Raw genomic sequence first — 72,089 nt, forward strand, 5'->3', positions numbered from 1 at the left:
CAAGGAGCCCGATGCGGGACTCGATCCCAGAACGCTGGGATCATGACCTGAGCCGAAGGCAGCTGCTTAACCAACTGAGCCACCCAGGCGTCCCTAAAGATTTTATTTTAAATAATTTCTATACCCAACATGGGGCTCGAACTCACAATCCTGAGAGCAATAGTCATGTGAGCCAGTGAGGTGCCCCACTTTTTAAAAAGATTTTTTAAAAGTAATTTCTATACCAAACATGGGGCTTGAGTTTACAATCCTGAGATCAAGAGCCATATGTTCTACCAACTGAGCCAGCCAGGTATCCTTTGTTCCCCTTCTTCTCTTTGCATCCTTAGTGTTTGTTCACTGGCTTTTCCTTTTCCTATGAATATGCTTAGGTTTTTCCTAAGAAATCCTTCTTTATTACCTTACTTCTCAAAATATATTTCTCTCTCTCTCTCTCTTTTTTTTTTTTTTTTTTACTGCCAACTTCTTAAGAGATTATAATAACAATTTACTTCTTCCATTTTCTACTTGCAAACTAGATCTTGTCATCATGCCACTGAAACTTTCTTTGTGAAATACCAACTAATGATTAACTCTTATGGCCTTTTTTTTTTTTTTTTTTTTTTTTTTTTCCACTTCTCATCTTCCCTGGTCTCTCTGTGGTGTTTGATACTACCCTTCTTTCCCTTTTCATAATTCTTTTCTGTCTTGGCTACTGTGAAATGGTCCTCTCCTGGATGTCTTCATTTTCCTACCTCCGATTACCCCTTTTTTTCTTTTTTCACCAGTGCTTTTTTTTTTGTTCAATTTTTATTTAAATTCTAGTTAATTATACAGCGCAATATTGGTTTCAGGAGTAGAATTCAGTGATTGACCACTTATTTACAATATCCAGTACTCATCACAACAAACACCCTCCTAACACCCATCACCTATCTAGCCCACCCGCCGTACGTCCTTCTATCAACTGTCAGTTTTTACTCTATTGTGAATAGTCCCTTATGGTTTGTTTCCTTCTCTCTTTTTTTCCCCTCCCTCCTATATATTCATCTGCTTTCTTTCTTAAATTCCACAAATCATATTGTATTTGTCTTTCTCTGACTGATTTATTTTGCTTTAGCATAATATACTCTAGCTCCATCCATCCATCTGTCTTGCAAATGGCAAGATTTCATTTTTGGCTGAGTAATATTCCATTGTATATATATACCACCTCATCTTTATCTGTTCATCTGTCGATAGACATCTGGGCTCTTTCTATAGTTGGCTATTGTTGATAATGCACATAGCCCTTAAGTCTGTATTTTTGTATCCTTTGGGTAAATACCTACTAGTGTAATTCCTGGGTCATCAGGTAGTTCTATTTTAACTTTTTGAGGAATCTCCATACCATTTTCTGGAGTGACTGCACCAGTTTGCATTCCCACCAACAGTGCAAGAGGGTTCCCCTTTCTCTTCATCCTCACTAACATCTGTTGTTTCCTGTGTGGTTAATTTTAGCCATTCTGACAAGTGTGAGGTGGTATCTCGTGGTTTTGATTTGTATTTCCCTAATAACGAGTCTTTTTATGTGTCTGTTAGCCATCTGGATGTCATCTTTGGAGAAATGTCTATCTCATGTCTTCTGCCCATTTCTTAACTGTATTACTTGTTTTTTATGTGTTGAGTTTAATAAGTTCTTTATAGATTTTGGATACTAACGCATTATCAGATATATTAGCAGCTATCTTCTCCCATTCTGTAGGCTGCCTTTTAGTTTTGTTGATTGTTTCCTTTGCTGTGCAGAAGCTTTTTATCTTAATGAAGTCCCAATAGCTCATTTTTGCCTTTGTTTTCCTTGCCTTTGAAAACATATCTAGCAAGAAGTTGCTGCAGCCGAGGTCAAAGAAACTGCTGCCTATGTTCTTCTCTAGGATTTTGATAGTTTCCTGTCTCACATTTAGGTCTTTCATCCATTTTGAATTTCTTTTTGTGTATTTTACCAGTGCTTTTTATCATTCCACTTATTAAATGGAAATTTCCCTAAGATTTTGCCCTTCCTTCTGTGTTTGAAACTATATTCTTGGCGAGCTCATCCATTTCTCAGCTTTCATTTTCACTTCTTTTTTACTTTGAATCCATATATTTTTCTTTGTATTTCTTCTTGAAATCTCAGTTTATGTTTTCATTCTTTAATAGGACCAAAATTAAATTTATAATATGAAAAAAATCTCATTTTTTTGCTCCTAAATTTCTCAGCGACCCATTATAATCATCTTTGAGTCCTTCTTAATCACCTCTCATTAACACTATGCAGTAGATTCTCTTTTCAATCCATCATATATACATATACCAGATTCTAAGCATGACTTTTATCATGTTTTCCTGTTCAGAAACTTTTGGTTGTTTCTTACGAAATTAAAGTGAAACTCCTTAGCCAGGGACCATTCTAAATTTTTGAGGATTTCCTGTGGCTTAGGAATTTACATTTTTAACCAGTCTTCAGATGATTCTTAAACACACTAAAGTTTGTTAACTACTGCTTTATGATCTCCCTTTTGTTTACTACTCCAACCTTAGATAACATTTCTCAATTTAACTTAAACCTACATTTCTGACACATTGAATTATTTGTCATTTCATCATTTTGACCTGTGTACCAGGATTTCTAATGTGTCTGCTCTTGCTGTTTCCTCCATCCAGAATGCCCTTACTTCTCTGTTCTTCTGTCCATCGAGAGTCATTCCAAATATTCCATCCTACTTAAGCTTTTCTTGACCTGAGCTGGGAATGAGTTCTTCTTCCTCTAAACTTTGAATCTCTCTCCTGAGACTTATCATAATTACCTAAATCAGCTGCTTATGAATATGTCTCTTTCACTATAATAATATGTCTCTTTCTTTGAGCCTCTTGAGTTCTAGTGGCATGTCATATAGACATTTTTGTATCCCCAGTAGACATAAACACAAGGCTGGGGGCCTGGAATATAGATGATAATAGATATTCAGTAAATGTGTATTATTTAGATAATAAACTGATAGTTGATCATTCAATGTATCAGATAGATGGGTGAATATATGATAATCTTATTTTACTTCATGGAGTTGGATTCATTTTACTTATAGTGAGAGAAGAAAAATATCTTGAATTGCTTTCTATTGAGAAAGAGTTGGAGGGATTTTATTTCCCTTAGTAAAAGGAAACTCACTAACTTTACATTAACAGTTTAGACTGAAAATGGTAATTCTTCTATCTAGCTCAGGAAACAAGGTGAATGAAGATTTTTCCAGCTGTACTCCTATCACTTTGAATAGTAATTCAAAGACTATCTAAAAGCCTTCTAAAATATTAGAAAATTCCCCTTTTAAACATTATTTCTTGGGCATCATAACTATAGATTGTTAAGAATTGGCATAATTTCAAGTAGATATTTATAGCACTTATTTTCAAAATGTAATCTACTCCTCAGGCAATATATTTTCTTAGATTCTAGCAGTTTCTATACATTAAATCTCTCAGAGGGACAAGCAACTTACTGTTGACCCATTCTGTCTACCAGTTTTATCTATTGGGGAATTAAAGTAGGAGATAGCAGAGTAGTACTCTTGGGTGACATTTAAAATGAATACTGAATAGCAATGAGCAATTATGTTGAGTGAGAAATTTGACCTATTTAGCAGATCTTTTTTCATTGAAAAGTGATTTTCAAGAATATAGGAATCCATGATAAAGTAAATACTCATGAAAAATTTTATTCTTTCAAAACAATATTTCTTTATTTTTTCTGGTATGTTCTTTGCTAGTTGAATGGAATTGACGTATCCAAAGAAATTAGTTACCTTTGAGTTCTATATTTCTATGAAAGGAAAGAGAAAATTGCCAAAATTTAAAAACAAAGTCATACTAATCATATTTTAATTTTTATCTATATTTTTTCAATAACAGCAAAACCAAAGGAGTACCCCTGAGATGGAAAGACAGAGAGCAGTGTACCATCTAGCTACTAGGCTTGTTCAAACTGCTCGAAACTCTCAGTTGGATCCAGACAGTTTACGAATGTATTTAAGTAATCTCAAAAAGAAGTATGAAACAGATTTTTCCAGGGCTGAACAAGTTTCAGGAAAGACTGAAGAATAGTAATAATTTATATCATGTACATATCAAATAGTATATGTTCATATAGGGAAACTAGGATTCATTTTTCCTAAGAGCAAAAGAAAATATTTGCTTAATTTTATATCTTAATGGAAAATTACATTACATTATGCTAACCTCAGAATTATCATCTATCTATTGTATATAAAAAATTTGTTAAAACTTAAAATATGAAAACCATTTAAAGGACTTTTTTATGTTAGAAAAATGTCAGTATAACATTATAGTTTTTCTCATTTATGAAAATTCATGTTATTAAGTCTTAAGTGTATTTATACCAAGTTATGGTTTAAAATGTTATTGTAAATGCCTTAGTTTTTGGAAAAGAAAAAACCACCTTTTTCTTTTTTCCAGTCTGGAAACTTATGTGAGTTATTTTACACTCTCTTTTGAAGCAATAAGACCCTATGGCTCAATAATTGCTTAATTAGTACCCCCAAATTCCAAAACTGGATACTTATGGAGTTTGTTAAAATGATATTGGAAGTTTTAAAGTGGTTTTTTTTTTTTTTTGACATTGAGTATAGTTCTAAAAGGTGAAAATAAACAAATAGATATTTTGTAATGCAGAGAATGTTTTTGGAAGGGGGAGTTGCCATCACTCACCCTTTCAGTTTTCCAAATATAAGGCATTCCATTTTCTACTCACCAACCTCTTTTCCAAGTTTCAGTTTTGGCCATCTTTATTAGGTGAGTAACCAAAACAGCAAAAAGGTAATATTGATTCATTTGCCTCAGGAAGCATTTTATAGAACTGTTTTTCCATAGGCATGTGGCTTACACCATCATTTCAGAGCTTACCAGAAGGTCATTCTTGTTTCATAAATGGACCAAAAAAAAAAAAAGGGAAGACAATCGGTTGGTCAATAACTGTAAAGAGCAGGGCTATTGTTTTCTCAAATACCTTATTTCTACAATTCCATCTCATTAAATGACTTATTTACATAATCTTAGCACAAAGGCCCAAAATGGGGAAGTTATTCTTTTCTTGGACAATTAAGTATCTGGAACTCAGGGCATACATTTAATAAGCTGCAGAATTCCTACTAATTTGGCCAAAAAAATATATTCACAGACTGGTTAGGGCCCTATTTTTTGTTAATGTATTTGTATTTTATAAAATCTAATATTTTTTACTTTATTAAATTCTAAGTAATAGATATATTAAAAAAGTTTTATTTAAATAACATACGTTTTAAAATGTGAATGTAAATTGGTGTTCATATTTTAATTTGATACATGTTAAACATCCCATTAGACTACATATATTCCCTATTGTCATGTTTTAGAGAGTACCACAATATCTGAATTTGACCATTAACTATGTTTTAATTCACAGTCTTTAAAATGAATTATATTGTATGTAGTCATTCCTAAAAGCAGTTTGATAACTTAGGTTTGCCCCAAATTTCTAAAAGGCACTGAGGATGAAAAGGGCGTGGCAGATTGGGAAGAAAAGGGAAGAAGCAATAAAAGGCAGAAGGGGAGTATGCAGTGGGAGAAAAACAGGCAAGCACAGATAAGAGCAAAGTATTAAATATGTAGAATATCATTTCCTTAAATATATTAATTTCCCTTTAGGTTTAACCCTAATATTAGATTCTATCAGACTTTTAAGAAATTTTTCATGATTTAGAACTTTTGATGCAGAAACTGTAGCCAACTGATTAATCCCTTTTGTTTTAGTTTAGAATACTGAAATAAAAATAGGTTTATATCTTCTTAAAATTAAATTTTTTTCTTCAATTGTTTTGTAAGTAGCCAAAACACAAAAAAACAAATTAAATGAAAATATAATTATTATGTTATGGTACTATAGAATAGAAATGAATACTAGGGAGACAATCCATTCTTTAATTTTAAGGTCTACTTGGTCTCCTCTTCAGTACCTTTTTGCTTTGCCTTTCTCTAAAATTATAGATCATTATCTCATAATCCAGCCTTTTGAGATAAATGTTCATTTGCTCTAAAAAACTCCTTTAATTTCCACCTCAAAGCCATTCTTTTAATCTGTTCCATCTTTCTCTTCACATAAAGTAGTCTTTTTCAAGTCTAGGGTTAGGGTATATGGAAGTAGAAGAAAAAGGCAGCTTATACTCATGCTTAGGAAGTAGTGCATTTGTTTGTTTTAAAATTTGCATATAATACAATTAACTCTTTTTTTTGATGTAAAATTTTATGAATTTAGCACATTTATGGATTCAGGGAACCACTAGGACAATCCGTTTGTTCACCTAACAGTTCCTTCACCTTCACATCATTCCCTTAGTACTGTCCCTTTGTTGTCAAATCCATCCCTGACCCCTAACTTTAACCCAGCAATCACTGGAAATTAAGCATTCCATCCCTATAGTTTTGTTTTTTCCATAATGTTCAACAAATGGTATCATATAGCATGGGATCTTTTGAAACTGGCTTCTTTTACTCAGCATAATACTTTGTAGAATTTGTCCATGTTGTTGTGTCCTTTTATTGCTGACTATTTCATTGTTTGTATGTGCCATAGTTTACCCATACACTCTTTGAAAGACAATTGGGGTTCCATTTTTGGTGATTAAGAATGGAGCTGCTATAAACATTCTTGTATAGATTTTTGCATATTAAGTTTTAATTTACCTAGGTTAAATAGGAGTAGAATGGCTTTGTCATCTTGTAAGTATGTGTTTGACTTCATAATAATTTGCCAAACTGTTTTCTAAAGTGGTTCTTAAATTTTGCATTCCCATCAGCCATGGCTGAGAATGTTCCACATGTTCTCTAACACTTGGTATTATCAGTTTTTTTTTTTAATTTTAGCCATTCCAATATAGTGAGTAATGCATTTTTAAATTTTAAAGCTGTTCTGCTAATTCTTTAGCAAACAAAAACTATTCTGACTTTTAAAAAAAGATTTTATTTAATTATTTGACAGAGACATAGCAAGAGAGGGAACACAAGCAGGGAGACTGTGAGAGGGAGAACAGGCTTCCCACGGAGCAGGGAGCCCAGTGTGGGGCTCAATTCCAGGACCCTGGGATTGTGACCTGAGCCAAAGGCAGACGCTTAATGACTGAGCCACCCAGGCACCCCTCTATTCTGACCTTTTTAAGCAAATTATATCACTATCTTATATGCTAGTGTTAAAAAATATTCAAATGTCAATAAATTGTGTGTAGTATGGACTTCCTACATGCTTACTTATGAGCTTAAAATATGCTCAATTGTAATTAAATATACTTTAGTTAAATGTATGGATTCAATTCTATAATGCATTTCTACCTCACAGGAATGAAAATGGAAGGAAAGGAAAAGCAAATGATCTAGTTTTATTGCTGCTTTGCTATTTCCATTCTATTATTTAGAAATTTAAATCACACAGTTGTTTATCTTACTATAGGACCAGAATGAAAACCCATTTCGTATAAATTGTCAAAATTTTGAATAGTCCCCAGATTGCAAGTAGAGAGTGAAAATGGCTACTAAGTGCCATAATCTACCAAAATTGATCCTAGAATAGACAGTGATGGGTGAGAAACAGATTTTATTGTCAAGAACTGTGAAGGTATAACTATGTATGGTGATGAATGTTAATTAGACTTATTGTAGTGATCATTTTGCAATACATGCAAATGTTGAATAACTATGTTGTATACCTGAAACTAAAATAATGTTGTATGTCAGTTATACCTCAATTAAAAGGAAAAAAAAAAAAACTGTGAAGGGTCTGGGATTTTTACCTTACTTGCAAACTAGAGGTTTAGCGTACCACAGTTTCATGTGTGCTGTCAGAAGACAAAAGATTCTTGGGTCAGAAACAAAAGACTTTCTTGCTAATGGCACATCATGCAGTGTGAGTTTCATGTTTGTGTTGATTTCAAATATCCCCATCCTCTAAGATATGGAGTGGTCTAGTTAGATATGTACACAGTGGATTTACACTGTGTACTAACACTGAGGAACCCAAAGCTAGGGGAACCCTTTTATTATAATGAGCTTCTAGCAAACCTGCTTGACTTTTCTTTCAGAGGAAGACATAAGCTTTATTATATTAGACCCTGAAGAAACTTGCCACTGCTCAGAGGGAGACACTATCTCTGTCTTGCAAGGCTGTTCATTATACAAACATCCTTAAAAAGGTAGTCAAATATAAGACAGTGCCTCTACTCAAAAGACAGAAAAGTGAGACACCTGTGAAAAATTGTCTCCCAGTTCTCTTCTGTGGAGTGCAGCAGCTTGACCACCTTGTTGTGTAAAGAAGTCTAGTACCCTACAACTCTAAAAGAGCTAAAAGATTGCAGCAGAATAAATTTTATTTTTTAAGATAATAAATTTCTTTGCAACTAAACATACAGATTTAATTACTATTTTCATTTTGATGTTATGTTGGATCAAAACTATTCTTTGCTTTCTTTGTATCAAAATCCATATAGTTTAGGCATAGGTGAAATGGGTAAAGGCAGTAAACAGGTACAAATTTTCAGTTATAAAATAAATAAGTTCTGGGGATGTAATGCACAGCATGGTGACTATAGTTAATAATACTGTGTTGCATATTTGAAAGTGGCTGAAATTAGATTTTAAGTGTTCTTATCACAAGAAAAATATTTTAACTATGTATGTTGATGGATGTTAACTAGACTTATTGTGCTGATCATCTTGCAATATATACATATATTGAATCGTGTTATGCACCGGAAAGTAATATATGTCAATTATATCTCAACTTAAAAAGCACTACTGATCTAGTATTTAGAAGTATCACACACCAGAACACTAAAGCTCCTTGTTGTTTTTGGGGGCTAATTATTTCCAAATATTATCCATTTCTGTCCTTTTACTACTGACCCCCACCCTTTAGTTGACTAATCTTCACCTTGTATTTGTGACTTTGGCTTCTCAGGGAAGGGATTGCATCTTAATTTCCTTGGCTATTCCTTACCACCAAGCACAATATTTTATTTGCAAAAGAACTCAATAAATACTTGTTAATAGGAATACACAATGTAAAATAATATTTACCTAGCTTAGAACATATAAATAAAAGGAACTTCAGAACATCAATATGACCAAAATTTCCACAGGTAACAATTATGCTCTAACACAAAACAACTTTTAAGAGCAGAGTAAACTGGTAAATCTCAAATATAACAAAAATCTCATAATTTGTCCCATTGTATAGAAAGGTAATGAGCAGAGTCATATATTGATTTAAAATGGATTCATTTAGGGTGTCATGTGAAATTATATATATTTTTAAAGATTTACTTATTAATTTTAGGGAGAGAGCATGAGGGGGAGGACCAGAGAGAGAGGGAGAGAGAATCTCAAGCAGACTCCCGCTGAGCGTGGAGTCCAGTGCAGGGCTCAATCTCATGACCCTGAGATCAAGACCAGAGCTAAAACCAAGATTCAGACACTTAAATGACTGTGCTACACAGGCACCCCTGAAATTATATTTTCTAATGAAATATCCAATGCAATGAAAATTTGCATGAAGTTAATAGTTTATTAACTTCTAAACCATACAATGGTGAGTATCCTTAACTCAGGACAAAGATGTATATTAACTTTCTAAATTCAGGTAGTTCTGTAGGCGAACTGGTATTAAAAGTGAAAATATTCCATTTGGGAGCATATTGTTGGTCAGTAGTTGAGCCCTGATGGTTATTCTGCAAAGATGTAATAGTTCACATGGATCTTTGTATCTTGTTGAAGGAATGTAGTCCAGCCAATTAGAAATAATTGGACGTCTTCCTAAACTTAGCTGCGTCTGAAGAAAGGGGAAATATTTTAATTTTGTAATACTAATCACTGGTTAGTCCAAATTATTAGCATTTTTATTTTGTATTTAAATTCAGAAAATAGATCTTAAATTTATATAACCCTTATCATATTTTTTACAAAGCTTTTTAATGAGGCAAGTATTTTTATTCCCTTTTTATTCTCACAGTGATACATAAATTTTAAATACATCTAAGGAAAAAACATTATTTCTTACAACTACGAATCTGTATATGTTTTTCATTTTAGACAGATCACACACTTATGTTTTATCAGCTTCTCCTTCCAGAGTAGTGTTGTCAACTTGGCTATACACCAGAATTATCCAGGGGACTTTAAAATATACTAATGCTGAGGTTTTACTCCAGAAATTTTGATTCAATTCGTCTGAGGTTGGGTACAAACAACATAAATCTTAAAAGTCCTCCCAGGTAATTCCAAACATTGTAGAACAAAATTTCATACTACTAAACTGTGAGAAGTCTTGATAGGAACCTATCTATATGAAAAGATAAATTTTCAAGTTTTAGTTACGATACCCTTTTAAAGATTTAATTCTAGAAGCTAAATGTTAATTAAGTTGATTTAAGAATAAAGAATACAGACATTTCTATATTATAGAGATAATTCTCTGGTAGAACCTGTAATCTATAGACTATATGGTACTTTTGCTTAAATGATATATAAGTTTATTATTTATTCCATATTTAGCTATTCAAAGAATATCTGGTATTTGCCTTAGCACCTTAGCACCAAGCATTTAGCTCATTGCTAGGGTATAAGAAATAGTCTCTGCTCACAGAACTGAGGGATATATATATATATATATATATTTTTTTTTTTTTTTTAAGATTTTATTTATTTATTTGACAGAGAGAGACACAGCAAGAGGGAACACAAGCAGGGGAGTGGGAGAGGCAGAAGCAGGCCTTCCGCTGAGCAGGGAGCCCGATGTGGGGCTCAATCCCAGGATTCTGGGATCATGACCTAAGCCGAAGGCAGACACTTAACTGAGCCACCCAGGTGCCCCGAGAGATGGATATTTTTAATCGCACAAATATTTTAAGCCTTTATATTTTTATTTCCTGGCATGTGATTATATTTGTGAGGAGAAATGTAACTCATTTTCAAATATTCTGTAAAGAATCCTGTTAAATTTTTAGTTTATGATGTTCTTGAGACATAGAAATCCTAATAAACACTATTGTGTAATTAGAATATAATAATGACATACATCTACTTAATTACTACTAAAAAAAACTATAACTTTTTAAATATTTAGAAGACAAATTCATGAAAAAGGACTAATGTTCAACATAATTTAGATTTTACCTATTTTAATTTGTAAGCCTACACTTGATTTTTAATTTTTACTGGATATAATTCATAGATAAAAAACCAAATTCAATCTTGTTTCACAATTTTATCTTAAAATTATTGATCAATATTTGAGCCCAAACCCAAAGAACTATTTTGCTTACCTCTATTTCCCTGATTGAAATGGCAGAAAGCACTCTGGAACATAGCACTAAACATGTTTTGGCATCTTCCTGGATGTCTACCAATTCATGATCAACCATTATTCTCACTCTTGAAGGGTAGAGCAATATTGTTATCACAATGTTGATGGGTTTTTTTTCTCTTTCTAAGATTCCATATTGCAGGAGTATTTTCAAGATATTAGATTGTCTTGTCTGAGCTACATAGAGTAGAGGTGTGATGCCACTTAGTGGACTTGGACAATATACTGGTGTGAAAGTTCTGTAAATCAAACAGATGAAAGCTTCACTGAATACAGAATTAAGAATTGTGGAAAGCACTTTGTCTTAATAGTAATAGGGACATAATAGTATTATCTTAAATATTAAATGTTTTAAATGACTTTTAATGTAACTTTACCTTTATGTATGTCTTAAAAAGAGTTTTCTATTCTATGAATCTAGACCAAAATGGAAGTTAAAAAAAATAAGAAAATTCCTATTACACATTTAAATTTTGCACTTGTAAAAACAAACAAATATTTAGATGTATGGAAAGTTTACTTTTACTTTTTTTTCCAGAATTTTTTTGTTGTGTTATGTTAGTCACCATACAGTACATCATTAGTTTTTGATGTAGTGCTACATGATTCATTATTTGCATACAACACCCAGTGCTCCATGCAATCCGTGCCCTCCTTAATACCCATCAGGCTCACTCATCACCCTACCCCATCTCCCTTCTAAAACCCTTCGTTTCCCAGAGTCCATAGTCTCTCATTTCTCCCCACTTCATTTGTCCTTTCTCCTAATGTCCTCCATGCTATTCCTTTTGCTCCACAAATAAGTAAAACCATATGGTAATTGACTTTCTCAGTTTACTTTTACTAATAGCAATTATGTTTCTCACTAGAGAAATCCTATTGTTATCAGAACCAGTATTATAAAACTGAGGTAGCTCTGGAAAATTTAAAACAGAAAAGGTAAAAAGGCTCTTTTTAATTTCACTTTATTAGTAGAATAGTTATGTGACCATTTTGATACCTTTTTATTTGTTTTCTTCTTGGTCAGTCATGAATTGAGTTTGGAAATTAGATGAGAAAGGAATAAGTGCAACTAATGTAATTTTATTTTTTTCAGTTAAATAAAGTTAGAATTGGTTTAAGCAATGAAAATTCTATTTTTTTCTAATTTTATGTAGTCCTCTCAATTGAAATAGATATGTTTGCTAATGAATTGGTCTCTCTATATAGATAGGACATGGTATAACCAACCACAGGGGTTTTATATTATCAAGTCTTGATTTGGCCAAATAAAAATGTCTTTCGGTACTAAAGAAAGGGAAGTTTTATTCATAATCCTTTGTTTCTGGAATTCTCTTGATTGGTCTAATAAAATACTAACATGTTTTGTAGAACATCATATAAACTATAAATACTGGTTTTGGACAACTAGGAGAGCAAGGAGAGCATTATTCAAAAAGAGGAATTTTAAGATTGCATATATTTAATTAATGAGGGAGGCAACACAGTATAATGCTACAAACTTTATAATGGAGACTTAGGGGTTCTAGATTCGAGGTTTGGTTTTTCCTAACTAGCTCTGTGATGTTGGGTTAGTCAGCCTCTTTGAGTCTTAGTTTCTTTATGCATTTATGTTTTCACTTACTGATTAATTAATTAATTGAACACTTGCTTGCACAGAGTGTACGGAGTACTAGATACAGAGAGATGAAGGATACAGTCCTTTATATCAAGATGCTTATTATAGTCTAGTAAATGAAATGGACAAATAATTCAATAATACAGTACAAAATTATAATTGCTATGATAGAAACATGCTTGGTGTACTGTAGAAGCACTAAAGAGAAGCACTTAACTCTACCTGGAATAACCATTGTTCAGAGGTTATCTTGGAGCTAAAGATTTGAAGGGTTAGTAGGTTTTTATCAATAAAAAAGTTAGAAGTAATGTCTCATTTACAAGCATATAGCAGCATTGGAAGATTGTTGAACTACCTATATAAAAAGAATGTATTGTATTAGATATGTTCTCTGTTGAAGTGTATTTAGAAGTCCTAAAAACCTCCCCTGTAGTGATTTCCTTGTCAGAAGCTCCAAAGAGAACAGTTTGAAAATCCTTAGACCAACTAGTTTATCTCCAAAGCTTCATTGAGGGTTGAAATGCCAAGATTTTGTGATTAAAAAAAAATAATAATAGTGTGGTGTAGTGAAGAGTAGCATCTTAGAAATTAAGAAGTTTAGTTTTTGTTGTAACTTTGCCAGCATTATTATATATATCTTTCTAAATTCTGTATATAAATATATACATTCTCCGTTGGAATAATCTCCAGATCAGTATTTCCCCAGACATCTCATCTTTTTCATACATATTTCCAATATATATCCCAAATTGAACTCCTAAACTACTTCTCCTTCTGCATTCCCTGTCCTGCTTATTGGTATTCACTTTCCCAAACCACCATTGCTTCCAACTTTTTCACAGTTTTTGATTTGTGTATGTCCTTTCCCTCCCTTTTCAGTTCTGGCAAGTCTTGCTCATCATATAAGACTCCAATAAAAGACTGCTTTTGACCTGATCTTTCTTTTTTCATGATACTTTGTACATTGCCCTAGTAAGCCCATACCATTTTGGACAACTTAAAGTCTCTAATCTTTCATTTTCTTATCTTCAAAATAAATGGGTGAGCAATATGTGCAATAAAAATTAAAGCTGCAAACATGCTTTAAAAAAAAATTTAAGTTCCACAAGGACAACAATTTTCGTCTGTTTAATCTACTATTATATCCCTAAATGCCTGGAATAATGCTTAGCCCAGAGTAGACACTCAAGTATTTGTTGATTTTTTTACTATTTCCAGAAAAAATATATATATACATAATTAAATTTATTCTGTGGCTTTTGGACCTAACAAGACTGTTAGTGAAGTGCAATCATTTAAATTTTTCAAAGGCAATCTAATTTATTCATCTTGCTCATTCTTTTTTTTAAATCAGATTATGTCTTTTTATTGAAGTATAACTGATATAACATTAGTTTCAGGTCTGCAACATAATGATTCAATATTTATATACATTGTGAAGTGATTAATGTAAGTCTAATTACCATCTGTCCTCATAAAAAGTTAGAAAAAAATTTTTTCTTGTGTTGAGAACTTTCAAGATCTACTCTCAGCACCTTTCAAACATGCAATAAAATATTATTGACTATAGTAATCATGCTGTAAATTACATTACTATGAGTTACTTGTTTTACAACTGGAAGTTTGTACTTCTTGACCCCTCTTACCCATTTGACTTAGTCTCAACCCACCTTCACTCTGGCAGCCATCTTTTCTCTGTGTCTATGAGTTTTTTGCTTGTTTGTCTTGTTTTTTAGATTCTATATGTAAGTGAAACCATGTTATTTGTCCTTCTGTGACTTAGTTCACTTAGCATAATACTCTCAAGATCATTCCATGTTGTCACAAATGGCAGAGCTTCATTCTTTTTTCATGTCTGAAATATGTATATACACTGTGTGTATGTGTATAAAATCACATCTTCTTTATCCATTCTTCCATTGCTGGACATTAGGTTGTTTCCATATGTTGACGATTGTAGATAATGCTGTAGTGAACAGTGGGGTGCATGTATTTTTTGTATTAACATTATTGTTTTTTTCAGATAATTACTCAGAAGTAGAATTGCTGGATCATATGGCAGTTCTGTTTTTAATCTTTCAAAGAAATTCCGTATTGTTTTCCATCGTGGTTGCACCAATTTACATTCTCACCAATATTGCATAAGGGGTTTCCTTTTCTTTATACCCTTGACACAACTTGTTATTTTTTGTCTTTTTTTAAAGATTTTGTTTATTTATTTGACAGAGAAAGAGAGATCACAAGTAGAGAGAGAGGGGGAAGCAGGCTCCCAGCTGAGCAGAGAGCCCGATGCAGGGCTCAATGCCAGGACCCTAAAATCACAACCTGAGCTGAAGGCAGAGGCTTAACCCACTGAGCCAGGCTGGCATCCCTATTTTTTGTCTTTTTTATAACAGCCATCCTGACAGATGTGAAATGATATCTCGTGGTTTTGATTTGCATTTCCCTGATTACTGATGTTGAGCATCTTTTTTTTTTATATGAACACATTTTATTATTATTTTGCTATATAACACGTTAGTGAATATACTCAACGCATTTTCTCAAAAGGCAAATGAGACACAAGATAACATCTTTTCGATTCCTGAAAACCTCAGTATCATCCGTCTTTTGGAGGATCCAGTTTCCTACGACGTCTATGATACTGTCCACGAGGATACCAACGGCGCTTAGTAGTAAAGAACATTTTGCTAAGTTGTTCTATCATAGATCCTTGCTCCAAGTGCTCATTTTTTCCTTCTAATCTGGTTTTCAGTACTTGGTCATGTGTTTCTTCATTATTATGTGGAGGATCTGGCTGAGGGATAGGTTGTGTATGTTCATATGGAATGTCCACAGAAGTGTGGTAGCACACTATTGTCCTGCCATCAGATATCAAAGCAAGCTCTACTTTGCAATTATAGTCATCTGGTAGAGGAGAATATGTAGATTTATGACAAATACAATATAAAGCTCCGTTTTGAATTGGAAATAAATGTTTCCAGAGAGTTCTGTTTCATATCACCCATTTTACTGCTGCTAACGCCATGGTGAATCAAGCGGGTGGTATGAAAGAAGATGAATTGAAGAGAAACTGATTTTAAAATCTTCAAGGCATTTATCTATTTTCATTCCTGACAGCCGCTCACCATGAGCCTGCCATTTTACGTCTCTTTTCTTTTTTTTAAACTTTTTAAATTTTATAAATTTTTTTAGAGAGAGAGTATAGAGGGGGAAGGGGCAAAGGAAGAGGATGAGAGTATCTTAAGCAGGCTCCATGTCCAGCATGGAGCCTGATGTAGGGCTCCATCTCACAACCGTGAGATCATGACCTGAACCAAAATCAAGTGTTGAATGCTTAACCAACAGAGCCACCTAAGTGTCCTCTTTTCTAAATTTTTAATTTTTAATTAATTTTTTAAGTAGGTTCCATGCTGGGCATGGAGCCCAATGTGGGGCTTGAACTCACAAACAAGACATCCAGGGCACCCCTTAAAACATCTTTTTACATGCCTGTTAGCCATCTAGAGATCTTTTTGAAAAATATCCATTCAGATCCTCTGCCCATTTTTAATAGGATGTTTTTATTGAGCTGATGAGTTCTTTATATGTATTTTGGGTATTAGCCCCTTATTAGATATATCATTTGCAAATATTCTTTTTCCCATTCAGTACCTTGCCTTTTCATTCTGTTGATGGTTTCCTTCGCTGTGCAGAAGCTTTTTAGTATATTTTTGCTTTTGTTGCCATTTCTTTGGAGTCAGATCCAAAAAATACTGCCAAGAACAATGTCAAGGAGCTTACTGCCTATGTTTTCTTCTAGGAGTTTCATGGTTTCTGTCTTGCATTCACGTCTTTAATCAATTTTGAGTTAATTTTTGTGTGTGGTACAAGATAGTGGTCTAGTTTCATTCTTTTGCATCTGACCAGTTTTCCCAACGTCACTTATTGAAGAGACTGTCCTTTCCCCATTGTATATTCTTGTCTTTTTAAAAAATAATACTAATTAACCATATATGCATGAGTTTATTTCTGGGCTCTCGATTTTGTTCTATTGATCTGTGTGTCTGTTTTTATGTCATACTATTATGATTACTATCTTTTTAATATAGTTTGAAATCTGGGAGCGTGATGCCTCCAGCTTTGTTCTTCTTTGTCAAGACTGCTTTCGTTATTCAAGATCTTTTCTGTTTCAGCACAAATTTTAGGATTGTTCTAGTTCTGTGGAAAAAGCCATTCAAATTTTGATAGAGATTGCATTGAGTCTGTAGATTGCTTTGGGTGATATGGACATTTTAATAATGATTCTTTTATGCTGGCGAGGATGCGGAGAAAGGGGAACCCTCCTACACTGTTGGTGGGAATGCAAACTGGTGCAACCACTCTGGAAAACAGCATGGAGGTTCCTCAAAAAGTTGAAAATAGAGCTACCCTATGACCCAGCAATTGCACTACTGGGTATTTACCCTAAAGATACAAACGGAGTGATCCGAAGGGGCACGTGCACCTAAATGTTTATAGCAGCAATGTCCACAATAGCCAAACTATGGAAAGAACCTAGATGTCCATCAACAGATGAACGGATAAAGAAGAAGAGGCATATACCTACAATGGAATACTATGCAGCCATCAAAAGAAATGAAATCTTGCCATTTGCGACGATGTGGATGGAACTAGAGGGTATTATGCTTAGCGAAATAAGTCAATCAGAGAAAGGCAGCTCTCATGTGATCTCTCTGATATGAGGAAGTGGAGATGCAACATGGGGGGTTAAGAGGGTAGGAAAAGAATAAATGAAACAAGATAGGATCGGGAGGGAGACAAACTATAAGAGACTCTTAATGTCACAAAACAAACTGAGGGTTACTGGGGGGGGGAGGGGGGGAGGGAGAGGGTGGTTGGGTTATGGACATTGGGGAGAGTATGTGCTATGGTGAGTGCTGTGAAGTGTGTAAACCTGGTGATTCATAGACCTGTACCCCTGGGGCTAAAAATATATGTTTATAAAAAAAAATAAAAAATTATTTAAAAAATTATTCTTTTAATCCATGAGCACAAAATATCTTTCCATTTGTGTCTTCTTCAATTTCTTTCATCAATGTCTTATAGTTTTCAGAGTACAGATCTATCACCCCCTTGGTTAAATTCATTTCTAGGTATTTTATTCTTTTTGATGCAGTTATAAATGAGATTGTTTTCTTCATTTATTTTGCGAATAGTTCATTGTTAATATATATAAAAACACAACAGATTTTTGTATATTGATTTTTTTTACCCTGCAACTTTCCTGAATTTATTTAACTATTTTGGTGGAGTCTTTAGAACTTTCTATAAATAAAATAATGTCATCTGTACATAGTGACAATTTTCCTTTTAACTTTCCAATTTGGGTGTATTTTATTTTATTTTTTAATTTATTTCAATTTATATTTTATTTGACTAATTGCTATGTCTAAGACTTCTATACTATGTTGAATAAAAGTGGTGAAAGTGGGCATCCTTGTGTTGTTCCTGATCGCAAAGTAGTGGCTATATTGTTAGTTGTGGGTTTGTCATATATACTATTTTTGATGTTGAGGTACCTTCCATCTATACTCTTCAATTGATGGTTTTTATCATAAATGGAGTTGAATTTTGTCAAATACGTTATCTTCATCTATTAAAATGATCATATAATTTTTATCCTTCATTTTTTAAATGTGGTATATTATGTTGATTGATTTGCAGGTATTAAACCATACTTACATCCCTGTAATAAATCCTATCATGGTGTATGATCCTTTTGATGTATTGCTGAATTTGGCTTCATAATACTTTGTTGAGGATTTTTGCATACATGTTCACCTAGGATATTAGCCTGTAATTTTATTTTACTTATTTTTTGCAGTGTCCACATCTGGGTTTGCCATTAGGGTAATTCTGGCCTTATAAAATGAGTTTGGAAGTGTCCCCTCCTTTTCAGTTTTTGGAAGGGTTTGAGAAGGATGGGTATTAAATCTTTTGAATATTTGGTAAAACTCACCAGTGAAGCTGTCTGGGCCTGGACTTTTGTTTGTTGGAGAGTTTTTGATTACTGATTCAATCTCTTTACTAGTAATTGGTTTATTCAGACTTTGTATTTCTTCACAGATCAGTCTTGGAGGATTGTATGTTTCTGGGAACTTATTTCTTTTAGGTTGTTGAATTTTTGGTGTATAATTGTTTATAATTGTTTCTAATGATCCTTTTGTGGTTTTTTTTTGTATCAGTTGTAATTTTTCTTTCATTTCTGATTTTATTTGGACTCTTTCTTGATGAGTCTGGCTGGGCTTGTTAGTTTTATCTTTTCCGAGAATCAGTTCTTAATCTCATTGATCTCTTCTATTTGATCTTTTGTTTGTATTTCATTTATTTCTGCTCTAATCTTATTTCATTCTTTCTACTAACCAAGCTTCATTTGTTTTTCTAGCTCCTTCCAGTGTAGTTTCTTTTGTTTGTTTGTTTTAGATATTTTATTTATTTATTTATTTATTTGAGAGAGAGAGAGAGCAAAAGCAGGAGGAAGGGTGGAGGGAGAAGCAGACACCTGGCTGAGCAGGGGGCCTGATGGGAGGCTCTATCCCCGACCCCTGGGATCATGACCTGAGCCAAAGGCAGACATTTAACCAACTGAGCCACCCAAGCATTTGTAATTTTCCAGTATTATTCTTATTCATTTCTAGTGTCATAGTATTGTGTTTGGAAAAGATAGTTGATATGACTTCAGTCTTGGATTTATTGTGAGTTGTTTTGTGGTCTAACATATAATCTGTCCTGGAGAATATTCGGTGTGCACTTGAGAAGAATGTATACTTTGCTGTTTTTATATGTAGTGTTCCACATATTATATATATTAAGTACATCGGGTATAATGTATCCACTAAGGTTAATATTTTCTTACTGATTTTCTGCCTGAAGTATTAATCCATTGATGTAAGTAGTATATTAAAGCCCCTTTCTATTGTTTTATTGTTGTCAATTTCTCCCTTTAGGTCTGTTAATACTTGCTTTATATATTTAGATGCTTCTATGTTGGGTGCATAAATATTTACAAATGTTATATCTTATTATTGTATTGACTTTTATTTTTATATAATACCCATTTTTTGTCTTTTATTACAGTCTTTATTTTTTTTAAGATTTTATTTATTTGACAGAGAGATAGAGATTACAAGTAAGCATAGAGGCAGACAGAGGGAGAGGGAGGGAGAGAGAGAAGCAGGCTCTCTGCTGAGTAAGGAGCCCAATGTGGGGCTCGATCCCAGGATCTGAGGCCATGACCTGAGCCGAAGGCAGAGGCTTAACCCACTGAGCCACCCAGGCACCCCACAGTCTTTATTTTAAAGTCTGTTTTATCTGGTGTAAGTGTAACTACTGTAGCTTTTCAGGGGGAGGGGGTTCCCATTTGCATGAAGCATCTTTTTCTATCACTTTACTTTCAGTCTGTGTGTGTCCTTACATATGAAGTAAGTTTCTTGTAGGCATTAAGGTGTAAGGGTAGTGCAAAGATGGTACGTATCATGCCAGCACTAGCAAAGTAGAGGGAGAATGCTGAAAAGATGTCCATTGGTGCCTTGTTACTGGAAGGTCTCAAAAGGATCTGTCCCTCCAACAGATGCTTTAAGGTTAGCAATGATTCTCTTTCACATATGGTCTAAACACTTTTCAATCTGCCGCTTTTGTACTTGGTCCCAAAGTGAATGTGTTTGCTTGCGAATCCTCTAAGAGTGGGATCTCCCATTTCCTATAGCACTATTTTTTCTGAATGTAAGTCCTATTGGTTTTAAAGCCAGGTGTTTTGGGGGCTTATCTCTCCAGTGCAGGTCCCAAGGGTTGGAGTGGCTGATGTGGGGTACAAAACCCTTGCTTCTCAGCGAGAAGCTCTGTATTTGTGAGATCACTCTCAACTCCTTCTGTTTGTGGGCTGGCATGCCAGGGGTGTGGTTTTTGGCAAGACCATGTCTTTGCTTCCCCTACCCATTTAATGTGGTTTGTTAATTTTTTTTTAATTTGTTTTTTTGAGTGGGGCTGGAGAGGGGCAGAGGATGAGGGAGGGAGAGAATCATAAGCAGGATCCAGGCCCAGCATGGAGCCCAATGCAGGGCTCTGATCTCACAACTTGGAGATCATAACCTGAGCCAAAATCAAGAGATGGGTGCTTAACTAACTGAACCATCCAGGGACACGTCTTTTAATATTTTGCTCTGGATGATCTGTTCAGCTAATTTTGGGGGGGGCGGTTTAAGGGGGAATTGTTGCATATATAGATACAGATTTGTTGTGTGCATTGGAGGAGGTGAGTTCAGGATTCTTCTATACAACTGTCTTGAACCACCTCTGATCTTATTCACTCTTAAGATATTTGACTAAGAATATTGTTAAGTATAGGCATTCAGGAGACTTGGGGGACAAAGATACCACAAATGGTCCTTGGTAAGATTTGGGGGTATTAGTTGACTTTAAAATATTGAGATTAATACTACCTTTAGAAGTAATTTTAGACCAAAAATGTTGAAAACATAACTAAAAGTCAAATAGGCTTAAAATGAGATTTAAAAGTCTAATCTGTACCCAAATGACATGATTAATCCTCATGTTTAAAGAGCATGTTACTGTAAACCAAAATTTGCTTAATCTGTACTGACAGTTAATTATAATGGTACTTATATGGATGGAGTAAGGCAAGCACAGCAAGAATTAGTTTTTAAATGTGAAGTTAATGAACTGAATCCTCTGTATCTGAAAACCTGTCATATATGCTTATGAATTGGGGCATAATATTTCCATATAGACATGCAGAGAATGATTCAGTTTTGTAGCTATACTAATTATTTCTATTTTTTCTACTCCCCTTTTAATTTTTAGCCACCAAATTTAAGGGATGCTTCTCTATAATTTTATTTCTGATATTTAAGACATCTGACTTTCTTGGAACCATGTTTTATTCTAACTTAGTAAGGCTATTTTCTCTGTTATCCACCTCCTCTTTGGCTGTTCCTTTTCAACCATCTTTTACTGGTTTCTCTTTCTCTGCCCTTAACATCCAAGTAGAGAAGATTTGGCCTTTTGACTAATTTTCTTTTGACCTATTGATCTCAGGCAATTTCATCTATGACCATAACTTCCATTACTGTCTATTAATTTATTCAACAAATATTTATTAAATGCATACTGTATACCAACCTCTGTTTTAGGTGCTTGGGATATGTGAATGAACATAACAAAGATGGCTGTTCAAATTTTAGCAAGGGAAAATAGCACAGAATGAAAATAGAAAAAAAAAAGCAAATTTTATAATATGTTAGAAGATTTGCTAAGAAAAAAGAAAAAGTAGAGCAGTATAAGAAGTATGGAAATGCTAGGGGTGTATATGAGGGCATTTTCCAATTTTAAATAGGATTATAGGAGAGGACATTACTGAAATAAATAAAATCTTAAAAAAAAAAGTCCCTGACCTTTAATGCCTGATCTTTGGCTCTGGGGAAGTGTGAATCAGACTACAGCTTATTCCTTGCTTATTCTTCTGGCAAGTGCTTGTTGGGGAGGGGGGCCTAGGGCAGAGACTCAGATGCTGTCCGTGGCCCCCCTGGGAACTCAGGATGGCAAAGTCATAAGGGCGTGAATAACTCTGAAACATCAAGTGTGAAAGGGCCAGAGAAGGCACCAAAATGTTACATGGTGAGTAAGGAGGGGTTTGGCACAGCTGCGTGGACTGGGAGGGCTTCCTGGAGGAAGGGGCATTTGACGGAGACTTGAAAGAATGGCTTTTTTTAAAATCTTGAGTTTTGGAAGGGGAGCGAGGCCGGGGAAAGCCCCTGACAACACAGGAGAGGCGAAGCGGGAGGAGGCGGGGACTGCATCAAGAAGGACTAAGTAAAGAAGAAGGAGATGAAGAAGTTAGCTATTTATATACTTAAGGATCCTAAGGCAGGAGTGTTCCTGGAGTGGTGAAAGAGAAGAGTGAGGGAGCCATTGTGGCTGAAAGAGTGAAAAGGGTGAGGAGCAGCAGGAAACAAGGACAAAGATAATGGGATGCCACATCATGTAGATCCTTGTAGATCACTGAAAAGACTTCCATCTTTTACTCTAAATGGAATGGAGAAGGCATTGAAGATTTTGAATAGAAAAGCAGTGTGATCTTACCTCTGTTGAGAATCTGTTATGGGATAGGAGGAAGAAAATTACTTAGTACAAGGCAATAACAGTAGAGATGGTCAGATTCTGTATATTGTTTGAAGGTAGAAACAACAGATATCCTGACAGATAAGATGGGAATGTAAGAGAAAGACACATCAAGGATGATGCTATCTAGATATCTACTGTACATGGCTATCCCTTAGGCAATGTAAACTCTTATGTCCCAAACTGAATTTTTAGGTCCTTCGTAATAATCTTTTTTTTTTTTAAGATTTTATTTATTTATTTGACAGAGAGAGATCACAAGTAGGCAGAGAGGCAGGCAGAGAGAGAGAGGGGGAGAAGCAGGCACCTCGCCAAGCAGAGAGCCCGATGCAGGGCTCGATCCCAGGACCCTGAGACCATGACCCAAGCCGAAGGCAGAGGCTCAACCCACTGAGCCACCCAGGCGCCCCATCCTTCATAATAATCTTGATAGATTTGTGGTATGACCATTGTGGTAGGCTGGATAATGGCCTCTCAAATTGGCAAAAGGGATTTTGCAGATGTAATTAATAAAGGTAATGATCTTGAGATGGGAGATTATGCAGGTGGACCCAGTATAATCACAAGGACCCTTATGTGATGTGTCAGAGAAAAATAGAATCAGGGTCAGTGAAGGAGCTATGACTCTACAATGCTGGCTTTGAAGATGAGGAAGAAGTCATGAAACAAGGAATGCAGGAAGCCTCCAGAAGCTGGTAAGGAAACCCATTCTCCCATACAGGCTCTAGAAAGAACCAGGCCTGCTGACCTCTTGATTTTAGCCCAGTAGCTTCATTTTGGACTTCTGACTTCCAGAACTAAAAAATAATACATCTGTATCATTTCAAGGCACTAAATTTGTGGCAATTTGTTACAACAAGAGGAAACTAATATAACTATCAATCAGTCTTAAAATTTAGAAATTCGAAATTAACTCTTTCTCTGATGCTCTGCTTCTAATCACTCACTGTTTTGTTATTCTATTTAATAATATCTCTTCCTTCTCCTATTGTTATTTAGGTTTTTTTTATTTTTATTTATTTATTTGACAGAGATCACAAGTAGGCAGAGACAGGCAGAAAGAGAGGAGGAAGCAGGCTCCCTGCTGAGCAGAGAGCCCAATGCAGGGCTCAAACCCAGGACCCTGAGACCATGACCTGAGCCAAAGGCAGAGGTTTAACCCACTGAGCCACCCAGGCGCCCTGCTATTTAGTTTAAGTTCTCATTATGTCTTACCTGAACAGTTGTGCTATCAAAGAATAGTCAGAAGTAGGAGAAGATGGTGGCAGAGAAGAATTAGTTCTTTCTCTTAAAACTATTATAGATATACATGGAAGCTAAGTTAGCAAAGAGTGCCTACTATGCAAATTCAATTTCAAGCAACTTCTCCAGTCACCTACCTCTTTTCAATAAAATTTTTTCCATAACCCTTTTTCTATGGAAGTTCTGGAGTTGCTAATGTACCTGGAGTGTTTGAGCAGTCTACTGACTGGTCTCCTTGCTTCTAGTCCCAGCCTCCCTTTCCAGTGTAATCTTTAAATGGGAGCTGATGAATCTTTTCATACTACAAATCTGACTTTCACTGGTTAGGCATCACTTATGGTGTAAATTTTAAATTGCTTAGCGTGGCCTACTAAGTATTTCAAGATTTCACTTCTAGGCTTCATCTTTAACTACTACCCAATTTCCTATCTTACTTTTTAGCAATTGCAGAATTATCTAGACAATTATTGTTATAGACAATTCTGATAATCACTGGATGTAACATGTTGTTTTTATCTCCTTTGGTTTTAGTCATCTGCCTCTGCCTAGATTACTTCAAGAGCTAAAGGAAGAGAAAACTTCATTTCATCTTTTAAAAATCAATTTAAGACATCTTCTGTTCTGAGAGCTTTCTTAGGTGTCTGCTCCTTTCCAATAGTGTTAACTTCTTTCTCTGTTCTACCTGCACAGGTTTCTAATTTTGCATTTATATACTATAAATAATTGTTATGGTTCACTTACTAGTCTGTGAACTTTCCAAAATCAGGAAATATGGCTATTTGGCTTTGTATTCCCTCAAAATAACACAGTGTTTGGCACTTAAGAAAGTGCTTAGTAAATGATTATTGTTATTTTAGCTGAATGGTATCATCTCTCTTTAACCACTTATGGTCTGTCATACAGTGGCATTTAGATTATTATTGCAGTTTTGTTGTAAAAATGAACAAACCTAAGTTCCTTTCCCTCATTAGTTCTATCTCCTCTCCTCCAGGGGCCTATTTACACACTTCATTATTATAATGGCCAAATCATCATGTTGGAGTGTATCCCAGAGATGGTGACCAAAAGATGCTGCTGCTGTAAGAATAAAGAACAGCAGATAATAGGAAACTTAAGGTATTCATTATGGGGACATAATAGCTGTGTTCAAATATTTGAGAGGTTTTCATGTAGGAGAGAAAATAGACTTTGTTCTCCGTAGCTCTGGGGGCAGAATTGGAGAAATGGAGACAGATTTCTGTGCATGATGAGTAAGAAGAATCTAATAAAGCTACATAAAAATCCACTTTCTATTTCAACAAAATCTTGATTGAACTCTTGCAATGTATCTATATAGTTCTAGACACTGAGGATTCAATGTTGAGGAAGTAATCAGGGTTTTTCCCTTCATGGACCTTACTTTTAATGACAATGGATAGTAAGCAAACAAATCAATGAAAAAAAAAACAGCAGCAGCAAATGAACATATAGTGATCGATGCTGTGCAGAGAATTAAAATAATGTTATGATAATGAATGAGTGGCTTCTTTAGATGAGACCAGAGAAGGCCTCTTTGAAGAGATGACATTTATACTGTATTCCACCTGATAAAAAGGAACTAGTTACAGGAAGATCTGAGTGAAGAGATTTCTAGGTAGAGAGACCAGTTATTATTATTTTATTATTTCTTAATTTTAGTTTTAAAAATTTGAGTATAGTTGGCACACAATGTTTCATTAGTTTCAGGTGTACCATCCAATGACTTGACAAGTTTAAACACTATGCTGTGCTAACAAGTATAGCTACCATCTTGTCACCATACAATGCTGTTACAGTATCATTAACTATATTCCCTATCCTGTGCCTTTTATTCCTGTGACTTATTCATTCCATAACTGGAGGCTTCTTTCTCCCATTCCCCTTCACTCATTTTACCCATCCCCTTAACCCCCTTCCCTCTGCATCCATCAGTTTTTTCTCTGAATTTATGGGTCTGTTTCTGCTTTTTCTCTATTTATTCATTTGTTTTGCTCTTGAGATTCCACATGTGAATGAAATCATATGTTATTTATCTTTCTCAGTCTGACTTATTTTGCTTGTAGGTAATTGTCATTACAGGACATTCAGGCAGGAATAAAATTGAAAATATTCAAGAAACAGAAAGGTCTGGGTGGCTGGAATATAGTGTTCAAGGGGAAGAAAGACATGAGATTGGATTTGGTTGATATAGTGAGAGACCAGATTATGTAGGACTTTTTAAAAAACGGGTATTGAGTTTGAATTGAGTTTTATTTCACTTGTAGTGGGAAAGATTTGGAGGATTTTAAGCCTGGGTGATATAACGTATTTCACATTTTTATAAGGTTTTTCAGGCTTCTGAGTCAAGAATAGCTTATAGGGGTTGAGAGTGAAGAGTGGAAGATGAAAGACTCTTATAGTCTATAGCAGTTGTGCAGGTAAGAGATGAATGTGGCTTCATCTAAGTTAAAAATGGAGGAAAGAAAAGTGTAATTGGGGTGTGTTTTAGAGACATAGTCAAAAGGACTTGCTAATATGTTGATGAAAGAAAGAGAAGAATCAAGAATAAATCCTGGATTTCTGTCTTGAGCAAAGGATAGAACAAAAGGGACTATTAGGTAGGGAATTCAGGAGAAGGAGCAGTTTGACAGAGAGAGAGTGAGTTAGATTAATATTATGTTTTATTTCTGTTAAGTTTGAGATGCTTTGTGGAGATGTTGAGTAGACAACTTTATATAGAAGGAATCTGGAGCTCAGAGGAAAGGTCAGGGCTGGAGAGAGAGACTGGGGAGTCATTGGCATACACATAATATTTAAAGTCATGGGACTGGGTAAAATCTTTGAAGGAAATGGAACAGGCATAACTGGGAAACAGAAGGATCCCTGGGCAAAGGAATGGTTTACTTCACAAAATAGGTAACTACCACTAGAATTATTCAAGTAGAGACCATATTAGCATCAGACAGAGTTGTTCAACATAGAGATGCTGCCCGGGGTGGAAGTTTGCTAATGAATTCATAGATCCCATTTGAATCTAAGTAAGATTCTATGATTCTGAAAGATTCAGATGATGTTGTGGTCCATAGAATTGGATAGTAATATATTTTACTGTGTGGATATATCTAAGTCAAGATTTCTTGATTTTTAAAACTGTCACTTAAGACAGTTGTTAATGGCACTGTATCATATCCCACTCTGTGATTCTCTTCATTTCGTTTTCCTTCCACTCCTTTCAGTTTTCCCCTTTTGCTTCCCATTTAAAAGTTTTAAAAATGTATCTTCTCTTCCTCTGTTTTACTCCATTTTTCTTTTCCTTGGGCCTGCCAGGGACACACATAGGCATTACTTAACCCAGCTAGTGACACTAGAACCTGCTGCTCTTTGCAAAAGTTACAGATATAATGGTCCTTAAAACAACCAAAAGGTGCTATTTGGGGATTTTATTTACTGATATTCCAGACTGCAGCTATTAGTTCGTGTACTTGGGTGATCATTAAGCAAAGCAATCTAGTGGTTCTCCAATATCACAGTGATACACAATCAAGAGAACAGCTGCTTCAGGCAGAATCTAAATTGGTTCAGACTTTAACTGATCTTATCTGTCTTGTTTTTTAGCATTCTTGCTCCTGTCATTGTGCTTAGCTAGTATAGTACCTTATACATAGTAAGGTGGTATATAAATAATTTGTTGAATGAATGAACAAATGCACATTGGTTCTAATCAAACTATTATCCAATACCATAGAGTGAGTTAGAGATACTACAAACTAAGTAACTTTAGAATCTATATTATGGACTTTCCAAAGAGTACATTGAATATTTTTTTTAAAGATTTTATTTATTTATCTGACAGATAGAGATCACAGGTAGGCAGCGAGACAGGCAGAGAGAGAGGAGGAAGCAGGCTCCCCGCTGAGCAGAGAGCCCAATGCGGGGCTCGATCCCAGGACCCTGGGATCACGACCTGAGCCGAAGGCAGAGGCTTTAACCCACTGAGCCACCCAGGCGCTCCCGTACATTGAATATTTAATCCAAAAGATCCTCAGTAGTATTCATTAGCTAGCTTGACATTTCAGAGTACGTGAAAATTTTGTTCTAGAACAGACTTAATCAGATATTTGACTTCATTGTGCTCACTCTTGAAGAATTTGGAGTTAAATTTATCAATGTTTAATATACAAAAAGGGAATTATTATGTTTAATAACTATTTCTAAGTGAATATATGTGTATATTCTGAATTATACTTTGAAAGTCATTTTATACACACACACACACACACACACACACACACATATATATGTGTGTGTGTGTGTGTGTTATTGGTATGCTCAAGAAGAGATCGCAGTATTACCCAAAATAGTGTCTTTGTCTAGTTAGAGAAATCTAAGTTGTTGAACATGCCATTACCTTGAGCACTAATGTGTAAAATTTATATAGCACAGAACCTCTAGAAATTTATCGGTACATAATAATGTGTGTAGAGGGGGAATTATTGAATCAGTAATGAAGGAATGAAGGAGTAAACAAATGAAAGAGCAATCAAGTCAGGATTCCTTATCCATATATAGCCACTATGCATATTCATTGTAGAAAAAAAGAAGTAAAATAATCTCCTAAAGAGAAAATTTCTCCTTTTATGGTGAAAACATGAGATTATTACCTCCATATCAGTGCCAGGTTACAACTTCTGTCTTGAACATAGTCCTTTGTCTTCTTGAGAAGCAGTTCCACAAAGTCAGGGTTACCTTTTCTGGCAAAAACCCAGTACAGAATTGTATTCACACATATTTCAGTAAATTCAAGATTAAAATTTAGTTCAAAACGGTATCCTGATTTTTCCACAAATGCAATATAATCTGAGAGTAGTATGTCAAACCCATCCAAGTCGACATACCTCAGAATTTTTGCCAGGGTTCTGTAAATCCTAGGTTCATAACAGTGATATCCCCACTGACCCAAAAACTGCAAGGATGGTCGTTTAACAATTTTGTCAATGAGATTGCAGAATATATTGCTTCTTAGACAAGAAGTCTTACGGCATAATTTAGAAGATTTACTCATTGCTATTTACAGCAACAATATAGAAATAAAATCACAGGCAGTCATACTGTAATCCTTCAGTTACATATTTTGATAATGTGATAGGCTTTACTCCATAGACAGGAAGCGCCCTTTAAACTATAGCCAGAAAAAATATCATAAGAAATATTACCATAAAGTACTGGGTGACATCACAATAGATGGTGATCTGTCATCAGCATAGGTCAGAAATTTGGGATCTTGTATGTGACTGGTGACATTTGAGGGAGACATATTGGACATAAATGGCATGTGTGATAGCTAAGAGCTAATATTTTTAAATCTAAAGCTTCAGCTCAAGCCAGAATGTATTTTTGTGAAGTACTGAAGACATGGTCTATACATTTGACAAAATAATATTAATAACCAGGTTAATTATTCCTTTTAGGCTGTCATGTTCAGCATGAGTACTGCATGTTCTCACTTAAACCTCATAGGATATTTACTTTATAGCTGAGGAGATAGAGACATAGAAAGTTTATGACATCTGCCAAAAGGCACTATAATCCTTCTCAGAAAAGCTGCCATTCAATATTAAACAACATTTGGAAACTTTGCTTTAGAATTTAGAAATTTATAGAACTTATTCCTTTAAAAATTAGGCAGAACATACACAGCTTGGACATCAAAGGTGTTTCAAGCTTGGTGAGGCATCCTTGCCCCAGTAAAACAAAGGGGAAATATGGTTGTTTTGGTTTGTGCTTCAGCCACCTTTCTGTTAAATTTAATAACTTTAGGTGTATTTATTAGCAATTTTAAAGGTACTTAAGTGTTTTCTTTTTCCTTTTGAATATTTTTCATGAAATCAGAGAAAATAATGTCTCTTTAGTAAACGGAAATTATAGCTTTGGGTTTACTATAATTTACTTGTGCTAATAGCAAATTTAGTTCTCTAAAAGCTCTAAACTCTTTTCCCAGGATTAACAGGAAAAACTAATAACTATTGTCATCTTTCTGAAAACCAGGAGTATTGTTATTTTCCTCTATTTTCGTTGTCTTTTTATTTTTTCCACTTCAAAAAATATATTTTTTAAGTGAAATATTTTTATTGATTTCTTACATAAGGGTCTTAAAAAATTGCAACATAATAGGACCAGTGAAAATTATTCCTGGGGTAATCATGTTGACAGTTTTATGCATAATCTTAAATATTTTTATCTTACATATATAAATAGATATATCATTATATACTTCACTCTTTTTATACAAATGGAATACTATTATAACTGGTCCTATGAACTGCTTTATATTTATATAATAATGTATCATTGGTACCTTTGTATGACCATTATAATAATAGTCAACTGTTATGTATTACTTACCATATACCAGGAACTGTTTTAAGTACTTTATTAACTCCTTTAATCCTTATATCAACTCCACAGATAAGGAAGTTAAGATGCAGAGCCTAAATGACTTTCCCAAGATGATATGTCTAGTAAGTGGTTAAGTTAGCACTTGAGCACAGGCTGGATGGTGCCAGACCTTTTACCTCTACTTTCTCTGCTTCTCAAAAAAGAGAGACCTAAAAAAAAAAAAAAGAGAGAGAGAGAGAGAGACCTACTTTTCCATTTGTATGGCTAGTTTATGAATAGTGGTCATGAAGTAAGAGCTCTGCACTTATATTTCAAAAACATAAAGACACAGATAGTAGATTCATCCTGCTTTTGGGAAAAAAAGTGTCATTAACGTAGTAACAGTGTATGTATATCTCTGCATGTATATATTTCACTGATTTTTCTTCATTTTTCATTATAATTTTCCTTAAGATTTGAATGTCAATGAATATGTTTTTTTTTACTTTCAAAAAAAATTAAGATATAATGTATTATTAGCACCACAGGTATAGGTCTGTGAATCATCAGGCTTACACATTTCACAGCACTCACTATAGCACATACCCTCCTCAATGTCCATAACCCAACCACCCTCTCCCTACCTCCCTACCCCTGGCAACCCTCAGTTTGTTTTGTAAGATTAAGAGTCTCTTATAATTTGCCTCCCTCCCAATCCCATCTTGTTTCATTTTTTCCTTCCCTACCCCCAAACCCCCCACTTTGCCTCTCAAATTCCTCATATCATAGAGATCATATGATAATTGTCTTTCTCTGATTGACTTATTTTGCTCAGCATAATACCCTCTAGTTCATCCACGTTGTTGCAAATGGCAAGATTTCATTTCTTCTTTATCCATTTATCTGTTGATGGGCATCTAGGTTCTTTCCATAGTTTGGCTATTGTGGACATTGCTGCTATAGATATCCAGGCCCTTTTGGATCACTGCATTTGTAACTTTAGGGTAAATACCCATTGCTGGATCGTAGGGTAGCTCTATTTTCAACTTTTTGAGGAAATTCCATGCTGTTTTCCAGAGTGGCTGCACCAGCTTGCATTCCCACCAACAATGTAGGGTTCCCCTTTCTCCTCATCCTCACCAGTACTTGTAATTTCCTGACTTGTTAATTTTAGCCATTCTGACTGGTGTGAGGTGATATCTCATTGTGGTTTTGATTTGTATTTCCCTGATGCCGAGTGATGTGGAGCACTTTTTCATGTGTCTGTTGGCCATCTGGATGTCTTCTTTGCAGAACTGTCTGTTCATGTCCCCTGCCCATTTCTTGATGGGATTATTTGTTCTTTGGTTGTTGAGTTTGATAAGTTTTTAATCAATTTTGGATACTAGCCCTTTATCTGATATGTCATTTGCGAATATCTTCTTCCATTCTGTCAGTTGTCTTTTGGTTTTGTTGACTGTTTCCTTTGCTGTGCAAAAGCTTTTGATCTTGATGAAATACCAATAGTTCATTTTTGCTCTTGCTTCCCTTGCCTTTGGTGATGTTTCTAGGAAGAGTTGCTGTGGCTGAGGCCGAAGTGGTTGCTGCCTGTGTCCTCCTCAAGTATTTTGATGGATTCCTTTCTCACATTGAGGTCTTCCATCTATTTGGAGTCAATTTTTGTGTGTGGTGTAAGGAAATGGTCCAGTTTCATTTTTCTGCATGTGGCTGTCCAATTTTCCCATTGGACGTTCTTTCCTGCTTTTTCAAAGATTAGTTGACCATAGAGTTGAAGGTCTATTTCTGGGATTCCTATTCTGTTCCATTGATCCATATGCCTGTTTTTGTGCCAGTACCATACTCTCTTAATGATGACAGATTTGTAATAGAACTTGAAGTCTGGAATTGTGATGCCACCAACTTTGGCTTTCTTTTTCAACATTCCTCTGGCTATTTGAGGTCTTTTCTGATTCCATATAAATTTTAGGATTATTTGTTCCATTTCTTTGAAAAAAAAAATAGATGGTATTTTGATAGGAATTGCATTAAATGTGCAGATTAATTTGAACACAGCATAGGTAGCATAGACATTTTCACAGTATTTTTTCTTTCAATCCATGAGCATGGAACATTTTTCCACCTCTTTCTGTCTTCCTCAATTTCTTTCATGAGTACTTTATTGTTTTCTGAGTACAGATTCTTTGCCTCTTTGGTTAGATTTATTCCTAGGTATCTTATGGTTTTGGATGCAATTGTAAATGGGATGGACTCCTTAAATTCTCTTTCTTCTCTCCTGTTGATGGTGTATAGAAATGCAACTGATTTCTGTGCATTGATTTTTATATCCTGACACTTTACTGAATTCCTGTAGCTTCGGGGTGGAGTCTTTTGAATTTTCCACAAAAAGTATCATATCATCTGCAAAGAGGGGTAGTTTGACTTCTTCTTTGCTCATTTGGATGCCTTTAATTTCTTTTTGTTGTCTGATTGCTGAGACTAGGACTTCTAGTACTATGTTGAATAGCAGTGGTGATAGTGGACATCCCTGCCGTGTTCCTGACCTTAGCAGAAAAGCTCTCAGTTTTTCCTCCATTGAGAATGATATTCACTGTGGGTTTTTCATAGATGGCTTTTATGATATTGAGGTATGTGTATTCTATCCCCACACTGTGAAGAGTTTTGATCAAGAAAGGATGCTATACTTTGTCAAATGCGTTTTCAGCGTCTATTGAGAGTATCATATGGTTCTTGTCCTTTCTTTTATTAATGTATTGTATCACATTGATTGACTTGTGGATCTTGCACCAACCTTGCAGCCCTGGAATAAATCCCAGTAGGTCGTGGTGGATAATCCTTTTAATGTTCTGTTGGATCTTATTGGCTAATATTTTGGTGAGAACTTTCGCATCTGTGTTCATTAAGGATATTGGTCTGTAATTCTCCTTTTTGATGGGGTCTTTGTCTGGTTTTGGGATCAAGGTAATGCTGGCCTCATCAAATGAGTTTGGAAGTTTTCCTTCCATTTCTATTTTTTGGAGCAGTTTCAGGAGAATAGGTGTTAATTCTTCTTTAAATGTTCGGTAGAATTTCCCTGGGAAGCCGTCTGGCCCTGGGCTCTTGTTTGTTGGCAGATTTTTGATGACTGCTTCAATCTCCTTACTGGTTACAGGTATCTTCAGGTTTTCTATTTCCTCCTGGTTCTGTTTTGGTAGTTTATAGATCTCTAGGAATGCATCCATTTCTTCCAGATTGTCAAATTTGCTGACGTATAGTTGCTCATAATATGTTCTTGTAGTTGTTTGTATTTCTTTGGTGTTGGTTATACTCTCTTCTCTTTCATTCATGATTTTATTAATTGGGTCTTTTCTCTTTTCTTTTTGATAAGTCTGGCCAGGGATTTATCAATCTTATTAATTCTTTCAAAGAACCAACTCCTAGTTTCATTGATTTGTTCTACTGTTTTATTGGTTTCTGTTTCATTGATTTCTGCTCTGATCTTTATTATTTCTCTTCTCCTACCAGATTTAGGCTTTCTTTGCTGTTCTTTCTCCAGCTCCTTTAGGTGTAGGGTTAGGTTGTGTAATTGAGACCTTTCTTGTTTCTTAAGAAAGGCTTGTATCGCTATATATTTTCCTCTCAGGACTGCCTTTGCTATGTCCCATAGATTTTGAACCATTGTGTATTCATTATCATTTGTTTCCATGAATTTTTTCAATTCTTCTTTAATTTCCTGGTTGATCCATTCATTCTTTAGTAGGATGCTCTTTAACCTCCATGTATTTGGATTCTTTCCAACTTTCCTCTTGTGATTGAGTTCTGCTTCAGAGCTTTGTGGTCTGAAAATATGCAGGGAATGATCCCAATCTTTTGGTACTGGTTGAGACCTGATTATGACACAGATGTGATCTATTCTGGAGAATGCTCCATGTGCACTAGAGAAGAATGTGTATTCTCTTGCTTTGGGATGGAATGTTCTGAATATATCTGTGATGTCCATCTGGTCCAGTGTGTCATTTAAAGTCTTTATTTCCTTGTTGATCTTTTGCTTGGATAATCTGTCCATTTCAGTGAGTGGGGTGTTAAAGTCCCCTACTATTATTGTATTATTGTCGATGTGTTTCTTTGATTTTGTTATTAATTGGTTTTCTAGTTGCCTGCTCCCGTGTTAGGGGCATATTTAAAATTGTTAGATCTTGTTGGACAGACCCTTTGAGCATGATATAGTATCCTTCCTCATCTCTTATTATAGTCTTTGACTTAAAGTCTAATTTATCTGATATAAGGATTGCCACCACAGCTTTCTTTTGACGTCCATTAGCATGGTGAATTGTTTTCCACCCCCTTACTTTAAATCAGGAGGTGTCTTGGGGCTAAAATTAGTTTCCTATAGACAGCATATTGATTTATTTTTTTTAAGATTTTATTTATTTATTTGACAGAGATCACAAGTAGGTGGAGAGACAGGGGGAGGGAGAGGGGGAAACAGGCTCCCTGCTGAGCAGAGAGCCTGAGGAGGGGTTGAACCCAGGACCCTGAGATCATGACCTGAGCCAAAGGCAGAGGCTTAACCTTTTGAGCCACTCAGGTGCCCCGGGTTTTTGTTGTTGTTGTTGTTTTGTTTTGTTTTGTTTTGTTTTTTATCCATTCTGATACCCTGTGTCTTTTGATTGGGGCATTTAGCCCATTTACATTCAGGGTAACTATTGAAAGATATTAATTTAGTGCCATTGTATTGTCTGTAATGCGACTGTTCTGTATACTGTCTCTCTTTTTTTTTTTAAGATTTTATTTATTTATTTGACAGAGATCACAAGTAGGCAGAGAGGCAGGCAGAAAGAGAGGGGGAAGCAGGCTCCCTGCTGAGCAGAGGGGCTGATGTGGGGCTCAATCCCAGGACCCTGAGATCATGGCCTGAGCTGAAGGTAGAGGCTTTAACCCACTGAGCCATCCAGGCACGCCTGTCTCTATTCTTTTCTGGTCTACTACTTTAAGGCTATCTCTTTGCTTAGAGGACCTCTTTCAATATTTCCTGTAGAGCTGGTTTGGTGTTTACAAATTCTTTTAGTTTTTGTTTGTCCTGGAAGCTTCTTATCTCTCCTTCTATTTTCAATGATAGCCTAGCTGGATATAGTATTCTTGGCTGCATGTTTTTCTCATTTAGTGCTCTGAGTATATCATGCCAGTTTTTTCTGGCCTGCCAGGTCTCTCTGGTAAGTCTGCTGCCAATCTAATATTTTTATCATTGTATGTTACAGACTTCTTGTCCTGGGGTGCTTTCAGGATTTTCTCTTTGTCACTAAGAATTGTAAGTTTTACTATTAGATGATGGGGTGTGGACCTATTCTTATTGATTTTGAGGGGGGTTCTCTGCACCTCCTGGACTTTGATGCTTGTTCCCTTTGCCATATTAGGGACATTCTCTACAATAATTCAATCCAATATAACTTCTGCTCCCCTCTCTCTTTCTTCTTCTTCTGGAATCCCAATTATTCTAATGTTGTTTCATCTTATGGTATCATTATCTCTCAAATTCTCCCCTCATGGACCAGTAGTTGTTTATCTCTTTTTTGCTCAGCTTCTTTATTCTCTGTCATTTGGTCTTCTATATCACTAATTTTCTCTTCTGCCTCATATATCCTAGCAGTAAGAGCCTCCATTTTGGATTGCACCTCATTAATAGCTTTTTTGATTGCAACTTGGTTAGATTTTAGTTCTTTTATTTCTCCAGAAGGGGCTTTTATTTCTCCCGACAGGGTTTCTCTAATATCTTCCATGCCTTTTTCGATCCTGGCTAGAACCTTGAGAATCGTCATTCTGAACTCTAGATCTGACATATTACCCATGTCTATATTAATTAGGTCCCTAGCCTTTGGTACTGCCTCTTGTTCTTTTTTTTTTTGTGGTGAGTTTTTCTGCCTTGTCATTTTATCCAGATAAGAATCTATGAACGAGAGAATAAAATACTAAAAGGGTGACAAAGACCCCAGATAAATGTATGCTAACCAAATCAGAAGAGACCCCAAATTGGGAGGAGAAGAAAAGGGTACAAATAAGTTAAAAAATTTTTTTAATTAAAAAAAAATATATATATATATAATGTATATACATTAGACTGGTGAATAGAGCAGAGCACCCACTTGATTTTGGGTGTATTTTGGTCTCTTAGAAGAAACTACCTCCCAAAATTTTAAAGAAAGAAAAACTTATATACATATAAAAATAAGGGTAAACACAATGAAGGGATAGAATATGACTGTAAAGATGAAAATTAAAATAAAATTCTAAAAAAGGAATTGATAAGCTAAGTTGGTTGGAAAAAGGAAGAAAAAGAAAGTGGAGAGAATTTGCTCAGGCTGGAAACTAGAACAGAGCCCTGTGCTAGATTTAAAGTATATTTTGATCTATTAGAATAAATTGTATCCCAAAATTTTTTAGAAGAAAAACTCCATATGTATACAAAAAACAAAGTTAGATATAATGAAGGATAAAATATGACTATATAATGAAGGTTTAAAAAAATTTTTTAGAAAGGTATTGTTAAGATAAACTAGTTAAGAAGTGTTAAAAGAGGAAAGAGGAAATGTTAAAAAAATGAGAATAAGAGGGGCACCTGGGTGGCTCAGTGGGTTAAAGCCTCTGCCTTCGGCTCAGGTCACAATCTCAGGGTCCTGGGATTGAGCCCCGCATCTGGCTCTCTGCTCTGCAGGGAGCCTGCTTCCTCCCCTCTCTGTCTGCCTACCTGTGATCTCTCTCTGTCAAATAAATAAAATCTTAAAAAAAAATGAGAATAAGAAAAAAAAGCTTTTTAAATGTAATTAGCTTTGCAAGATTGAAGAATCATGGGGAGAAAGTCATGTATTTCATGCTTTGCTTTCCCCTGCTCTGGAATTCCACTGTTCTCCTTGATCAGTGAGCTAGGTCTTGGCTGGATGTTCTTGCTGATCTTCTGGGGGAGGGGACTGTTGTAGTGATTCTCAAATGTCTTTGCCTGAGGCATAACTGTGCTGCCCTTGCCAGGGGCCAGCCTAAGTAATCTGCTCAGGTTTTCTCTCAGAAGCTTTTGTTCTCCGAATGCTTTCTGTAGAGTTGTGGAGGATGGGAATGAAAATGGCAGACTCCCAGTCTCTGGCCCAGAAGAGCTGAGAGCTCAGGGCCCCACTCCTCAGTGTGTCCTTGGAGAAAGCCGCTCAATCACTCCCATCTCCCTGGTCTCTAGCTGCGCTCTGAGCTCACCTGGCCTGTGATTGTTTCTGTCTCTGGCACACAGCCCTGTTTGGAGTTTCCAAAACCTGCAGATCCTGCCTCTCTGCTCTTCCAGCAGATGGAGGTGGGTCTCCCCAGATCTGCCTCCTGTGGGGTCCCTGCTCTAGAAGCAGTGGCCTGACTGTGCTGTAGATCACAGTTTAAGGTAACCCCGAGCTGAGAGCTCACTTCTTGGCTCCATCTCTGTAGCTGGCTTCCTCTCTCTGATACCTGTGAGCTCTGCTACACTCAGACACCCCTGAACTTTCAGTGACCCTGCGGGACCTGAGACCACACTGTCCCTGCAAGGGCTCCACCCCCAGTTAGCTTGTGGAGCAATGCCCCTCAGTGGAGCAGACTTTTAAAAGTTCGAATTTTGTGCCCTCTTGCTCCACCGCTTGCTGGGAGCTGGCCCCTCCCCCTGTAGTCTATCTTCTTGTAGCTTTGGATTCACTTTTCCACAAGTCCTACCTTTCAGAAAGTGGTCGATTTCCTGTTTCTAGAATTGCTGCTCTTCTCTTCGATCTCCTGTTGGGTTTGTAGGTGCTCAGAATGGTCTGATAACTATCTAGCTGAACTTCTGCGACCTGATGTCATCTCAGTCTGCTCCTCCTCCGCCATCTTGACCTGAATATGTATTTTTTAATCAGAAAAATACAAGTCATTTTCACTGAATGAAATAACTGGAACATATTAGGCCAAATAAGTATTGCTTTTTTTTTTGTTTTAATTTTAAAAAATTATAGCCACTACTAATAGTAAACATCAAAGACATATTCAGGAGACAATTTATTGATTAATAATTATAGCTAACATATACAGAGTTTTTATGTACTTAGACTATACTAGACAGGTGCTTTACATATAAATACGTGTAAATATAAATATTAAATAGAAATACATATAAAACACATTGTATTTTACATATATATACGTTTTCTCATTTAATCCTCACAATTCTTTACTATTATGTCCATTTCATGGTTGAGGAATCTGAGATTTAAATTGGTTAAGAGAGAACTAGTGAGTAGCAGTGATTTGAACCAAAACTAAGCTCACATATCCTTTGTCTCTGTGTTTGGCTGCTTTCAGGCTTTGGTATAACTGTTACATCTGTTCCTGAGTATAATTTATACATCTGATGTTCAAGGAAAGCCCTCAGTAAAATCATTTGAAGTCTAGTGACACTGAGATCATGTTCAACAGCTTTAATAAATGTTATGACTTAAAGAAAAAGGTTCCATATATTACACACAGATAATTGAGAAATTGTGTTTCAAATAAATATCTTACTGTTCTCTTCAGTACTTAAGATTGAATAACCTAGGCATAGATTGCATGTTTGCCACTATGTATTGTGAGTAAGCCAAAAGGTTCTGGATCCCAAATGCTGCCAAAAATTCATGCTTAGTTGTCCTTCAGATCATTTCAGTCCTAAGCATTGTCTGGAAGGCTTATACTTGAAACCCTTATTCCTCATTAACCTTTAAGTAAATTCATTTTTATTAGATGCCTAAACCCATAATCTGACTGCACCCAGCATAACTACATTTTGTTAAATGGAAAGCATATCAGGATAATCCTAGAGCAATGGCTTAAGGATTAGGAAAGTACAAAGGATTTAGAAAGACAGTAGCAAGAGAGTGACAGGGGAAGTTGCCAGGGACAAATTTGGCTTGTTAAGGAGTTTCAGCAAAGATGAGTTCTATATGTAAGTCATAGATGAGGGATGTTTTTGCATAATATTGGCAAAAGTAAAACAAACTTTGGTAGGTAAGAATGGCCTTTTGGTGGATTCAGTAATAAATGCAATTTCTACACAATAATATAAAATTATTGCTTGTAAAGATTCTAGCTACTCTATAAAGTTTGTTAGCCCTTTTGCTAGGCTTTACTATTCATGTCTAATATTGATTTACCTATTTAAAAGAAGATAGAATTGAGAGCAGAGGAATTTTCTGACTTCTAAATATGGTTAGGAACAGTGTATTTTCAAAAAGCAGGATTAGAAGTACATGTCTATATTATATAATACTTTAAATGTATATTTAATAGCTCTGTGCCAGTTTTAAAGGGTATCTTAAAATACATGGCAAATTGAATTTTTACTCTTTTATTCATGAATTGAAACAACCTTCCAGAAACATTTAGACTTATAATTCTGGTTCCCTCAAACTTTGGGTTGCACAGAGCTACAGTTTGTCAGACTTATCTCTACCCCATGGTGTCCACTCAAATTTTTCTCAACATTTAACTTAAATTTTTGAGGTAGTCTATTTTAAGTCATAGATCCCTGGCCAACTTAATATACTATCACTTGGACTGTGTCTGCCATTTAGGCTAGTCACCTGTGCCTGGGGTGGCAGACACCACAAAATATCTAGCATTACAATTAAAACTTAAATGTACAGATGGTTTATATCAAGCATATTCGAAATATGATTACTTACAGAAGAATACTAAGAACATATCTGAAATTATAGCCCTTTAGAAATTAAAGTTGAATGTTAAATCCCTCTAATTTATTTATTTGCTAATTAATCTATTTCAATTTCATCATGGTACATGTTCTAGGATTTTGAGGATATGAGGGCTGTAAACAGATTCTTATCTGTCATTCTTTTGTTGAGTTATATAAAACTCTTTCTGATTGAGCATATCTAATAGAAGGTATCAAAGTAAATTTTTTTTATTTTATTTTTGTAAGGGTACCTTATATATTTTGGGTATTAACTCCTTATCAAAGATGTGGTTTACAGATATTTTCTTCATTCTGTAGGGTGCCTTTTTACTTTGTTGATTTTTTCCTTTGCTGCACAAAAGTTGTCAAATGTGATGTAGTCCTCCTCATCTATTTTTTTCTTTGTTGGCTCTGCTTTTAGTGTCAAATACAAGAAATCATTGTTAAGACCAATGTCTTTTTTTTTAAATTTTTAATTTCTTTTCAGCGTAACAGTATTCATTGTTTTTGCACCACACCCAGCGCTCCATGCAATCCATGCCCTCCCCAATACTCACCACCTGGTTCCCCCAACCTCCCACCTCCCCCCTTCAAAACCCTCAGATCGTTTTTCAGAGTCCATAGTCTCTCATGGTTCACCTCCCCTTCCAATTTCCCTCAACTCCCTTCTCCTCTCCATCTCCCCTTGTCCTCCATGTTATTTGTTATGCTCCACAAATAAGTGAAACCATATGATAATTGACTCTCTCTGCTTGACTTATTTCATTCACCATAATCTCTTCCAGTCCCGTCCATGTTTCTATGAAAGTTGGTTATTCATCCTTTCTGATGGAGGCATAATACTCCATAGTGTATATGGACCATATCTTCCTTATCCATTCGTCTGTTGAAGGGCATCTTGGTTCTTTCCACAGTTTGGCGACCATGGCCATTGCTGCTATAAACATTGGGGTACAGATGGCCCTTCTTTTCACTACATCTGTATCTTTAGGGTAAATACCCAGTAGTGCAATTGCAGGGGTTAAAACCAATGTCTTAAAGATTTTCCTTTATATTTTTTATAGGAGTTTTAAGTTTTAGGACTTACATTTAAGTATTTGTCTATTTTGAGTTGATTTTTGTGTATGGTGTAAAATAAGGATCCCATTTCTTTTTTGCATGTGGATTTCCTGTTTTCCCAACACCATTTGTTGAAGACACTGTTCTTTCCCCATTGTGTATTCATGGCACCCTTATTGAAGATTATTTTTTTATTTGATTTAATTTTTTTTCAGTGTTCCAAAATGCACTGTTTATGCACCACACCCAGTGCTCCATGCAATATGTGCCCTCCATAATACCCACCACCAGGCTCACCCAATCCTCCTACCCTCCTCCCTTCCAAAACCATCAGTTTGTTTTTCAGAGTCCACCTTCTCTCATAGTTTGTCTCCCCCTCCGATTTCCCCCAACGCTCTTTTCCTCTCCTTCTCCCAATGTCCTCCATGTTATTCCTTATGCACCACGAGTAAGTCAAACCATATGATACTTGACTCTCTCTGCTTGACTGACTTCACTCAACATAATCTTTTCCAGTCCCGTCCATGTTGATACAAAAGTTGGGTATTCATCTTTTTTTATGGCTGCATCATATCCCATTGTATATATGGACCATATCTTCTTTATCCATTCATCTGTTGAAGGGCATCTTGGTTCTTTCCACAGTTTGGCAACTGTGTCCATTGCTGCTATGAACATTGGGGTACAGGTGGCCCTTCTTTTCACTACATCTGAATCTTTGGGTAAATATCCACTAGTGCAATTTCAGGGTCATAGGGTAACCCTATTTTTAATTTCTTAAGGAATCTCCACACTGTTTTCCAAAGTGGCTGCATGAACTTGCATTCCCACCAACAGTGTAAGAGGGTTCCCCTTTCTCCACATCCCTTCCAATACTTGCTATTTACTGTCTTGTTAATTTTGGCCATTCTAACTGGTGTAAGGTGGTATCTGAATGTGGTTTTGATTTGAATCTCCCTGATAGCTAATGACGAACATTTTTTTTCATGGGTCTGTTAGCCATTTGTATGTCTTCTTTGGAGAAGTGTCTGTTCATGTCTTCTGCCCATTTTTTGACATGATTATCTGTTTTGTGTGTGTTGAGCTTGAGGAGTTCTTTATAGATCATGGATATCAGCTCTTTGTCTGTAGTGTTATTTGTGAATATTTTCTCCCATTCCGTGGGTTGCTTCTTTGTTTCGTTGACTGCTTCCTTTGCTGTGCAGAACCTTTTGATCTTGATGAAGTCCCAAAAGTTCATTTTTGCTTTTGTTTCCTTTGCCTTTGGAGACATATCTAGAAAGAATTTGCTGTGGCTGATGTTGAAGAGGTTGTTCTCCTCTAGGATTTTGATAGATTCCTGCCTCGTGTTGAGGTCTTTTATCCATTTAGAATTTATCTTTGTGTACAGTGTAAGAGAATGTAAGAGAGAATGTAAGAGTTTCATTCTCGTACACATACCTGTCCAATTTTCCCAGCACAACTTATTGAAGAGTCTTTTCTCCACTGTATATTTGTTCCTGCTTTGTTGAAGATTATTTGACCATAGAGTTGGGGGTTCATATCTGGGCTCTCTACTCTCTTCCACTGGTCTATGTATCTGTTTTTGTGCCAGTACCATGCTGTCTTGGTGATCACAGCTTTGTAATAAAGCTTGAAATCAGGCAACATGATGCCCCAGTTTTGCTTTTCTTTTTCAACATTTCCTTAGCAATGCAGGATCTCTTCTGGTTCCATACAAATTTTAGGATTGTTTGTTCCAACTCTTTGGAAAATGCCAGTGGAATTTTGATCGAAATGGCATTGAAAGTATAGATGGCTCTAGGCAATATAGACATTTTAACAATGTTTTGTCTTCTGATCCATGAGCATGGAATGCTCTTCCATCTTATGTCTTCTTCAATTTCTTTCATGAGTGTTCTTTAGTTCCTTTAGTACAGATCCTTTACCTCTTTAGTTTACTCCCAGGTATCTTGTGGTTCTTGGTGCTATAGTAAATGGAATTAATTCCCCAATTTCCCTTTCTATATTTTCATTGTTAGTGTCTAAGAAAGCAACTGATTTCTATATATTGATTCTGTATCCTGCCACATTATTGAATTGCTATATGAGTTCTAGTAGTTTGGGGGTGAAGTCTTTTGAGTTTTCCATATAAAGTATCATGCCATCTGTGAGGAGAGAAAGTTTGACTTCTTCTTTGCCAATTTAAATACCTTTTATTTCTTTTTGTTGTCTGCTTGCTGTTACTAGGACTTCTAGTATTATGTTGAACAACAGGGGCGAGAGTGGACATTCTTGTCATGTTTCTGATCTCAAAGGGAAGGCTGTCAGCTTTTCCCCATTGAGGATGATATTCACTGTTTTTCGTAGAGAGATTTTTATGAAGTTGAGAAATGTTCCCTCTATCCCTATACTTTGAATCATTTTAATCAGGAACAGATGCTGTATCTTGTCAAATGCTTTTTCTGCATCAATTGAGAGGACCATGTGGTTCTTTTCTCTTCTTGATTTGTTCTGTCACATTGATTGATTTGCAAATGTTGAACCACCCTTGCATCCCATGGATAAATCCCACCTGGTCATGGTGGGTAATCTTTTTAATGTACTGTTGGATCCTATTAGCTAGAATCTTGTTGAGAATCTTGGCATCCATATTCATCATGGAAATTGGTCTGAAATTCTCCTTTTTGATGGGGTCTTTGCCTGGTTTGGGGATCAGGGTAATGCTGGCTTCATAAAAAGAGTCTGGAAGTTTTCCTTCTGTTTCTATTTTTTGAAACAGCTTCAGGAGAATAGGTACCATTTCTTCTTTGAATGTTTGGCAGAATTCTCTAGGGAATCCGTCAGGTCCTGGGTTCTTGGTTTTGGGGAGGTTTTTGATCACTGCTTCAATCACATTACTAGATATTGGTCTATTCAGGTTGTCATTTTCTTCCCGATTCAGTTTTGGAAGTTTATGGGTTTCCAGGAATGCATCCATTTCATCTAGGTTGCTTAACTTTAACTTACTGGCATATAACTGTTGATGATAATTTCCGAATATTGTTCCTATTTCCTTGGTGTTAGCTGTGATCTCTCCCTTTGCATTCATAATTTTATTAATTTGGGTCCTCTCTTTTCTTTTGATTAGTTTGGCCAGTGGTTTATCAATATTATTGATTCTTTCAAAAAACCAGCTTCTAGTTTCATTGATGTGTTCTTCTGTATCTCTAGTTTCTATCTCATTGATCTCTGCTCTAGTCTTGATTATTTCCCTTTTTATGTGTGGGATTTTCTTAATTTGTTGTTGATTTTCCAGTTCTTTAAGGTGTAAAGAGAGTTGGTGTATTCTGGATTTTTCAATGTTTTTGAGAGAGGCTTGGATAGCTATGTATTTTCCACTTAGGACTGCCTTTGCTGTATCCCAAAGGTTTTGGACAACAGTGTCTTTATTCTCATTGGTTTCCATAAATTGTTTAAGTCCTTCTTTGATTTCCTGGTTGATCCAAGCATTCTGAAGCAGGGTGGTCTTTAGCTTCCAAGTGTTTTAATTCCTTCCAAACTTTTTCTTGGGGTCGAGTTCCAGTTTCAAAGCATTGTGGTCTGAGAATATGCAGGGAATAATCTCCATTGTTTGGTATCAGTTGAGCCCTGATTTGTGACCCAGTATGTGGTCTATTCTGGAGAAAGTTTCATGTGCACTCGAGAAGAATGAGTATTCTGTTATTATAGGTGGAATGTTCTGCATATATCTATGAGGTCCATCTGGTCCAATGTGTCATTCATTGCTCTCGTTTCCTTACTGATTTTCTTCTTGATGATCTGTCTATTACTGAGAGTGGTGTGTTTAGATCCCCTACTATTAATGTATTTGTATCAATATGACTCTTTATCTTGATTAACAGCTCTCCTATGCAGTTGGCTGCTCCCATATTGGGGGCATAAATATTTACAATTGTTAGATCTTCTTGGTGGGTAGACCCTTTAAGAATGATGTAGTGTCCTTCTGTATCTCTGACTATAGTCTTTAGCTTAAAATCTAATTTATCTGATATGAGAATCACTACCCCAGCTTTCTTTTGAGGCCCATTGGCATGAAAGATGCTTCTCTATCCCTTCACTTTCAGTCTGGATGTATCCTTAGGTTCCAAATGGGTCTCTTGTAGACAACATATGGACGGGTCCTGTTGTTTTATCCAATCTGCAACCCTGTGCCATTTTATGGGAGTGTTTAGGCTGCTCATGTTGAGAGTAATTATTGAAATATATGTTGGGTTTTTTTTTGAGATTTTGTTTATTTTTTTGACAGACAGAGATCACAAGCAGGCAGAAGGCAGGCAGAGAGAGAGGAGGAAGCAGGCTCCCTACTGAGCAGAGAGCCCAATGCGGAGCTCGATCCCAGGACTCTAGGATCATGACCTGAGCCAAAGGCAGAGGCTCTAACCCACTGAGCCACTCAGGCGCCCTGAAAGATACGTTTTTATTGACATCATGTTGCTTGTGAAATCTGTTTCTGTAGATTGTCTCTGTAAATTTTGTTCTATGACACTCTTGGGTTCTTTCTTCTTTTATAGAACCCCCCCTTAATATTTTTTGTAGTGCCAGCTTGGTGGTCACATACTCTTTTTAACCTTGCCAGTCTTGGAAGCTCTTTATCTCTCCATCCATTTTGAATGTCAGCCTTGCTGGATAAAGTATTTGTGGCTGCATGTTCTTCTCATTTAGTGCCCTGAATATGTCTTGCCAGCCCTTTCTGGCTTGCCAGGTTTCTGTGGACATGTCTGGTGTTATTCTGATGGACCTTCCTCTGTACGTAAGGAATCTCTTCCCCCTAGCTGCTCTCAAAAGCTCTTGTCTAAAATTATGATTCATCAGTGTCACAATCATGCACCTCAAGGTCTTTCTAGATTCATTGATCTTGGGGGGTGTTCTTTCTACCTCTAGGACATGAACGCTTGTTCCATTCCCCAGACTGGGAAAATTTTCATTGAGAATTTGTTCAACTATATCTTCTAGTCTTCGTTCTTTCTCCTCCCTCTCATGGAATTGTTGAATCAATATATTGTACACCTGAAACTAATATAACATGGTATGTTAACTAACTGGGATTAAAATAAAAACTTCAAAAGGAAAAAAAAAAGTAAATGACAAGAAAAAAAAACAGTCAAAATGAACCGCAAGGATAAGATTTATTTAATACCAGATCAAAAACAAATACACAGAAATACTGACAGAAGAAAAAGATGAGAGGGTGGTTATAAATCCTCAATGCAGATGAGGAAGTTTGTTTTGATTCTTCCTGGGTGTATCTTGGTATCTTTGTTAAAGGATTCAACTTTCTAGAGATAAAGGGAGATTAAAATTGGTTTATATATAGGTGTACTGTTGATTAGGGAAAGAGGATTACCTTGAAGCCTTTATTTATATGTATATTTAAAAAAATAGAAAAGAAAGACACAGGTATATGTATGAAAAAAGTTCAAGTTAAAAGGTTATTATGGAATATGTTGTATTAAACCTCTAATTATGGTAAGTAGGTTAAAAAAATTAAAAAGAACAAGAATAGTGAGAGCGAATTAAAAGTAAAAGTTGTATCTATGAAATATACAGGTTTTAGGGCTATATTGGGAGCTTAATATATTGTTTTTCCCTGATATTGGGGTTTTACACTTTTATGGGGACCATGTGATGGTTGTCCTCTCATTTTTTTGGCTTGCTCTCTGGGGAGGGGACTGCTGCATTGTTTTTCAGGCAGTCTTGCTTGGGTTGAGTCCTCTTGCCCCCTATCAAAGGGCTAGGCTCTGTGGAAACTGGTTTTTCAGGCTTTTGTTCTCTGGAGGTTTTATTTGGTGGCTTTTTGCGGCTTTTTGGAGGTTTAGTGGAAAGCAAACTGCACCCAGACCTTCGTCTTAGAGAGAAGCCTCAGTCTGCTCTCCTTTGGGTGGTCCAGAACACACAGACTACCCCTCTGCAAACTGCTGAGCCATGCAAACTCCCACAGGCAGAGCATGTCCCAGCCACAGTCTCAGGGGTTGCCGAAGCTCCCACTTGTCTCTGTACCCTAGTGCCACTAAAATCATGAGTGATATTGGTCTAGGGAGCCTGCTTCTGTTCGCTGCCTTTGCAGGGACTGCTGTCTGGGGTCCAGACCTCAGGTTGTCACCACGGGATCGTGACTTGGCAGGTCCTAGAGACTGCAGGCTACGGCCTGTGCAGAGTTTTCTCAGGCACTGGCGGGGAGTGGATCATACCCCAATCACGCAGTGTACAAAAGTTCTAGGGAGCACAGGTGAGAGCCATCACCAGACTCCCTCATGTGGGGCCCAGGAGTGTGCCCAGCTGAGCAGTGGTGCAAGTCACACAACCCTGGGGCTCTGCCACACTCTCTCTGGCATGGGACCTTGGGCTTACACCTTCCCCATGACCACCTGACTCTACCAGTTGTCCCTTAAGATCTTTTGCTCTTTTTGAGTGCTTTTAACCAGACTCTGAGTTAATGTTGGTCCCCAACCACAGGGCACTTTCATATTGGGGTATTACTTTCCAAAGTGTCGCTTCTGGTAACTCCTTACCCCTTCTGTTTATTCTCCGATATCAGTCTGATCATTCCCACTCCGCTTTACCTCTCCACTGTTGTCTTCTGCCTCCGTAGAAATCCAGAAGTGTATAATGCTACATCTCAGGCTGATTTCATGGGTGTTCAGAGTGTTCTGGTACATAATTAGCTCACTTTAGTGGACCAGTTGAAACAGAGTCTCCTACTTCTCCGCCATCTTGCCCCACCACCTCCTCTCCTCACTGAAGATTATTAGACCATTATTAGATGACTTCCTTTGGTCCTTAAGTCTGTCTTTTTGCCAGTACAAAACTGTTTTGATTACTGTACTTTTATAATATATTTTGAAGTCAGGAACTGTGAGGGCTTCCTGCTTTGGATTTCTCACAAAGGAAATTGGTTTGTGTATTGTTAAGTCAGTGTCTCAGTGGGGAAAGAAGAATCTAGTGTTTCCTCTTCAACATCTTGCTGATAGCACCTCTTACTTCTTTGTCTTATATCAAGCACTTACCATAATAAGTCAGCAGTTTAAAGAATTTAAGCATGAAATTATTGGGACCTAGCCCATAACCAATGGTCAATTGAGAACTGATATTTAAAAGAGAGAAAAATCTAAGGGACAAATTCATGATATATTTTTTCAGGTTATTCTAACATTATGTCTGCATTTTAAATGAGCAGGAATTAAAGTTTCCAGATATTTTGTTAAGGTACTATGTATGGCTCCTGTTGATAATGGACACTAAATAGTGTTAACAAGCAAGTTTTTACAAATTGAAATATAATTCATATGTTATAATATTCACTCTTTTAAAGTATAATGGACAATGTTTTTTGGCTAGAATTGTATGAAAATCCCCAATTTTATATATATATATATATATATATATATATATATATATATATATATGTGTGTGTGTGTGTGTGTGTAAATTTATGTGTTTACATATGTATACATAAATAAAATTTATATATATTTAAAATTAAATATATATAATATTATTAAAATATATATGTATTTCTCATTTAACTGAGATAGGCTAACCTATCCAAAACATAAGCATGAAGTGAAAAAAAGTTTCTTCAGTATCAAAAAAAAAAAAAAAAAAAGAGGCCCTTATAAAGCCAGTGCACTTTAAAATAGTCAAAGGCCAGATAACTTACTATACAAAATATTAAGGCTAATGACTTAAAAAACTTTGTTATTTGTTGTTCTCAGGTAACTTTCATGATTGACATATTTTCCAAAATTGGAAATTATATTATGGTGGCAGTAAGTAGAGCCAGACAAGTATCACTGGAAGGTTCTGCTTATATAAGTAGAGCTAATATAAATGAGACTCCAATTATTAGAGAGTTTGGGGTGGTTTATTGTGGAGGAAAACACAATTATACCTTGAAGCTATTTTGTATTGTATAATAACTGATACTGATATTTATGATAATTATTTCTTCATAGGTTCATTTTAGCTAGTAGATATATATATCTATAAATAATATATATCTATATATTATTTATTTATAACTCTTGTGATTATAAAATTAGTCTCTGTCATAGTATGAAGGAAAATCACCTACAGTTCAACACCAGAGACAACAAAATGGCTTGAATATAATCAGGTATATATCTTTTAAAAAATTTGTATTATACTATATGTATGAAGTCTAAGTGCCTGACAAGCTCTTTTGATTATAATATAAGTGCCTGATGTTAAGCTTTTGATTGATGAGGCATCCTTTTCAAAGACCTCCATCTTGGGTACACCTGGATGGCTCAATTGTTTGAGTGTCTGACTCTTCATTTTGGCTTGGGTTATGATCTCATAGGTTCTGGGAAGGAGCCCCTCCTCAGGCTCCATGCTCAATGGGCAGTCTGCTTGAAGATTCTCTCCCCCTAAACTCCCCCATGCACTTTCTCTCAAATAAATTAATAAATCTTAAAAAAAAAAAGACCTCCATCTTGAATAAACTTATTGCTAGCAATATGACACAGCTACTAGCTGAATAACTAGATAAAAACAAGGCTGCCCTCACCCATGAAGTTCCCTTTTAGGAAGCCCTGGTTGACCTAGGTAATTGACAGCTTAAGTGAACCCTTTTCCCTTCCCACACCCTAATTCCTGCACTTATGTTTAAAATTTACCATTAAAGAATAAACCTGTAAAACCCTAGGCACCTCACTCTTGACCCTAATAAAGGTAGAACCCCAGGTCCTTGCTTTTTCCTTCTCCCTGTGTGACCCTCAAGTATGCCAAGACTTCTGATATAATAAGCCTTGACTTTTTAAAGTTCCCTAGTTGTTGTTGCTGAGGTGCATCTTAGATCCATAACTAGAGCCACAAATGTAGGTTAAGCCACAATGTTGGCCCTGGCCAAGAAATATATGTAGGGGTTTACCACAACTAGTACAGGCACAGGTGAGTGCCCCAGGCATTCCTAGCCAATAGAACCACTATTGATAGATTGAGACAGACATAAAACTGTGCATTTTGTAAGCTATTTTTTAATGTTATTAACATATAATATATTATTTGCTTCAGGGGTACAGGTCTGTGAATCATCAGTCTTATAGCGAGTGCGTATAGTACATACCTTCCCAATGTCCATAACCCAACCACCCTCTCCCTACACCCGTCCCCCCAGCAACCCTCAGTTTTGTTTCCTGAAATGAAGAGTCTCTTATGGTTTGTCTCCCTCCTAATCCTCTTGTTTCATTTTTTTCCTTCCCTACCTCCCATTAACCCCCCCCCGCCTCTCAAATTCCTCATATCAGAGAGATCATATAATTGTCTCTGATTGACTTATTTTGCTCAGCATAATATCCTCTAGTTCCATCCATGTTGTAGCAAATGGCAAGGTTTCAGCTTTTTGATGCCTCCACAGTATTCCATTGTATATGTAATATATGTACCTCATCTTCCTTAACCATTCATCTGTTGATGGACATCTAGGCTCTTTCCACAGTTTGACTATTGTGGACATTACTGTTATAAACATTTGGGTGCACGTGCCCCTTCAGATCACTACATTTTTATCTTTAGGGTAAATACCCAGGAGTGTGAATCCTGGGTCATAGGGTAGCTCTATTTTCAACTTTTTGAGGAACCTCCATGCTGTTTTCCAGAGTGGTTGCATCAGCTTGCATTCCCACCAACAATGTAGGAGGGTTCCCCTTTCTCCGTGTCCTTGCCAGCATCTGTTGTTTCCTGACTTGTTAATTTTAGCCATTCTGACTGGTGTGAGGTGGTATCTCATTGTGGTTTCGATTTGAATTTCCCTGATGCTGAGTGATGTGGAGCACTTTTTCATGTGTTTGTTGGCCATCTAGATGTCTTCTTTGCTGAAAAGTCTGTTCATGTCTTTTGGTCTTTTCTTGATTGGATTATTTGTTCTTTTAGGTGTTGAGTTTGATAAATTCTTTATAGATTTTGGATACTAGCCCTTTATCTGACATGTCATTTGTGAATATCTTCTCCCTTCTGTCAGTTGTCTTTTGGTATTGGTTCTGTTTCCTTTGCTGTGCAAAAGCTTTTGATCTTGATGAAATCCCAATAGTTCGTTTTTGTCCTCTGTTCCCTTGACTTTGGTGATGTTTCTAGGAAGAGTTGCTGTGGCTGAGGCTGAAGTGGTTGCTGCCTGTGTTCTCCTCAAGGATTTTGATGGATTTCTTTCTCACATTGAGGTCTTCCATCCATTTGGAGTCAATTTTTGTTTGTGGTGTAAGGAAATGGTCTAGTTTCATTCTTCTGCATGTCCCAATACCATTTGTTGAAGAGACTCTCTTTTTTTCCAATGGACATTCATTCCTGTGCTTTGAAGATTAGTTGAACATAGAGTTGAGGGTCCATTTCTGGGCTCTTTATTCTGTTCCATTGATCTATCTGTCTGCTTTTGTGCCAGTACCATACTGTCTTGATGATGACAGCTTTGTAATAGAACTTGGCGTCTAGAATTGTGATGCCACCAACTTTGGTTTTCTTGTTCAACATTCCTCTGGTATTCAGGGTCTTTTCTGATTCCATATAACTTTTAGGATTATTTGTTCCATTTCTTTGAAAAAAGTTGATGGTATATTCGTAGGGATTGCATTAAACGTGTAGATTGCTTTAGGTAGCATAGACATTTTTATGGTATTTGTTCTTCCAATCCATGAGCATGGAATGTTTTTCCATTTCTTTGTGTCTTCCTCAATTTCTTTCATGAGTACTTTATAGTTTTCTGAGTACAGATTCTTTGCCTCTTTAGTTAGATTTATTCCTAGGTATCTTTTGGTTTGGGCTGCAATTGTAAATGGGATGGACTCCTTAACTTCTCTTCTTCTGTCTTGCTGTTGGTGTATAGAACCACAACTGATTTCTGTGCATTGATTTTATATCCTGACACTTTACTGAATTCCTGTATGAGTTCTAGCAGTTTTGGGTTGGAGTCTTTTGGGTTTTCCACATAAAGTATCATATCATCTAAGAAGAGTGATAGTTTGACTTCTTCTTTGCTGATTTGGATGCCTTTCATTTCTTTTTGTTTTCTGCTTGCTGAGGCTAGGACTTCTAGTACTATGTTGAATAGCAGTGGTTGATAGTGGACAGCCCTGCCATGTTCCTGACCTTAGGGAAAAATGTCTCAGTTTTTCCCCATTGAGAATGATGTTTACTGTGGGTTTTTCATAGATGGCTTTTATGATATTGAGGTATGTACCCCCTTTCCCCACACTGTGAAGAGTTTTGGTCAAAAAAGGATGCTGTACTTTGTCAAATGCATTTTCAGTTACATTGAGAGTATCATATGGTTCCTGTTCTTTTATTAATGTATTGTGTCACATTGATTGATTTGCGGATGTTGAACCAAACTTGTAGCCCAGGAATAAATCCAATTTGGTCGTGGTGAATAATCCTTTTAATGTATTGTTGGATCTTATTGGCTAATATTTTGGTGAGAATTTTAGCATCTGTGTTCATCAGGGATATTGTTCTGTAATTCTCCTTTTTGATGGGGTCTTTGTCTGGTTTGGGCATCAAGGTAATGCTGGCCTCATAGAATGAGTTTGCAAGTTTTCCTTCCGTTTCTATTTTTTGAAACAGTTTCAGGAGAATAGGAATTAATTCTTCTTTAAATGTTTTGTAGAATTCCTCTGGGAAGCTGTCTGGCCCTGGGCTTTTGTTTGTTTGGAAATTTTTGAGGACTACTTCAATCTCCTTACGGGTTATGGGTGTGTTCAGGTTTTCTATTTCTTTCTGGTTCAGTTTTGTTAGTTTATATGTCTCTAGGAATGCATCCATTTCTTCCAGATTGTCAAATTTGCTGGTGTATAGTTGCTCATAATATGTTCTTGTAGTTGTTTGTATTTCTTTGGTGTTGGTTATACTCTCTCCTCTTTCATTCATGATTTTATTTATTTGGGTCCTTTCTCTTTTCTTTTTGATAAGTCTGGCCAGGGGTTTATCCGTCTTATTAATTCTTTCAAAGAACAGCTCTGAGTTTCGTTGTTCTGTTCTACTGCTCTTTTGGTTTCTATTTCATTGATTTCTGCTCTGATCGTTATTTTCTCTTCTCCTGCTGGATTTTTTGCTTTCTTTGCCATTCTTTTTCCAGCTCCTTTAGGTGTAGAGTTAGGATGTGTACTTGAGACCTTTCTTGTGTCTTGAGAAAGTCTTGTATTGCTGTATACTTTCCTCTCAGGACTGCCTTTGCTATGTCCCAAAGATATTGAGCAGTTGTCTTTTCATTTTCATTTGTTTCCATGAATTTTTAAATTCTTCTTTAATTTCCTGGTTGACCCATTCATTCTTTAGTAAGATGCTCTTTAGCCTCCATATATTTGGGTTCTTTACAACTTTTTTTTGTGGTTGAGTTATAGTTTCAAAGCATTTTGGTCTGAAAATATGCAGGGAAGGATCCCAATATTTTGATATCAGTTGAGACCAGATTGTGACCCAGGATGTGATCTATTCTGGAGAATGTTCCATGTGCACTAGAGAAGAATGTGTATTCTGTTGCTTTGGAATGGAATGTTCTGAATATATCTGTGATGTCCATCTGGTCCAGTGTGTCATTTAAAGCCTTTATTTCCTTGTTGATCTTTTGCCTAGATGATATGTCCACTTCAGTGAGGGGGGTGTTAAAGTCCCCCACTGTTACTGTATTACTGCTGATGTGTTTCCTTGATTTTGTTATTAATTGGTTTATATAATTGGTTGCTACCATGTTAGGGGCATAGATATTTAAAATTGCTAGATCTTCTTGTTGGACAAATCCTTTAAATATGATATAGTGTCCTTCCTCTTCTCTTATTATAGTCTTTAGCTTAAAATCTAATTAATCTGCTATAAGGATTACCACCCCAGCTTTCTTGTGATGTCCATTAGCATGGTAAAATTTTTCACCCCCTTACTGTAAATCTGGAGGTGTCTTTGGGTCTCAAATGAGGTTCTTGTAGACGGCTATTGATAGGTCTTGTTTTTTTTAATCCATTCTGATACACTGTGTCTTTTGATTGGGACATTTATCCCAGTTACATTCAGGGTTACTATTGAAAGATTTGAATTTAGTGCCGTTGTATTGCCCGTAAAATGACTGTTACTATATATTGTCTCTGTTCCTTTCTGGTCTGTTACTTTTAGGCTCTCTCTTTGCTCAGAGGACCCCTTTCAATATTTCCTGTAGAGCTATATTTCATATTTGCAAATTAGTTTAATTTTTCTTTGTCCTGGAAGCTTTTATTCTCTCCTTCTATTTTCAATGATAACTTAGCTGGATATAGTATTCTTGGCTGTATAATTTTCTCGTCTAGCGGTCTGAATATATCATGCCAGTCTTTTCTGACCTGCCAAGTCCCTGTGGATAGATCTGCTGCCAATCTAATATTTGTACCATTGTGTGTTACAGGTTTCTTATCCTGAGCTGCTTTTAGGATTTTCTCTTTTTCACTAAGACTTATAAGTTTTACTTAGATGATGGGGTGTTGTCCTATTTTTATTGATTTTGAGGGGAGTTCTTTGTGCCTCCGGGATTTTGATGCTTGTTCCCTTCACCAAATTCTCAGGGAAATTCTCTGCTATAATTTCCTCCAATATACCTTCTACCCCACTCTCTCTTTCTTTTCTGGGATTCCAATTATTCTAATATTATTTCATCTCATGGTATCATTTATCACTTGAATTCTCCCTTTGTGGTCCAATAATTGTTTATCTCTTTTTCTCAGCTTCTTTATTCTCCATCACTTGATCTTCTATATCACTAATTCTCTCTTCTGCCTCTTTTATCCTAGCATTAAGAGCCTCCACTTTTTATTGCACCTCATTAATAGCTTTTTAAATTTCAACTTGGTTAGATTTTTGTTCTTTTATTTCTCCAGGAAGGGATTCTCTAATATCTTCTATGATTTTTTTGAGCCCAGGTAGCACCTTGATAATCATCATTTTGAACTCTAGTTCTGACATCTTAATAATGTCCATATTGACTAGGCCCCTAGCTGTCAGTACTGCCTCTTGTTCTTTTTATTTTTTTTCTTTTTTTGAGGTGAGTTTTTCTGCCTTGTCATTTTATCCAGATAAGAAGAGATGAATGAGGGGCACCTGGGTGGCTCAGTGGGTTAAAGCCTCTGCCTTCGGCTCAGGTCATGATCCCAGGGTCCTGGGATTGAGCCCCACATCAGGCTCTCTGCTCAGTGGGGAGCCTGCTTCCCTTCCTCTCTCTCTGCCTGCCTCTCTGCCTACTTGTGATCTCTGTCTGTCAAATAAATAAATAAATAAATAAAAAGAATAGATGAATGAAAGAACAAAATACTAAAACTCTAGCAACAACTCCAGAAAAATACACACTAACCAAATAGGAAGAGACTGAAATCAAGGGGAGAAGAAAGGATATAAAAGAATTTTTAAAAATATACATATATTAGACTGGTGAATAGAACAGCCACTCACTTGATTTTGGGTTTATTTTGGTCTGTTAGAAGAAACTGCCTTCCAAAAATTTAAAAGAAAGAAAAATTACACACACACACACACACACACGCACACGCACACGCACACACACACACACAATATATGTATATATATATTTATATACACACACACAAAAATAAGGGTAAACATGATGAAGGAATGGAATATGACTGTAAAGATGAAGATTTAAAAAGATTCTAAAAAAGGAATTGATAAGAAGTTGGTTGAAACAAGCAAAAAAGAAGAAGAAGAAGAAAAAGAGGAAAGAATGTGATTAGCCTGGAGACTAGAACAAAGCCATGCACTAGATTTAGGGTATATTTTGATCTGTTAGAAGAAACTTTATCCCAGAATTTTAAAGAAGGAAAAGCCTATATGTATATAAAAAAATAAGTTTAAATGCAATGAAGAGAAAGAATATGACTATAACTATGAAAATTTAAAAAGATTTTTTAAAAAAGGCATTGATAAGATAAAATATTTTTTAAAGTTTAAAATAGGAAAGTGGGAATTTTTTTTTTTTAAAAATGGAATAAGAAAAAAATAAAATAAAATAAATTTAACTTTGAAAGACTAAAGAATCATGGGAAACGAGCCATGAATTCTGTGGGTTGCTTTCCCCTAGCTCTGGAGTTCCACAGTTCTCATTGATTAGTGAACTTGGTCTTGGCTGGATGTTCTTGCTGATTTTCTGGGGGAGGGTCCTGTTGCAGTGAGTCTCAAATGTCTTTGCTCAAGGTGGAATTGCACTGCCCTTGCCAGGGGCCAGGCTAAGTAATCTGCTCGGGTTCATTCTCAGAGCTTCTGTTCCCTGAATGCTTTCCTTACTGCTGTGGAGGATGGGAACAAAAATGGTGGCCTCCCAATCTCCCTCCCGGAGAAGCTGAGAGTTTGGGTCCCCACTCCTCAATGTGTCCTCAGAGAAAAGAAGTCAATCCCTCTCATCTCCCTGGTCTCTGGCCATGTTCGGTGCTCACCTGGCCTGGGACTGAGCATTTCTACCTCTGGCGCACAGCCCTTGTGGAGTATCCAATCCCAGCCAATTCCTGCAGCATGCTCCCATGCCACTCCTCCCAGAGAAGGAAAGTGAGTCTCCCAGATCTGCCAGTTTGGGGTCCCTGCTCAAAGAGCAGTGGCCTGACTGTGACTGTGATCACAGTTTAAGATAACACTAAACTGAGAGCGCATTCCTTGCCTCTGTCTCTGCAACTTGCTTCCTGGCTCCAATACGTGGGAGCTCTGCCCACAGACAGACACCCCTGGTCTTTTTGTGACCCCACAGATTCTGAGCCCACAGTGTCCATGTGAGGGCTCCACTCCCCACTTAGCCTCTGGAGCAATGCCCCTCAGTGAAGCAGACTTCTAAAAGTTCCAAGGATCTACCCCCCCCCCAGGTCTATCTTCCTGTATATCATCTCAGATTCACTTCTCTGCACATTCTACCTTCTAGAAAGTGGTTGCTTTTCTGTTCCTAGAGTTGCTGTTCTTCTTCTCTTTGATCTATTAGATAGCTGAACTATCTTCTTTAAAAAAAATTTTTATGACAATTTTCCAAGTTCTCTATATTTTTTCTAGCAGGTAATTTGTAACTACCATGTTGCATGTTTTTATTGAGGATATATAATGGTTTATTTATTAATTCCCCTACTGTTTGATGCTTATGTAGTTTCCAGTTGTTAATAACTATAAATAGTGTTGTAGTGCATGCACTTTTATTTAGCTATTTGTATTCTCTTTGATAACTTCTTTAGGTTCAGTTCCTAGAAGTTGCTTTCCTAGAATAGCTATAATTTTAAAGTTTTCCATTGCTCTTGTATAAGTTTCCTGTTGCTGCTATAACAGATTATTGCCCCAAACTTGGTTTAAATTTTTAAAAATGTATTGTCTTCTAATTCTGGAGGTCAGAAGTTCTGATTTCAAGGTGTAAACAGGGATGGATTCCTATGGGAGGGTTAGGGAAGACTGTTTCTTTGTCTTTTCTAGCTTCTAGAAGACACTTGGGATTATTTGACTTGTGACCCCTTCCTCCATCTTCAAAGCCAGTAGTGTAGCATCTTCAAGGTCTTTGATGTCTGCTTTCCCCCCTCATCCTGTCTCCTTCTCCAATTTTGACTTTATTACCTCCATCTTTCCTTAGGATCCTTGTGATTACATTGAACCTACATGGTTAATACAGGATAATCTCCCCATCTCAAGGTCATGAATTTAATTATACCTGTCAAATCCCCCTTTAACATATAGAGTAATATATTCGTATGTTCTGGGGATTAAGGTGTGAATATTTTAGAGGACCATTATTCTTTCTATGTAAGTCTTCCAAAATGTTTTACCAATTTTTAAAAAAACTTCAATATAGTTCACATACAGTACTCTATTAGTTTCTTTGCCTAGACAAGACTTCTCTTTCCTATTTTTTCATTATTTTTTAAAATTAAATTAAAAAAAAAATTTAATCCCAGTGTAGTTAACAGACAGTGTTACATTAGTTTCAGGTGTACAATATAGTGATTCAACAATTCCATATATTACTCAGTGATCATCAAGATAAGTGTACTCTTAATCTCCTTCATCTATTTCACCCATCCTTCCAACCACCTCCCGCTGGTAACTATGTTTGTTCTCTTTAGTTAGGAATTTGCTTTTGGTTTATGTCTTTTTTTTCCCCCTTTTGTTCAATTGTTTTATTTCTTAAATTCCATGTATGAGTGAAATCATATGGTATTTGTCTTTCTCCAACTGGTTTATTGCACTTAGCATTATACTCTCTAGCTCCATCCATGTTGTTCCAAATGGCAAGATTTCATTCTTTTTTCTTGGCTGAATAATATTCCATTGTGTATCTATACTACATCTTTATCCATTCATCTATTGATATACACTTGGTTAAGTGTCCGCTCCCCCCCCTTTTTTATTGATAGATACTTGGGCTGCTTCCATTATTTGGCTATTGGAAATAATGCTGCAGTTAACATAAGGATGCTTATATCTTTTCAAGTTAGTGTTTTTGTATTCTTTGGGTGAATATCCAGTAGTGCAATTACTGGGTCATAGAGTAGTTCTGTTTTTAACTTTCTGAGGACACTCCATAGTGTTTTCCACAATGGCTGTACCAATTTGCATTCCCAGCAACAGTACACAAGTGTTCCTTTTTCTGCACATCCTCCCTATCACGTGTGGGTGTGTGTCTGTGTGTGTGTATGTGTGCGTGTGTGTGTTTTATTTTAAACATTCTGATAGGCATGAGGTGGTATCTCATTGTGGTTTGCATTTCCCTAATGATGAGTGATGTTGAGTATCTTTCCATGTGTCTGTTGGCCATCAACAAGTCTTCCTTGGATAAATGTCTGTTCATGTCTTCTGCCAATTTTTTAATTAGATGATTTGTGGTTTGGGTTGAATTGTATAAATTTTTTATAGATTTTGGATACTTACGCTTTATCAGATGTCATTTGCAGATCTCTTCTTCCATTTAGTAGGTTGCCTTTTAATCTTATTAATTTTCTCCTTTGCTGTGATGAAGGTTTTTATTTTGATATAGTCCCAATAGTTTATTTTTTGCTTTTGTACCTTTGCCTCAGGAGACTTGTCTAGAAAAATGTTGCCACTGCTGATGTCACAGGAATTATTGCCTATGCTGTATTCTAGGAGTTCTGTGGTTTCAGGATTTTGATTTTGATGGATTCCTGTCTCCAGTTAGGTATTTGTGTATGGTGTGAGAAAACAGTCCAGTTTCATTGTTTTTCATATAGCTGTCCAGTTTTCCTAATACCATTTTTTTGAAGAGACTGTCTTTTCCCCATTGCATATTCTTGCCTCCTTTGTCAGAGATTAAGTGGCCATATAATTGTGGATTTATTTCTGGGCTCTCCATTCTGTCTCTTGAGCTTTCTGTCTATTTTTGTGCTAGTCCCATACTGTTTTGATCATTACAGCTTTGTAATGTATCTTTAAATATGGAATTGTGATACCTCCAGTTTTGTTCTTTTTCAGGATTGTTTTGACTTTTCAGGGTCTTTTATGGTTCCATACAAATTTTTGGATTGAGTATTCTAGTTCTGTGGAAAATGCTCTTGATTTTGCATACTTATTTCATTATCAGATAACTTTTTAAAAAAGATTTATTTATTTATTTATTTATTTGACAGCAAGAGAGACAGCGAGAGAGGGAACACAAGCAGGGGAAGTGGGAGAGGGAAAAGCGGGTTTCCTGCTGAGCAGGGAGCCTGATGTGGGGTTCGATTCCAGGACCCTGGGATCATGACCTGAGCTGAAGGCAGACGCTTAATAGTGAGGCACCCAGGCGCCTCTTGTATTCAGATATCTTACTAGACTCTCTTACTAGTTTTAATCTTGTCTTCTATTTTTAGTTGGATAATGGTATCATGTGAAAATAAAAATAATTTTGACTGTGTACAATAGCTATATGTCATATTTTGGTGTTTTGGCTTATTTATTGTACTGGCTTGAAATTTCAAGTCAGTGTTTAGTAACTGTCACTATTGGACTTCCTTGTTTTGCTACTGACTTTAAGGAAACTGTCTTCAGTGTAACAACCAGGACATTTTATTTTTTTTTTAAGATTTTATTTATTTATTTGACAGACAGAGATCACAAGTAGGCAGAGAGGCAGGCAGAGAGAGGAAGGGAAGCAGGCTCCCTACTGAGCAGAGAGCCTGATGTGGGGCTCGATCCCAGAACCCTGGGATCATGACCTGAACTGAAGGCAGATGCTTTAACCCACTGAGCCACCCAGGCATCTCAACCAGGACATTTTAATGCTCCAGTCATACTCTTCTCTTTTAGTTTCCTCTTTCTGCCACAGGGCATTTTCATAAGCTGTTACCTCAACCTGGAATGATATCTGCCTCTTCATTTCACCTGAATAAAACTAATTATTTAGAACTCTTAGTTTAGCCATTATTCAGAGAGATTTCATTGACACCCATATGGGGAGATCATGACACTATTTCCTTCTGAATCTGGAAGAAGCTTAAGATTCTCCTTTCTAGTACTACTTCTGTTAGCCACTACCAGGTGGTTGAGGCATGGCTGATAAAATCTTTCTATATTTATCCTCTCCTCTTGCTCTGTTTCATATAAAGTATAACTTTAGCTATAACTAGTCAATGAAATTTTTTTTGAGATTTTTGTTTTTCGTTTTTGTTTTCTATGAGGAACATGTACTAGATTTGCATCAAATGTCCTTTCTTGTGCATCTATTGATCTCACTAAATGGTTTTTGTCTTTTTGCCTGTTGAAACTATATTACTGTATTTCTTAAATTTTCTATTCTCTTTGAATTCCTTTTTTAAAAAAAGATTTTATTTATTTATTTTACACAGAGAGAGAGAGAGACAGCAAGACCAGGATCCTGGGATCGTGACCTGAGCCAAAGGCAAACGCTTATTGACTGAATCACCCAGGCACCCTTATCTTTGAATTCCTGAGATAAATCCTACTTGGTCAGGGTTGGTTATTTATTTATTTATTTATTTAAATGGGGGGCAGTGACAGAAGGAGAGAGAGAGAGAGAATCCTAAGCAGGCTCCCCTCCTACATGGAGACCCAACTGTGAGATCATGACTTGAGCTGAAATAAAGAGTTGGAAGGTTAACTGACTGAACTACCCATGTGCCCAAGGTACATTATTCTTTTAATATTCTCCAATGATTGAGTTGACAGAATTCCATTTAGTATTTTTACTGCTATGTTGATAATTGAGATTGAATTGTTAAGATCTTTTTTTGGTATTATAATTGTTGTCTCTAGTTTTTAAAGCCAGATTATGCCAGCTTTACAAAATTGTATTTGTTCTTTGAATGTTAGAAGGATATTTTGTAGGGATCATATTTGAAAATCTTAAAAAAAAATTTCCCTAGCTATTGGATTATTTTTCTTTGTATAACTTTTTTTTTATCATTTATATATTTCCAGGAAATTATTGATTTACATGAGATTTTAAAATATGGTTACATAGGCTTACATTTAGTGATCTCTGACAATTTATAAAATCCTCTTAACATATGTTCTTTCCTTTTTTCATTCTTAATTTTGTGTATTTGTAGTTCTTTTTATTTGTGGACTTAAATTTCTGGGAAGTTGTATATTTTATTACTTTTTTTTTCTAAGACTTCTTCCATTCATTTATTTACTTATGTACTCATTCAATGTAGATGTCTTCAGCTGATACTATATGAAAACACTATGTAGTGCACTAGAAGTTCTGTGGTGAAATAATCAGATACGGTTCTTGCCCTGATGAGTTTATAATCTAGCAGTGAACAAGTAATCAAAGGTGTGATAAGCACTAGACTCTGATACATACTTGAGAAAGAATTAACCCATATGGTTGTCAAGGAAACCTCTCTGAAGAAGTGTTGTTTAAATTGAGATCTCTAAAGACTTAGTATTATATAGGTGAAAGGAAGGGGCAGTTACCATTCCAGGTTGAAGAAACAGCTTATGAAAATGCCCCGTGGCAGAAAAAAAGAAACTAAAAAAGACCAGTATGGCTGGACTATAAAAAGTCGTACTGTTGTCTTTCACTAATATTTTAATTTCTACTTTTATTAGTATTACCCCTTTACTGTAGTTGTTTTTTAAATAGTTTCCTGCCTACTAATTTTTCTTTCTTTTTTTTTCTTTGTTATTATCTCTTTAGTTCAGCTTACTAAAAATATTTAAGGTTATACATTTTCCTTTGAGTATAACTTAGCCTGCAATCATAATTTTTAATTTGATGTATTCTTGTTATTTTATTTTCTAAACTTTTTCTGTTTGTAGTCTTGGTTTCTTTTTGTATTAAGAAATGATTAGCAAATAATTTAAGGTGATACATGCATTACAAAGAATTTATGGTGAGAAAATACTACTGGCCCAGCTTGGTAATGTTTTGTGGGTATCTACCTGAATCTACATAAAATTAGAGATCTTTTTAAAACTGTTTCGTCTGAGATGGCTTAATTTCTTTTTCACAATTTATCCTTTTAGACCTCAAAAAGCTTTTGTTGTGCCCCCCTCAGGTAATCCTTTACTACAAATCTTCATTGTTGCCAACTAAAATAATTACTGAACTATTGTATCTCTATATTTTTATCTCATTAATTCACATGTGTATACTGATATTATACCAAATAATATCAATTATTGGATAACTTTATAAGTTTTTAGATTTATCAGAGAAAAATTGTTATTATATAAAGGTAAATCTAGTGGACTATTATATATACATGAACCATTTTTGTTATGTTAATTAATACTAAAATTCTTTTCCTTTTTCTACTATGAATGAAAAGAGATAACTTCAGTGATTTATCTATTATAATTCAGTGCAAAGCTGGCTTTAAGCTATGTTTAAATGCAACTCAATGTGATGTGCCTGCCTGAGGCAAATGACATTTCAAATTGTGATTCTTTCACCCCAAAAGCAAGAAGGTCTGTTCTTTACTGTGGCAGGACCTATTTAAATGAAAATTTAAGAGGTCAGAATCCAACTTATGACTTCTCAGATTCTTTCATTTGCATTACAAATCATTTGAAAGAAATGAAGCAATTGACTAAAATATTGAAGAAAGACTAGAGTAAAATGTTAATTTAAAATCTCTTATTTTTGAATATCTGATCATCTACACAGAGGGAATACGAGACATTGGACAAAATAATTTACAGTGGAAATCAATAAGTTTTATTGGGGAGATTAAATTATTCATTCAAGCAGACTTTTTTAATAAAGATTTTATTTATTTATTTGACAGAGATCACAAGTAGGCAGAGAGGCAGACGAGGGTGGTGGGGGGGAAGCAGGCTCCCTGCTGAGCAGAGAGCCCAATGCTGGGCTTGTTCCCAGGACTCTGGGATCATGACCTGAGCCAAAGACAGAGGCTTTAACCCACTGAGCCACTAGGCACCCCTCAAGCAAACTTTTTAATCACTATCAGTACCTGAAAAGCAAGTACCAGTTACATTATACCCAATTCATAGTGAGTTACTATGCCTTGTTTTGCAGGACAGGGAGTAAAAGAAGTGAGGCTAGTGAGTCTTGGTCATTTGGTATCAAGCAATCATTTTATTGGTCAGGATCACTGGTTAAATAGAGCTTGAAGCCATAGATTGCACATTACCTAACCTCAACCAAATATAAAAATTCTTCAGTTAAACTTAGTTTCAAACCAAAATATTATATTTTGTTAAAATAATCTCCATGTTCACATGACCTTCTTCCCTCTGTGACTGTGTGTGTTTAAATTTTGATCATTTTATAAGGACATCAGTCATTGAATTAAGGCCTCCATAATTTAGCATGGTATCATTTTATCTTGATTGCAGCTATCAAGACCCTGTTTCCAAATAATATCACATCCACAGATACCAGATTTTAGGACTTGAACATGTATTTTTTAGGGTCACACCTCAACCCACAATAGCACCCATCCTTATCTTTTGTTTTTTCCTCCCCATAACCTTCCTGTTTCAGTATATTTCCCTCAAATTTGTCCTCTTTTTTCTTCTTAGTGACCTTGATGAGGGAGCAGGAGGCTGGCTGAGGACAAAGCAAATGCTGGCACCTTGCACTTCCTGGCCATGGGTCCTGTCCCCTTGCTTTAATAAACCACCATTTGCACCAAAGATGTCTCAAGAATTCTTTCTTGGTCATCAGCTCCAGACCTCAGCCCACCGAACCTCGCCTAGGTCCTAGAACTTCATCAACCTTGTCCAGGTATCCTGTGTACCAGTCCTCATCTCCCTGTCTGCTTCATGAGTAAACTGATCAGTGGCAGTACATCTCCACTTTTCACTTCCAGCTACTGCTATGGTTTCATCTAGTAGTATATAGGATGTATGTGTAGTTAAAAGATTTCTCACTTTGACACATAGCAAAATCCAAAAAATGGCCAGAGATAACTTGAGTCTGTATCTTGACCCTTTCCAAGTGCAACAAAATAGTACTTCCCTTTCCAAGACAGCATAATGGTGCTCACTGATAAAATTAGACATTTCAACACATGATTAAATCTATTTCCCTGTAGTCTAGAAATGGGTAACTCTTTCTGGGCACTGGTGGTGGTAACAGTATTCAATGATAATGCCCCTGACAACACCTAGTGTTCCAGCCACTTGTGATGTCACTTATGCTACAACATGCAAGACATCCAAGGCCACTAAGGCACTAGTAGACACAATTAGTTCGCTGGGTATTGATGAAATAAGTTAATTAAATAGAGGCTGAATAGTCTTGTTCTAGAGCAATAGAACCTATGAAAGCTCTTTTTGTTATTGTTTTGTCATTTATTGTACAATGAAATTACTTTCTTCTCAAACTGATGATCAGAACGTATTGTGCACAAAATGGTTGTCAATATTATAACCCACATGGGGGCCATGTCTTGTCACTTGAGAACCAAGAGACACAAATCTGCTGATGAAGCAGTATCATTTATTTCAAAAATTAGTAGTTGTGTGAAGGAAACCATGTCCAAAGTTGATGGCTTTACACATGCATTTTCAGGACGTGCATTTATATTTCACCCTAGGAAGCATGATTCTTTCATCTAGTTCAAAAAGCAATTTTTCAGGGCACCTGGGTGGCTCAGTCATTAACTGTCTGCCTTCGGCTCAGGTCATGGTCCCAGGGTCCTGGGATTGAGCCCTGCATCGGTCTCCCCGCTCAGCGGGAAGCCTGCTTCTCCCTCTCCCACTCCCCCTGCTTGTGTTCCCTCTCTTGCTGTTTCTCTCTCTGTGTCAAATAAATAAATAAAATCTTTAAAACAAAAAACAATTTTCCTAATAATAACTTATTTTTTATTCCATTTTATGTGTAGGTATGAAAAGTGAAGTGATAGTTTACTGTCAGTGAATAGTATTAGAGACTTAAAAGTAAGAAACTATTACAGAATGTGAATATGTTGTCTTCATCAGCAGAACTTCACAAAAAAGGTCAAATGTTGACAATTTTAATGTCCTCATGATTCCAATGTAAGATCAGTTAAATTAATTAGAATGATGGTTCACTTTTTCATCCAATTCATGGAATTAAAGTAAAGCTTTTAGGAATTTATTAGTTAAGGTGAAATACTATAAATGGTCTGGTAAGGTCAATAGTAAAAATTCTCATTAAAAAGAAAATCATCAAGTTTATGATGGTACTGCAGATTTTATTAAGAAGTATAGCCTTTTGGGAAAAACAATGTTCTTAGTAAATTAAGAATCCTATGGAATAGAAATGTACTAGAAATTTGTTGTGGAATACACATTACATGCAATTGCATCCAAAGAAAGCTCTGATATTCGAATAGTCTAAATAGAAGCTTTGGTGCCAAAATGTAGACATACCTGTGTACACAAGGCAAATAAGTTACAGTTTTTGTGATGAATCCCTATGTTGAATTATAAAACATACTTCAGAAGGTATGCATTCTCTTCAGCCATCACCAGTGAGATTTTAGAAATGCTCAAGGATTTGAAGAACTATTTTATAAATCAACCTAAGCCACCACAATGATACTGGACAGTTTTTAGAAATAAGACTTCCAGGATCATCTGAGTGGCTCAAATGGTTAAGCATCTGACTCTTGATTTTGGCTCAGGACATGATTTCAGGGTCATAAAATCTAGCCCCGTGTTGGGCTCTGTGCTCAGCATGGAATCTGTCCTCCCTTTGTACCTCCCCCTGCTCACACACACTCTCTCTCTGAAACAAACAAACAAATAAAATCCTTTAAAAAAAGAAATAGGCCTTCCAATTTTTGTTGCATTTATTAAAAAATCAGTTTAAGTTCTCTATTTATGGGATGCCAGGATGGCTCAGTTGGTTAAGCGTCTGCCTTTGGCTCAGGTCATGATCCCAGGGTCCTGGGATCAAGTTCCGCACCTGGCTCCTTGCTTGATGGGGAGCCTGCTTCTCCTTCTGCCCACTGCTCTCTCTGCCTTCTGCTCCCCCTGCTTGTGCTCTCTCTCTTCTCTCTGACAAGTGAATTTAAAAAATTTTTAATCTTTATTTGCTTATGTATTTATTTTAAGATATAATGTATTATTTGTTTCAGGAGTATAGGTCTGTGATTCATCAGTCAGTTTAAGATCTTTAATGAAAGCATTCAATGAACGGAGGACTCAACAACTCCAGTTTTGAAGCTTTTAGAAAATTGCAATTATTAAATAAAAAATTACACAATGGAAGATGTTAAACTTTACCTTCGCCAGCAAGGGAAAATACTAAACAAATTAAACAAGGACAGGTCAGTGTATGAACTTTGATTTATAAATTATGTAACTCCACTGTGTAAAGTTCAACTTTTGGGACGTTTTAGTTGGATAAATTTATTATATGTCTGGAAAAAAATAACATTTAGAAGGCAGTTTGCAGCATCTAAATATTGTGAAGTATTGAGAAGAGTCATTAGGTGACTTATTTGACAGTTATAATAGAAAGATACTCTGAGTGGTGGCAAAAAGATGGTGCTTGTGGAAATGTTTTGACTGAAATGTTTATGTATTTGTGGTGGCCATGAGTTGTGTATCCTCTCTCAGCCTAGGTCCTTCCCTCCTCTCTTTCATTCAGCATTAGACTTCCATTGCCAGTTCTCCCAGCCTTTTTAAATCCTCCCCCAATTTCTCTCACAGTATACCTTTTTTTCTTTTTAAAGATTTTATTATTTATTTGACAGAGAGAGAAAACAGAAGCAGGGGGAGTGACAGGCAGAGGGAGAGGGAGAGGGAGAAGTAGGCTCGCCGCAGAGCAGGGAGCCTGATGTGGGACTCAATCCCAGGACCCTGGGATCACAACCCTGTCCTAAGGCAGACACTTTACCTACAGAGCCACCAGGTATACCTATGGTTAAGAAATTTAAAGTGTTGAGAACTTTAGTCAACTTTTTACATAAGCCAAAATATTAATTAAAAAAATACTCTAAGGATGCTAAAACACCTGATTGGGGGAAAAGCAAAGTATACTAAATGGAAGATATTTGTCAGTTCTATTTTTTAAAAATGAAATGTGTTAGTCCCAGTTCTCTAAGAAGCAGACATCAATATGAGATTAAATTTGGAAAGCATTTTTTCTGTAATTTTAAAAAAATTTATTTATTTATATTAGAATGTAAGCAGGGGGAAGGGGCAGAGGGAGAGGAAGAGAGAAAATCCTCAAGCCAACTCCCTGCTGAGTGAGTGCAGAGTTCCACATGGGGGCTGGTCCCAGGACCCTGCGATCATGACCCGAGATTAAATCAAGAGTTGTTTGCTTAACCAACTGAGCACCCGCCGCTGCAAACGTGGGAGTGTTTTATTAAGGGTATATTGCTAGAGGGAGCCATTGTTAAGAACGATCTATCTGAGATCTATCCTCTCTATATATTTTAAAGTGTGCAATAGCATATTGTTAAGCAAAGGTACTATGTTGTACAACAAATTTCTAGAACTTACTAATCTCGCATACAGAAACGTTATATTTATCAAAAAATAATTTCCTATTTTCTCCTCTCCCAAGCCTCCAGCAACAACCATTCTATCCTGTTTCTATGAGTTTGACTATTTTAGATACCCTATATAAATAGAATCATGCAGTATTTGTCCTTCTGTGACTGGCTTATTTTACCTACTCTAATGTCCCCCAGGGTTCATCCATGTTGACACAAATGACAGGATTTCTTTTATTTTTTTAACTGGAATAATATTCTATTGTATTGTATAGACCACATTTTCTTTTTCTTTTCTTTTCTTTTTTTCTTTTTTTTTTTTTTTTTGACCACATTTTCTTTATTCCTTCATTGTAGATAGACATTTGGATTGTTTCTATATCCTGGAATAATGTTGCAATAAACATGGGTGTGAAGATACCTCTTTGAGATCCTTATTTCAAGTCTTTTGAATATATACCCAGAAGTGGGATTGATGAATTAAAACCACAATATGAGATATCATCTCATACTTATTAGGATGGCTGTTATACAGATTTTTAAAAGTGTTGGCAAAGATGTGAAGAAATTGGAACACTTGTGCCCTGTTGGAATGTGTAGAAGGGAACAGTCACTCTAGAAAGCAGTATGGAGGTTCCTCAAAACATTAAAAATAGAACTATATGGTGATTTTTGAACATTAGAAAATAAAAGCAGAACAATTATACTTGATACATGTTAACATTTTTTAGAAGAGGAAGGGGACAAGGGAGAGGGCAAGAATCTTAAGCAGGCTCCATGGCTAGTGTAGAGCCTGACACAGAGCTTGATCTCATAACCCTAAGATCATGACCTGAGCCAAAATCAAGAGTTGGACACTTTATCAACTGAGCCACCCAGGTGCTCCCATATTAACATTTTTGAATACTTTCTGAGACTTAACCTGTTGCTGAAACTATATCACTCATTTGTTTTAGCATAAGTTTTTAATGCCTGCTCAGAACCCTGAGAATCTGTAATTGTGGTTCAAAGGCCACTGCAGGGAGAAGTAGATACCAACCAGGGTATGTCTGGGGCCTGCTCCCTGTGGTTTGAACTAAAGCAACCCACTTCATGTGTTTTATGTGTCAGTTTGTACGAAGATTTTTTTTTTTCAAAATAAATTCTGATTAAAATATTTAAAAACTACTGACCTAGTGTTCTTTTGAATTTTAAAGCAAAACCCAGTGTTTAAAAATATTCTACAACAATGCTTTCAACTTTTTGTAAAGTAGGCTGGTTTTTGGAGTTTTTCCTCTTCTTATTCTATATTAGTTTTATTATTTGGCTTTTGTACCTACTTAAATGAGATGAGGGAGAAGGCTTCAAAATGGCTTTATAAAGGCAGTGACTTATAAAAATAATGTGTATTTTAATATAGGAATATAGTGATAATGAAAAGAAAACATGTGCTCATGAAAATTAGTACACAGAGACTTATGGTGGTATTATATTCTATTTGGAGAAGATGGCAATACTAGAAAGAACACAGACCTTCATGTTTTAAAATTCTGTGAAATTCTGACTACCAAACAGTGTTTAAAATAAGAGATGACCTCTACATATAGAAATATTAAATCAAAAGAGACAATATAATCACAATTAGAGTTTTAAAGAGTAACAGGAAGTAATATTGGTTATTTCTTTTTTAATGTGCTTAATGATTATTTTAATTTTTTTATCATTTTTGTTCTCTAAATAATTTCCCAATGTGCATCCATTTCTTTTGTAATCAAGCAAACAAAACCAAAATAATTTTATTTTTAAATCAGTATTGTAACTTTTAAAAAAGATTTTATTATTTATTTATTTATTTATTTTGAGAGAGAGAAAATGAGCGAGGGGGAGGGCAGAGAGAGGAGAAGCAGGCTCCCGGCTGAGCAGGGAGCTGGATGTGGGGCTTGATCCCAGGACCCTGAGATCATGACCTGAACCAAAGGAAAACACTTAACCGACTGAGCCACCCCGGCACCCCAGCGAATTTTTTGTTATACTATGGTACGTAAACAAATAGAGCCGCAATTGAAATGTTCAGCAGTGGTATCTGGATCAGGTTAGGAAGAAGGAGAGGTCAGGAAATGTTTGGACTGGGATAAAATGGAACTAAATTTCTCCATGTCCAAAGATGAGGTAAAGCAGAGTGAAGGAATGAAAGATCTGGCATGATAGGTAGTTGGGATCAGAGAGTGCAATATTAAAGTTTAGTATTTTTGAGGTAGGAAAGTTCTGCTGAAGACAAGAATCTGCACTAGAGTCTGGGGGTAGAGTTAAGGTTTATACAGTTTTAGAGTCCAGTGATTTTATGACAAAGTCATTATATGATTTGTCCATGTTGTTGTTGATATGAAGATTGCAGAATTCAGGGTAGATAAAGAATACAAAAGTGAAAATGAACTTTTGGGACTTCATCAAGATCAAAAGCTTCTGCACAGCAAAGGAAACAGTCAACAAAACAAAGAGGCAACCCACGGAATGGGAGAAGATATTTGCAAATGACAGTACAGACAAAAGGTTGATATCCAGGATCTATAAAGAGCTCCTCAAACTCAACACACACAAAACAGATAATCATATCAAAAAATGGGAAGAAGATATGAACAGACATTTCTCCAATGAAGACATACAAATGGCTATCAGACACATGAAAAAATGTTCATCATCACTAGCCATCAGGGAGATTCAAATTAAAACCACATTGAGATACCACCTTACACCAGTTAGAATGGCCAAAATTAGCAAGACAGGAAACAACATGTGTTGGAGAGGATGTGGAGAAAGGGGAATCCTCTTACACTGTTGGTGGGAATGCAAGTTGGTGCAGCCACTTTGGAGAACAGTGTGGAAATTCCTCAAGAAATTAAAAATAGAGCTTCCCTATGACCCTGCAATTGCACTACTGGGTATTTACCCCAAAGATACAGATGGAGTGAAAAGAAGGCCATCTGTACCCCAAAGTTTATAGCAGCAATGGCCACGGTCGACAAACTGTGGAAAGAACTAAGATGCCCTTCAGTAGACGAATGGATAAGGAAGATGTGGTCCATATACACTATGGAGTATTATGCCTCCATCAGAAAGGATGAATACCCAACTTTTGTAGCAACATGGACGGGACTGGAAGAGATTATGCTGAGTGTAATAAGTCAAGCAGAGAGAGTCAATTATCATATGGTTTCACTTATTTGTGGAGCATAACAAATAACATGGAGGACATGGGGAGATGGAGAGGAGAAGGGAGTTGAGGGAAATTGGAAGGGGAGGTGAACCATGAGAGACTATGGACTCTGAAAAACAACATGAGGTTCTTGAAGGGGAGGGGGTGGGAGGTTGGGGGAACAACGTGGTGGGTATTAGGGAGGGCACGTATTGCATGGAGCACTGGGTGTGGTGCAAAAAAAACAATGAATACTGTTATGCTGAAAAGAAATAATAAAAAAAAAAGAATGCCAAATAAATTTCCAAAATCTTCATTAGTAAAGGGGAGTGGAAAGGAGGTCAACACATGATGGCAATGAAGAATGACTTAAACTTTAGATAAGAGTGATTTGTCATCTTTTATATATATGCATATATATGTAAGTTTCATTTTATTTGTTTTATTTATCTAACAATTCATAGAATAAAAAGTGTTGATAGGGATAGTACTTATGTAAAGCTTTAAGG

The 72,089-nt window shown here is 36.0% G+C and overlaps 2 protein-coding genes and 1 pseudogene across 2 annotated transcripts in view; 1 reads left to right on the forward strand and 2 right to left on the reverse strand.

Annotated features, from left to right (window-relative positions):
• LOC111143448 (mutS homolog 4) overlaps positions 1-4,095 on the forward strand; it is a 110,612-nt gene extending 106,517 nt beyond the window's left edge. Inside the window, exon 20 of the mRNA XM_022497204.1 lies at positions 3,904-4,095. Within this exon, the coding sequence (XP_022352912.1) occupies positions 3,904-4,095 (192 nt within the window). The remainder of the gene's footprint in view (positions 1-3,903) is intronic.
• Positions 4,096-9,574: 5,479 nt separating this feature from the next.
• Positions 9,575-29,599, reverse strand: LOC111143401 (ankyrin repeat and SOCS box containing 17). Its single transcript, XM_022497110.1, has 3 exons — positions 29,093-29,599; positions 11,355-11,634; positions 9,575-9,862 (listed from the first exon to the last, which is right to left on the reverse strand). Exons 1-3 carry the CDS (start codon positions 29,491-29,493, stop codon positions 9,656-9,658), a joined length of 888 nt encoding a protein of 295 aa, XP_022352818.1. The 5' UTR covers positions 29,494-29,599; the 3' UTR covers positions 9,575-9,655.
• LOC111143402 lies at positions 15,591-16,041 on the reverse strand (annotated as a pseudogene).
• Positions 29,600-72,089: the final 42,490 nt, after the last annotated feature.

Source organism: Enhydra lutris, unplaced genomic scaffold, assembly GCF_002288905.1.
Source record: "Enhydra lutris kenyoni isolate GAN:26980312 unplaced genomic scaffold, ASM228890v2 scaffoldscaffold9, whole genome shotgun sequence".
Taxonomy (NCBI): Eukaryota; Metazoa; Chordata; class Mammalia; order Carnivora; family Mustelidae; genus Enhydra; species Enhydra lutris.

Excerpts from the sequence above, each read along its gene's own strand:
- LOC111143401 (XM_022497110.1), bottom strand. The coding sequence starts at position 29,493 with ATGAGTAAATCTTCTAAATTATGCCGTAAGACTTCTTGTCTAAGAAGC. Across the intron at positions 11,635-29,092 it reads AACCTGGCACTGATATGGAG|AACTTTCACACCAGTATATT; the intron begins GTAATAATCTCA and ends TTTGATTTACAG. Across the intron at positions 9,863-11,354 it reads TTTCAATCAGGGAAATAGAG|ACGCAGCTAAGTTTAGGAAG; the intron begins GTAAGCAAAATA and ends CCCTTTCTTCAG.